The sequence below is a fragment of the Dipteris shenzhenensis genome, chromosome 23, assembly GCF_047967505.1.
Source record: "Dipteris shenzhenensis isolate YYH24624 ecotype China chromosome 23, Dip_SZ_1.0, whole genome shotgun sequence".
Taxonomy (NCBI): Eukaryota; Viridiplantae; Streptophyta; class Polypodiopsida; order Gleicheniales; family Dipteridaceae; genus Dipteris; species Dipteris shenzhenensis.
In genome coordinates, this window is record NC_141618.1 from 37543309 (window position 1) to 37615397 (window position 72089).

At 41.3% G+C, this 72089-nt stretch overlaps 1 pseudogene; it reads left to right on the plus strand.

Moving 5' to 3' along the window:
• Positions 1-24834: 24834 nt before the first annotated feature.
• LOC147887336 (germin-like protein 8-2 pseudogene) lies at positions 24835-25624 on the plus strand (annotated as a pseudogene).
• Positions 25625-72089: the final 46465 nt, after the last annotated feature.

Sequence of the window (72089 nt, forward strand, 5' to 3'; positions counted from 1 at the left end):
CTATGTCACATGCATAGTCATTTCCAAGATGTACACAACCTGTCTTTCCACTATCATAAGTGGAGAACCATTCCCTATGGGGAGTAACATGGAATGAAGCACCAGAATCCAAAATCCAATCCTCGAAATATGCATCATCTGAAGTGGTAAGCAACTCTGCAGATAAACTAGACATGAAGAGAACATCATTGTCACTATCATGTGTGACTGCATTGATCTCCTCGATCTTCACTTTTCCTTTGTCCTCCCTTGGACTCTCTTCCTTTTGATTTGCACCCCAATTCACATTCTTTTTCTTATCCCTTTGCTCTCTTTTTAGCTTGTAGCAATCCTTTTTCATATGGCCCTTCTTGCCACAATGGTAACACTCAGTGTTCCGTGCCTTGGATTTGCTACGAGACTTCTCTCTTTCTTGGGACTTCCCCCTGAACTGTGATCTACCCCTTTGCACATTTAAGGCTGCATCCTGCTTGTTGCCATCCATAGACTTCCGTCTAATCTCCTCGGCCAACAAGCTACCCACAACATCATCAAATTTTAGTACTCCACCAGGTACAGAGTTACTAACAGCTGTACGGAAGGTATCCCATGAGGATGGCAATGAACATAAGAGAAATATTGCCTTAGTCTCCGCATCAAAATTCATTTTCTGAGCCTGAAGTTGGCTGAAAATAATATTGAATTCATTCAAATGAGAAGCAATGGAGACCCCTTCCTTCATCTGCAGCTCAAACAACCTCTTCATGAGGTAAACTTTATTAGAGGCAGTTTCCTTCTCATAAGTGGCACACAGTTTCTTCCACAAATCTTCAGTAGTCTGCTCATTTACTACTGTGAAATAAACTGACTCTGCAAGATGAAGTCTAATAGTAGACTTTGCTAATGCATCCAACTCATTCCAATCATCCTCAGACATATTTGCAGGCTTAGCTTCAATCCCTGCCAAGGGTTTAATCTGCTTCTTTTGAATAAGCACATCCCTTATTTGTTCTTTCCACAAAGAAAAGTTTGTCCCATCAAACTTTTTAATGCTGAAAAACTCCTTTTCAGACGTGGAAGAGGATGCCATGATGCAAATAAAGCAAAATCCCAAATGCTAGTGCCTCAAGAGAATCACACCAAATACCAGGTGCACCCAAATGTGTATGCCACAATAGTGTGAAATATCACCAAAACTCAAAGCTCAAAGCATCAAAAGATGCATCTGACTCATGTGCATATACTATGCATCCATATGAGCAAATCTGGCCCAACAGAAAATGCCAATAAGTGCCAAATGACTCAAGCATAAACATTGTCCACTGGCATATGCATCAATAATGTCTCATCCAAGAGAGCATAGCACTATCAGTGCATCACCTGCAATGTGTCAAAGCTGTCCCTCAGCATAAAATAGCATCCATGTGCAAAGCGTCCATAAAAAATAGCATCCCACAAGGCAATTTGGGCCTATCAGCGCATCCAACAAGGACCGCAATGCATCCAAATGGCCTATAAATCATCCATTGCAACCCAATGCATACCACGAATGAGCGCACACTGCTCAAAACTGCTCAAACTGCAACCAGAGTGATCTGCATAAGGTATGCTCAAGAAATCATAGTCCCACGGTAATGAGCGCTACTGAAAATAGAACCTGAGATGCCTTAAAACATGGGCGCCATTGCATAATCGGACTCAGTAAGAAAATCTGCAAATATCTCTCTTCTGCCAGAACTCCAAAATCCCAACCGATGAGTGAGAAATGGGAGTCAACACTTATCCATTGCCATGTGGCATAAATCTAAGGTTTCAAAACCTTAGAATGAAAAATGCATAACAGAGAGACGAAATCGAATACACAGAGATCTATAACTCTGAAAATCCTCCACCGAATTGCGCAAGAACTGACAGGTAGGGGTTTTTGGGCGTCCGGAACGCAATGGGACATACGGTTTTGGAAACCGTGGTCTCAATCACTGTGTCCAACACACGGACTGAAAAACGTTTTTGGAAACAGAGCTGTTTGTAAACTCCACCGGAGTGCGAATGATGAGCAACATAGAAGTTTTAGGACCTCCTGAGTCCACCGGAACTGACAGATCTGCAAATGGTTGCTCCAAACTTGAGTTCCAACACCCGGGCAAAAAACGTAGGAACTGACACAGTGAGTCAGAAATCCACTGAAATGATCCCAGATTCAAGAATGAAGGTGTTTCCAAGCTCCTGAAGTAATGTGGACACCAAAAGCAAGCAATAGTTGCCTTTACAAGTCAATACGGAGTCTCTGTCATCGAACGGAATAGGAAAAAGCTCAAAAAATGACTTTTTCTTTGAAAGCTCTTAACAGGCTCTCAAAACCACTTCGCAAAGCCAAAGTGACTTTTCCAAAGGTTCCTCCAAGGTCTCTGCACACTCGGATGCAAGTAAAGTCACCCACAAAGCTTCCCACAGAGCTTCTCCTTCCTCCCACAGAGCTGCTGAGCTTCCAGCATTCACGCACACTCAGCTAGATCACTCGGGCTCTGATACCAGTTGAGAGTGCTCTCAACGGAAGCAATAACGGAAGAAGGAGAGAGAGAGACAGAGAGCCACACAAGTTTTGGTGGGTGCAGAACCACCCTAATCGTCTTTTTCATTCATTTATATATGTGTTTGAGTATTTTACATAACTGGGGTCAAGGCACAATGACCTTTAACCCCCACAGTGGTGTCACTCATAGCAATGCATTGCATGAGATGTTCGACTCATTTTTTAGATGTTTACTAGGAAGGACTTTGAAGTCTGAAAAGGCAAAGGCATCAGAACTTGCAAAAGCAGTTCAAATTGTATCAAAGAATAGAAGAAATAGTGCTTGGAAAGCATCCATAGGGAGTGAAGGAGTTGCACATTGGTTGCAAGCTAGAGTGAGAGAAGGGAGCAGATGGGTCCAACCACCAAAAAAAGCTATGGTGTAATTGTATACAAATATGAAATAAATATATTACTTATTTTAACTACAATTTGTGTACTCAGCCTTTAATATCTTGCTTATTTTGACCACAATTTTTGTACTCACATGACGTTGGGAAAAGTGGGGACATGGTAAAGGAGGGGGGAGAGAAGGGAGGGGCGTGGGGTGGGGCAAGGGGAGGGGTGGAGTGGTAGCAAGGGTGGGCAGATGGGGGGATGGGGGTATGGGGGAGGGTGATGCAGGTGTGGGCGGGGCAAGTAGGGGGAGGGCATGGGGGGGGGAGGGCAACGAGGGTGGGGGGGTTTGGAGGGGTAGGTTGCATGATGAAACCCTAAATGTTATTAAAAGGGATGTCAAAACATGATGGGCCCTTATAAAAAGTTAAAAAAAATCCTAACTCTCATTATTCAATGGCAAGAGTGAAGAACACTGCGAGACCCACTGGACGCCGCCTCCACCCTTCCTCCCCTAGCTCCACCCCCTCCATGGAATTCATGCACACGAACCTATTTGGGTCTGGTGGTGCCTCCCTCAACTCTCGTGAGCCCTCCCCCAACTCCCCTGTCCCGTGAGCCCACTCCCTAGTCTCTTGAGCCTTCTTCTCCTCCGAAGTCCCGTGAGCCCACTCCCCAGCCCCAAGAGCATGAGCCTTCCCCTCAGCCTTCTCCCTAGCCTTCCCCTCAGCCTTCCCCTTAGCCTCAGCCTTAGCCTCAACATGACCCTCAACCTTGCCCTTAGCCTTCCCCTCAGCCTCAGCCTCATCCTTCCCCTCAGCCTTCCCCTCAACCTTCCCCTCGGCCTTCCCCTCCCCATGAGATCCCTCTCCCGATCAAACAAAATGTGTTCGATAACCTCCCGGTTATAGAGAGGCTTCCTGAGGGTCAATAGACTTCCAAGAACCACTGCACTCTCCCGAAGATACAACCCATGGTAGAGATGACCCCTATGCCCATGAGGAGGGTAAAGCAGACTTCGAGGAATCCCCATCCCAAAGAAGGCCAAATCTCCATACATTAGGGAGAGGAGGACCAATGCACACAGGAGCAACGAAAGAAGTTCAAGGCAGACATGAGGCTGTGGGAAGGTGTTCGGGTACCTATAAGGCCCCCACCAGGAGTCAGGAAGCTGTACCAAGCAAAACTAGGAGCTCGGGCCCTAAGGGAGATCAGGCAAATGCAGAAGACCATCGACAACTTGATCCCACATGCTCCCTTCCAATGTGTGGTATGGGAGATCACACAGGGATAGAAGGATGATGTGCGCTTCGGCATAAGAGCGATGGGGGCACTCTAGGAGGCTGCAAAGCAAGTGACCACTGCTCTGTTCGAGGACACCAACTTGTGTGCCATCCATGCAAAGCGCATCACGGTCATGGACAAGGACATGGCTCTAGCGAAGCGGCTACGGAGTGACCCAAGTTTGAAGCCCTAGATTCTCTTGTAGCCCACTCTTAGGACTTAGACCATCCCCTGCCCTTGAAGACACTATCTTGTATCTAAGGCACAAGGGTCGATTTTTTTAAATAATATATATCGACATTCTCTACACTCGCGCATTGTTGTATATTTTCCATTTCAATGCTTGCAGTAAATGATCATTTTAAGTTAAGTTGTGAATTCCGTCAAATCCTAAAGGAATTTCATCATCACGTAGAAGGGAAAAGTGTCTGGCACATTGCCAGGACCCCAGAAAGCCCAAAACCCATGATGGTGCAAATTTGGGCATTCTGGCGACGTGCCTGACACTTTTCCCTTCTGCGCGACGGAGAAATTCCTTCAGGATTTGACAGAAATGAACTCTTGATACCCAGAATTGGTGAAAATGATACTAAATTGGCTAGAAATTTATTAAATTAACACAATTAAAATGATGTCCGAGTCTAGTCTAGTCTAGGGATGACCAGATCAGTAGTTCTAATAGAGGGGGTGCTAGACGATGAGGCTTCTTTCTCTAAATTTCCTTCTTGGAGAAGGAAGATGAATGTCATCTCCCATGAAAGGAATTTGCTACCTGTATTTCTTGTGATCGTTGCATCTAGGACGTCTTGAACTTCGACTGTCCTAAACCCTTCATATGTAAGGTTGTCACAAAAGCGGGCCAAGCGCTTTACAAACTTGGGTTCCTCTACGAACAGATACTTTATGTAATCTATGGGAACCCATCTCTTTGAAGTGTGGTCAAGTGTATAGGAAAAATTTGAGAAATTATCTTGCTTGTAAAGGATGAGATCTCAGAAGTCATCCTTGGCTCGCATATATGTGCCTAGGACATCTAAAGTCCTATCAAACACTAAAAATAGCTCTTCCTCACGATCTGTAAATGCAGTTCATGAGATGAAGTCATGGAACATAGTTCTAGCTGAATCCATGGCAAATAGCAGTTGATGCAGGGAGTAGCTCTCTGAGGATGGGAGTTTCTATGGCTCTCTAAATGTGAAAGTAAGATGGTGATGTAAAAAGGACTCTTATCCCTTAATATATATCAAAATCCTAAAAATTAAAATTAATCATAAAATCCCCAAATTTTTTGAAAAACATTTACCACCATGAACTGAAAGGAGAAAACATTAAAAGAAATAACATTTTAATTTAATTGTCCATCATCTTTTGAAGCAATAACTAGGATTTGACAGACAAAAAATTAAATGCTGCACTAGTCAAACACATTGTTAGCAATCTTCAAAGTTGCAGGAGGAATGAAATGGGCACTATGCATACACTTCTCCACACGGCGGCTGATCTTACCACCATTTAAGGTAAAGTATAAGGACTCTGACATGCCATCCTCCATGACCAATAGGTGTTCTAGCACGTCCTTTAGAGTCCATTAGCTTCAAAAGTAAAATTTGATGTTTTTTATTGAAACATTAGCTCCATTGAGGACCCAAGTTTCAATTATGTTGGGGAAGACTAGACCATGCGCAATACTTTCCCGATTCCTAGAACCCAAGCAACAAGCTTCCATATGTTGCTATGGCAAAAGTCCTTAATAGATGTAAACATGGCCCCATGGCCAAAACATTTGTTGATTTGCTAGTGAAAGAAGATGTTTGTTGTTTCATATACATCAAACCCACAAACAAAATCCAATTTATAGATGTTGCATTAAGAAGATTCATTGGAGTAAATTAAATTGCAATATTGATATATGCAATAGGATTGTTATAGAGCTTTGACATCCATCATATAAATGTGGTGTTCAAAAACAAAATTAAACTTGCAACAACTGTCAATTTTTATTTGGTATATTAGATGTATCAAATTAATGCCAAATGCATATGTTTCTATGTTAATAAATTGCAGTATTGACATATGCATATGCAATAGGATTATGGTAGGGCTTTGACATCCATCATATAAATGTGGTGTTCAAAAACACCATTCCATCACAATAGAGCTAGTGAAACTCTCCATCACAATAGAGCTCATGAAACTCAGAGACATGGTCTTGATAAAAACCTTTTTTTAAATTGCTTTCTTGTGCTAAATATAATCAAAACCATTGACACATAGCCAATTTTGCAACTAAATTTTGCACCACATCGTTTAACACAATCATTAACAATTCCATACTAGTATTCATACTCACAAAGTAGCTCATCTCTGAAGGAGATATCCTTTATGGTTTGCATAGTAATGTAGCCATGGGCACTCAAATCTCCTTGTGATGACTTTTGAGTCCAAGGTGGTAGCTTAGGAATGTATACAAATATAACATTTGTTCTTTCTTTATAATACATTGAGCTATTTATATATCTAGCAATGTTTCCATACAATACATCTCCCACAATATACATTTCACATCTGTTAATGGCTCAATGAATGGATCTTCAAACATTCCATAAGTCTTCATCCTTGGGAAAAACTTGAGGAGAGATAGCCATCAATTGATTCAACACTTATCCAGCCTCTTGAGTGCATGTTAATATCTACATCAGGCTTCATACGAGATGCTTCATTATCGCTGGGATCCAAGAGAAATTTCTTATTTTGATTTATAATGATTAACAATCCAATATCTCCCTCTTTTCCAACCACATCTTCTGTGATTTGATGGACCGATCCAACACAAGTGTATGCACTTTTATTAGGTAACAAAACAAATAAGTGAACTCGTGTCAACTGTGCTCCCTCAATACTATATATGTCAAAGTACCAAGGTATGCTGTTTTCTCCAAATTCACTTATAACTTTCTCAACCTTCTTCACATTTGTGTCTTTCTTGTAAAAACTCCAAGCAATATACAAACTATCATCTTTATAATATTTAATGTTAGACAAAACACATTATGGATAAACATATCTGAAATAGAATCGAGAATTAACAATAGACATAGTGGTAGATTTGAGATAGCACCATGATCTAGGGAGATTTGGCCGTGCGGCCAAATCTTATGGGCTTCTTTTAAAGCACCGGAAGGGGAGGTTTGGATGTGCCAAATCTTATGGGCTTCTTTCAAAGCACCAAAGTTCTAGGATATTTGGCCTTGTGGCTAGATCTTATGGCCTTCTTTCAAAGCACTAGGGAGTGGAGAGATTTGGCCGTGCAGCCAAATCTTCCTAGCTTCTTTCAAATCGGTCAAATCTTTCTAGCTTCTTTTAAATCACCTGGGTTTAAGGAGATTCGGCCGTGGAGCCAAATCTCCCTAGCTTCTTTTAAATCACCTGGGTCTATGGAGATTTGGCCGTGCAGCCAAATTTTTTCAAAGCACCAGGGTTTGGGGAGATTTGGCCTTGCAGCTAGATTTTGTGGGCTTCTTTCAAAGCACTAGGGTCTGGAGAGATTTGGCCGTGCAGCCAAATCTTGCTAGCTTCTTTCAAATCAGTCAAATCTTTGTAGCTTCTTTTAAATCACCTAGGTCTATGGAGATTTCACCGTGTGGCCAAATCTTTTCAAAGCACCAGGGTTTGGGGAGATTTGGCCTTGTGGGCTTCTTTCAAAGCACTAGGGTCTGGAGAGATTTGGCCGTGCAGCCAAATCTTGCTAGCTTCTTTCAAATCGGTCAAATCTTTGTAGCTTCTTTTAATTCACCTAGGTCTATGGAGATTTGGCCGTGTGGCCAAATCTTTTCAAAGCACCAGGGTTTGGGGAGATTTGGCCTTGTGGCCAGATTTTGTGGGCTTTTTTCAAAGCACTAGGGTCTGGAGAGATTTGGACATGTAGCCAAATCTTGCTAGCTTCTTTCAAATCTTTCTAGCTTTTTTTAAATCACCTCATTCTAAAGAGATTTGGCCGTGCGGCCAAATATTACTAGCTTCTTTCTAATCACGAGGGTCTATGAAGATTTGGCCGTGCGGCCAAATCTTTTCAAAGCACCAGGGTTTGGGGAGATTTGGCCTTATGGCCACATCTTATGGGCTTCTTTCAAAGCACTAGGGTCTAGAGAGATTTGGCCGTGCAGCCAAATCTTGCTAGCTTCTTTCAAATCGGTCAAATCTTTGTAGCTTCTTTTAAATCACCTGGGTCTAAGGAGATTTGGCCGTGCGGCCAAATCTTGCTAGCTTCTTTCTAATCACGAGGGCCTATGAAGATTTGGTTGTGCGGCCAAATCTTTTCAAAGGACCAGCTTTTGGGGAGATTTGGCACTGTGGTCACATCTTGTGGGCTTCTTTCAAAGCACTAGGGTCTGGACAGATTTGGCCGTGCAGCCAAATCTTGCTAGCTTCTTTCAAATTGGTCAAATCTTTGTAGCTTCTTTTAAATCACTTAGGTCTAAGGAGATCTGGCCATGCGGCCAAATCTTGCTAGCTTCTTTCGAATCACGAGGGTCTATGAAAATTTGGCCGTGCGGCCAAATCTTTTCAAAGCACCAGGGTTTGGGGAGATTTGGCCTGGTGGCCAGATCTTGTGGGCTTCTTTCAAAGCACTAGGGTCTAGAGAGATTTGGCCGTGTAGCCAAATCTTGCTAATTTCTTTCAAATCGGTCAAATCTTTCTAGCTTCTTTTAAATCACCTGGGTCTATGGAGATTTGGCCGTGCGGCCAAATCTTTTCAAAGCACCAGGGTTTGGGGAGATTTGGCCTTGTGGCCAAATTTTGTGGGCTTCTTTCAAAGCACTAGGGTCTGGAGAGATTTGGATGTGCAGCCAAATCTTGCTAGCCTCTTTCAAATCAGTCAAATCTTTCTAGCTTCTTTTAAATCACCTTGGTCTAAAGAGATTTGGCCGTGTGGCCAAATCTTGCTAGCTTCTTTCTAATCACGAGGGTCTATGAAGATTTGGCCATGCGACCAAATCTTTTCAAAGCACCAGGGTTTGGGGAGATTTAGCCTTGTGGCCAGATCTTGTGGGCTTCTTTCAAAGCACTAGGGTCTGGAGAGATTTGGCCATGCAGCCAAATCTTGCTAGCTTCTTTCCAATCGGTCAAATCTTTGTAGCTTCTTTTAAATCACCTGGGTCTAAGGAGATTTGGCCGTGCGGCCAAATCTTGCTAGCTTCTTTCTAATGACGAGGGTCTATGAAGAGTTAGGAGAGCGAGGAGAGGGATGGTGCAACAAAGGAGGTTCTGAGAGCAAGGAGAGGGAGGTTGCGATGAGGGCATAGGAGGTTCGGAGAGGGAGGGGAGGGATGCTGCTTGCAAACGGGGGGCCAAGCAATAGAAGACAATGAAGGAGGCTCTAAGGGGGAGGTGTGCAACGTTAGCAAAGGAGGCTCTGGGGGGGGCACCCCCAAAAAAGCATGTAGAGAAAAAAAAAAAAAAAGGACCTCTTTCTAATCCAACTATTTAATATGGAACCTATGGAGTGTTGAATTGGTAATGGAAGTTTAAAATCTACATAGTTAAGTGCACATTGTTAGGACAAATTTGGGATGGGGAGCCTCTCGGGACCTCTTATTTTGACATAGTTTTGAACTTTTTTGCTTGCAATTAGCTAACCAAGAGTGGAGGAGTGTTTTCCAAGAACTACCCCATCTAAGACATTGTCCTAAGGCTCTCAAACCACCCTAGTTACACATTTGAGATCTAGGAAGGGAGAGAACAAGGTGAGCCTAGCACTTGATCTCCCATGAAGATGAATTCAATTCCTTCTCATAGTTTTAGTTTTTATGCTTGGTTTCAAAGGTCTGTTTAGCTTTGCCTTTTAAAGTTTTGGTTTTTTAATGGTTTTAGATTTTCAGGTTTGCTTTTAAAGTAATAGTATGATTTTAAAGTGTAATAGCATGAATCATGAAACACATGTATGATTTTTTTGAAACTAGGATCTCTAGATTTGAATTTCCAAATTTGAAACTTGAAATTTGAATTTTGAAATTTCAAACTTGAATTTTGAACTTTAAAATTTAAACCTTAAAATCTAGACTTTCAATTTTTAAATTTAACGTTTGAACGTTTGAAGATTTCGCCATGTGTGGCCAAATCTTCCTACTCATTTGAAAGAAGCTAGCAACATTTGGCAGCACGACAAAATTTTCCCAAACCCTGGTGCTTTGAAAGATTTGGCCACATGGCCAAATCTTCCAAAACCTGGTGATTTGAATGAAGCACGCAAGATTTGGTTGCATGGCTAAAACTCCCCATACCCTAGTGCTTTGAAAGAAGCCTATAATATTTGGCCACACGACCAAATCTCCCCAATTTTGAAAGAACGCCACAACCAAATCTTTTCAGTGCTTTGAAAGAAGTCACCAAGGTCTTGAAGGATTTGGCCATGCATCCAAACCTTGCTGGCTTCTTTGAAAGCACCAAGGTCTGAGTAGATTTGGCCTTGTGGCCAAATCTTATTACTTCTTTCAAAGCACTAGTGTCTTAGGAGATTTGGCCATGTGGCTAAATCTTTTTGGCTCCTTTCAAAGCACCAGGGTCTGGGGAGATTTGACCATGTGGCCAAATCTTGTGGGCTTCTTTGAAAGCACTAGGGTATGTGGAGATTTGGCTTCTTTCAAACCACTAAGGTCTAAGTAGATTTGGTTGTGTGGATAAATCTTGATGGCTTGTTGAAAGCACCAGTGTCTCGGGAGATTTGGTTGTGTGAAAAAATCTTGCTATCTTCCTTTCAAAGCACCATGGTTTGTGAAGATTTGGCCATGTAGCCAGATTTTGCTGGCTAAAATTCAAAGCACCAAGGTTTAGGAAGATTTGGTCATGCAATGAAATCTTGTAAAGCATTTTCATCCTAAGTCACACCATTAGATATCAATATTGAACTATAACAAATGCTATGTATGCAGGTGCCACATTGAAAGTGGGGGTTAAAGTCAACTTGCTTGTCAGTGGAAATATTGTTGCGATTGGGACAATATTCTCTACATCGCATGATGACACGTGCCAAGGTGTGCCCTTGGGAGAAAACAATGTGTCAGTGGTGATCGATATTTGTATGGATGAAAGTGCACTTCTTAGTCTATGAGGCTTTGGGTAGTGTTGTTCGTTGGAAAGCACGATCAATGAGTTGTGTGGACAATGTCAATGGAGCTATTGTACCAATGAATGATATAACATCAGATACTATTGATGTTGAACCTCTATGTGAATATGATGAGTTTTCCATTCGAGAATCATTGAAGGACAAGAAAGTTTTAATATGGGATGAGCAAAAAACCAAGAGCATTGCTGAGGGTGTTGTTTTGTATGTCTACCCATTTGAACCTATAAATTTTGAGATGCTTGGTGAAGGTAGATAGTATTATAGTGATGTATCAGGCATCGATACCATCCACTTAATAAAATGGCCTATTGCACAAATAACCTTTTTAGATGGAACTTCATTAAGAATCGATGACGCCATGAATTTTCCAAGTGGTCCTGGGCAAAAGCACATGGAAGATGAGGACCCAAATGGAAAATCCACAAAAAAGAGGTATTATTGCATGATAAAGAGGAAAGCTAAAAAACATGGCATGGCATTAGCATCATCTAGACTCACAAGGGATGCAGTCACAAAAGTATCTATGATTGATTGTTGTAAATTATTGTTGTCAATTTGCCAATCGTCCAATGATATCCAAATTACGCATAGAGTATTGGGGCCAAAGTTTGTAGGCTTGCACCAATTATGTATATGACACTCTTGGGGTTGCTTGTCGAAAAGATGACAATGGGCAGTTCAAATATGTCTTTTCATTGAATGGTATTCAAGTTTGTTGTAGAGCATGGTATGAAATGCATGGTATTCCAAAAACAACATTTTATCGATACAGGGAGCAATTTGAAATTGGTATACGAAGGTGCATGCATGGTAATAAAGGAATCGTGCGGAGAGGTTGGGCCCCACACAGAAATGGGTAGAGCCATAATCCAAGATTTTATGGATAACAATTTTGAGCGTATGCCACACAAAAGTAGAACACTTCAGTATGGATCAAGGGAAACACAATTGGTGTTACCGGATGTATACAAGCAGGTTGATATTCTCTATGAGGTTAACATGCAGTTAAAGCATAGTTTGGGTTGTAAGGAGATGTTAACTTCCACATTCAACAAAAAAGTTATAGAAATGTGTACTACACTTGGCACAGATTTTTTGAAATGTATCCTCAGACATACTTGTGCATTATCTATGATAAGATGGACCAAAAGAAGACAGCCATCCGTAGATTACGCAATCGTTCAAAGGACACAAACAAATCCTTTCAACTCCTAGTGGCTTTGACTGGCATGATAACACATGGACATGGTCAAGGACGTTGTGTTCACTTTTCTTTATCCTTGTGGCCATCGGATCCTAACTTCACAATTGGTTCATTGGCTTTGTGTTTGAGAAATCTTGAAAGATTTGATAACCATGCACTTGGAGATTTGGTACATGATGGGATGACAAGGTCTCACAACGCTCTGCTAAATGCACTAACCTCAAGAGAAGCATTGGATTCTCACTATGTTTCTAATGACAAGCAACAACTTCATCTTAAGGCAGTGGGTCGAAAATTCAAAGACCTTGGACTTGGAAGTTTCCATCAAGAAAATCCTTCTAAGAAGCTACCCGAACACCTATTGTTGCAGTTGGATAATTGTGGTTCTGAAAACAAGAATAGGTACTTGTTTGCATACCTATCATTACTTGTTGCTCAAGGGATTTTCAAGTCAATTCAATTGGGATTCTTGATGGTTGGGCATACACATGAGGATACTGATGCAATGTTCACTAGGTTTTCAGAGAGGTTAAGAACTAGCCAAACATTGACATTTGCACATCTCATGGATACTTTTAGACAATGTGAGGAGTCTTCTCCAATGCCATTTTTAGTAACGGAAGTCCCTGATTTTAAGAGCTATATTGATGGATGCCTATGCGATGGGCAAGATGCTTTAGTGGGACACTCAAAGCCTCTCCAAATTCGGTTCTTTATACGAAATAAAGTTCCTATCATGCAATATAAAGTGCATCCACGATCATTAGAGGTGTGCATTTTTCCTGTATAGAAATGTAGCACACTCATCCAATTTTCTAGATGACAACTTCTTTTCCTAGATAGGGGTATGCATTTTATCTAGGGAGATATACATACCAAAATGCCTAGTTATATCTAGGAAATTTCCTCCTTTTTCCTAGTTTGTGAGGTTTTCCCTATATAGTGAACGGTTGGAAGCTCCTTGTGATAGTACAATGAATTGTTTCATCGAATTATTAGATCAGCTACACCCTTAATGAAATAGTATGCCCATACTTGCTCAAGTCGAAGTAGTGATATCAACAACAACCACTACAAGGCATAGGCCATTTTCCGACGGAAATACCGACGCTTTTTACATTAAAATTTTTTTTTTTCACGGGCGCAAAGGTCGCTATAAAAGTCGTTAAAATCGTCGAAAAAGGAGCGTCGCTATAAACCGTCGCTATATAGCGACGCTGTTAATCGTCGCTATATAGCGACGATGTAAACGTCGCTATATAGCGACGATAAAAACGTCGCTATATAGCGACTCTGTTAATCGTCGCTATATAGCGACACTGGTAAACGTCGCTATATAGCGACGATTAACAGAAGGTAAAAAAAATGGTTAGTGGGGCTAAACAGGGCTTCCTTTTGGCCCTGTTTAGCCCCACTAACCCTTTTTTTTTTTTTGTAATTACAAAAGAAAGTTTTTTATAACAAAATTTCCCTTGCTTGCAGGGTGATACAAAATTGTTCTTGTGAACGATGAGGAAGAAATGCATATACATATACAACTGTGTTTGAAAGAAAATTACCCTGTGAAAGGGCGATACAAAATGGCTCTAACGAGCGGATATGAAAAATGCTACTACCACTACTAATCCGAATCCGAATCCGAATCGTCTTGTTGGGCTGTTCCCTGGTCCACGGCACCTGCATCTTCTCCCTCGTCCCCGACACCTGCGTCTTCTCCTTCGTCATCGGCACCTGCGTCCGATCCTTGCCCCTGTTGATCGCTCGTCTCTGATGATGGGACGCTTGAGCTTTGACCCTGAGAGTGAACCATATAAATCGAAAATTAGATTGGAACTTAAATTAAAAAGTGAGATTACAAGCAGGAGTAAACTTATACCGTGCGAGCAGCCACCTCAGCCCAATCGACTGTCGCTCCCATTGCCTCTTGCTCAATGAACCACGGCTTGGTTCCTATCCGAAATGCGCGCCGTGTCTCTGCATCCGTAGGAAGACGACCCATCGCAGCTTGCTGTGGATCCAATTTACGAGAGTTAGAGTTAGCTAAAGTGCATGTAATATGTAAGTAAAACAAATAGAACAATACATTAAATGGAAAGAAGTAAACTTACCACGGTTGCCTCGAACGCATACCGTCCGCCTGCACCAAAGTGCGAAGTACCTACGACATCCAGCCGTCTCTTCGCAGCCCTCCTCTGACCCTCGAACATTTCAGGATGGTCCCTATGTTGCTTCTTGAAGTACTTCCAATCAGCTTTGTCTGCCCAGCTGGGTTTAGACAACCCCTTTGTAATGGAAGTACGCATGGTTGATCTGCGATGCTTTAGGACCAAACCCATGCGCTCGAGCATATAACTGTTATTAAACTCCACATTTGGCGGATTAGGAAATCTTTGTTGTAACTCATCGATCACCGCCTGCTTCTTTTAGCCATCTTGATACCACCAATCGATATTTATGCCACTCTTGAAGTGATGACTCATCAACCGCCTCATGGCGGCCATCACTGCTTTGCCCTTTTTGTCTTCTATTATCTCTCCGGCAGATGTGATTTGATAGGAGAGATCCCCTGATGAGTAAGGGGGACTGACGGTAGCAGAGTCTGAAGGAGTGGAAGCTGCGCGACCGCTTCCGGATCGAGGAGTAGCTGTGGGAGTAGGAGAGGGAAAGGGACCTGACTGATACTGTGTCTCCGGACCAAGTGGAGACCTAAAGGAGCGTGAGTGTCCTGACTCGTCTACATCTCCTGAGTCAGCACAACATGAGCCGCCCATCCTACTCTTCCTTCCCTTGCGGGAGGCATGCACAGGTGATGATCCCGCGGTCGAAGGGGCGCGAGGGGATGGCTGGGTTGTACATCCACCCGTCGGTGTAGGGGAAGGAATTGCAGAGGTCCTCTGAGAGAGCAGAGAGAAGAATCTCGCTGCCTCCTCATCGCTCATCTGCGCTACAAACTCGTCGGGAGTCCCAACAAAGCCATGCGTGGCTAGCAAAGGAGTCCCCTGAGGGGTAGTCGCAGTGCTACGTGGAAGAGGGGTCGGACCAGGGGTAGTCACAGTGCTAGGACCGAGAGGAGTCGGACCAGGGGTAGTCCTCGGGGTAGTCGCCTGAGAGGAATCAAAGTCCTCTGGAGCATATAGATCGTGAGCTCTCCTCCTGCGAGGCTGTCCGTACTCGTCCGATGAGCGACGTGATCCCATGTCTAACATAGACACAAACACGAAAACAGAAAACAAATAAACAAACATGAGCATTCTCATAGGCATAGGCATAGGCAAGAAGAAAGAAGAGGGAAAGGAAAGAAGAGGGAAAGGAAAGAGGGAAAGAAGAGGGAAAGATAAGAGGGAAAGAAGATGTAAAGGAAAGAAAAGAATGAGAATGAGGAAATAGAGAATGAGAGAAAGGGAAAGAGATGAGGGAAAATAGAGAATGAGAGAAGGGGGAAATGAGAGAAGGGGGAAATAGAGTGGGAAATAGAGAATGAGCTTATGCAGAAATAGAGAATGAGCTTATGCTTCTCTCATTCTCTATTTCCGCATAAGCTCACGCATAAGCATGAGCTTATGCGGAAACTTAAGCATGAGCTCATGCACATGCATGAGCATAAGCATGAGAAGGATGAGTTTCCGCATGCTTATGCTCATGCGGAAAAAGAGAAGGAGCTTATGCAGAAAAAGAGAAGGAGAGAAGCATCTCTCATTCTCTATTTCCGCATAAGCTCCTTCTCTTTTTCCGCATGAGCTTATGCTTATGCTCATGGGTGAGCATGAGCTTATGCTCATGTTTCCGCATATGCGAAAATAGAGGAGGAGAGAAGCATAAGCTTCTCTCATTCTCTATTTCCGCATATGCTCACGCAAAAGAGAAAGAGAAAGAGCTTATGCGGAAAAAGAGAAAGAGCTTATGCGGAAATAGAGAATGAGATCCGCATATGCTTCTCTCATTCTCTATTTCTGCATAAGCTCTTGCGGAAACTTCCGCATAAGCTCATGCTCATGAATAAGCATAAGCTCATGCTTATGCTCATGCGGAAATAGAGAAGGAGCTTATGCGGGAAAAGAGAAGGAGCTTATGCGGAATAAGAGAAGGAGCTCATGCGGAAACTTGCGGAAACTTGCATGAGCATAAGCATTAGCTTATGCTTATGCTTATGCTTATGCTTGCGGAAACTTGCGGAAACTTGCGCATAAGCTCTTGCGGAAACTTGCGCATAAGCTCTTGCGAAAACTTGCGCATAAGCTCATGACAAGCTCCTTCTCTCATTCCGCATAAGCTCCTTCTCTATTTCCGCATGAGCATAAGCATAAGCTCATGCTTATGCTCATGCGGAAATAGAGAAGGAGCTTATGCGGAATGAGAGAAGGAGCTTATGCGGAAAAAGAGAATGAGAGAAGCATATGCTTCTCTCATTCTCTATTTCCGCATAAGCTCTTGCGGAAACTTACGCATAAGCTCATGCTCATGAATGAGCATAAGCATGAGCTTATGCTTATGCTCATGCATAAGCATAAGCATAAGCTCATGCTTATGCTCATGCGGAAAAAGAGAAGGAGCTTATGCGGAAAAAGAGAAGGAGCACTTGCGGAAACTTGCGGATAAGCTCTTGCGGAAACTTGCGCATAAGCTCATGCTCATGCATGAGCATAAGCATGAGCTTATGCTTATGTTTATGCTTATGCTTGCGGAAACTTGCGGAAACTTGCAGAAACTCATGCTTATGCTCATGCGGAAATAGAGAAGGAGCTTATGCGGAAAAAGAGAAGGAGCTTATGTGGAATAAGAGAAGGAGCTCATGCGGAAACTTGCGGAAACTTGCGCATAAGCTCTTGCGGAAACTTGCGCATAAGCTCATGACAAGCTCCTTCTCTCATTCCGCATAAGCTCCTAGGAGCTTATGCGGAATGAGAGAAGGAGCTTATGCGGAAAAAGAGAATGAGAGAAGCTTCTCTCATTCTCTATTTCCGCATAAGCTCTTGCGGAAACTTACGCATAAGCTCATGCTCATGAATGAGCATAAGCATGAGCTTATGCTTATGCTTATGCATAAGCATAAGCATAAGCTCATGCTTATGCTCATGCGGAAATAGAGGAGGAGCTTATGCGGAATGAGAGAAGGAGCTTATGCGGAAACTTACGCATAAGCTCATGCTCATGAATGAGCATAAGCATGAGCTTATGCTTATGCTTATGCTTAAGCATAAGCATAAGCATAAGCTCATGCTTATGCTCATGCGAAAATAGAGAAGGAGCTTATGCGGAATGAGAGAAGGAGCTTATGCGGAAACATACGCATAAGCTCATGCTCATGAATGAGCATAAGCATGAGCTTATGCTTATGCTTATGCTTATGCTTATGCATAAGCATAAGCATAAGCTCATGCTTATGGTCATGCGGAAAAAGAGAATGAGAGAAGCTTATGCGAATGAGAGAAGGGGGAAATAGAGAAGGGGGAATGAGAGAAGCATAAGCATAAGAGAATAAGAGGGATGCGGAAATAGAGAATAAGGGGGAAAGGAAAGAGAGAAGGGAAAAGAGAGAGGGGGAAAGAGAGAATAAGAGAAGAGGGAAAAAAGAGAAGGGGGAAAATGAGAAAAAGAGAAGGGGGAAGAGAGGGTTCCTACGCCCATCACTGCAGCTAGCGCTTAAGGCGCTAGCTGCAGGCCAATGCAAATAACAAAAAGCTTAAATGGAAAGAAGAGGAAGCACTTACCTGTAAAAGTATGTCCCACTCGGTGTAGTGGACTGGGCCCACAAAAGAGAGACTATGTCCCGCTCGGTGTAGTGGACTGGCCCTACAAAAGAGAGAAAACAACCCATTTTTTCAAATAAGATGTTAGTGGAAAGAGGAGATCACAAAAGCAACTTCTTGAAAGGAGACAAGGAAAGAGAAGATTGAGGAGACAAGGAAAGGAGGAGATTGAGGAGAAGAGAAGGAAGAGAAGGAAGAGAAATACAGAAAGAAGAGGTGAGTTTCTTTCTTTCTTTCTTGAAATTTCGTTTTTTGTTTGAATCCTTTCTAATCAAGCATGAAAACTAGTTTAAAACTTTAGCAATACAAGTAGAAACACTCACAAAACCAAAGCTAACAAACAAACAACCTACATTGTTGAAAGAAACTCACCTTTTGAAGAACTTTCTTTTTGAAACCAAAGAGGGAAAAAGGAGAGAGAGGGTGCACAAGAGGTAGGAGGAGGGTGAGGAGTGGGAAATAGGGTAGGAGGTTGCTTGGAATAGATGGGAGGTCAGTGAAAATAGGTGGGAGGAGATTTTGGAGAGCTTACTTGAGAGATTAGGAAAGCTTTGAGCAAAACGCCGCGGGTTTCGGTGTTTCGGGTTTTAACCCACAGCGTCGCTATATAGCGACGCTTATTCGTCGCTATATAGCGACGTTTTTAATTGAAAACGTCGCTATATAGCGACGCTTTCAATTAAAATCGTCGCTATATAGCGACGGAACAGAGCGTCGCTATATAGCGACGCTTACTGTTTATTTTTTAATGAGGCCTCTTGTGACTCAAACATGCTATGCCTATAATTGTCAATATCTCCTCTTATTACATAGCCTTACTATATAGGATTTTTTGTTTCAATCCTTACTATATAGCGATGTCATTCTTTTTATATAGCCTCAAGAGAAGCTTAAATTAAACATGCTATGCTCATAATTGTGTACATCTCCTCTTCATGCTTATGTTTTGGTTTTATAAGTGTAGATGGAAGGGACGAGTGGAAGCTCATCCGATGATGCACCAATGCCCGGGAGCACGAAGTGGCTTACGGAGAGGTTATATTGTCATTGCACTCATTGCAAGCGAGAAGTACGACATCAACGTCGTATTATCATGTGCCACTTGCGGATGTATGGGGAGGAGCCGGAACCAGTACCCCCCGTTGGTGTTGCACATGTTGATGGATCATCGGTAAGTCAAAGCTATTTAAGTTCGCAATCTTATTGTATACCCAGAATTAGAAGATCTTCTATTTACACGAATGAGCTTATGACAGGATGACGAGGGTGACGAGGGTACACATATACCTTCTCACTTTCAACAAGACTATAGTCTCCCAGATGACGACGAGGGTATGGTCGACATGATGGATTCCATTTTTAGGGGCACTACATCCCACGTACACGTGATGTCAGAGTCTGAGGTGAAAATGCGAGAGTTGCAATCAACACAATTGTACGAGGGTGCCAGGATGTCTAAACTACATGCTTGTCTCTCAATCTTGAATCTACAAGTACAGTATGGGTGGTCGGATACAAGTGTCTCGGCCTTAATGAGGTTAGCCCTTGCATTAATTTGATTGACTCATTATTTGGATATTGTTTGTTTTGAGAATCATCATTTGGATAGTGTCTTTGTCATAGGTTGCTCCAAAAGATGTTGCCTGCACCAAATACCATGCCCGCATCAAGAGATGAAGCGAAAAAGATGCTAACAATGGTGGGTATGGATTATGATACCATCCATGCTTGCCGTAATGATTGTATTCTCTTTCGTCGTGAGCATGGAGATTTGGCTAGTTGTCCAAAGTGTGGGGAACAACGATATAGAGATGACTTGCAGGGTGAGAGGATACCGGTAAAGGTCTTAAGACACTTTCACATCATTGCAAGAATACAACACATGTTTCGATGCAAATCCATAGCGGAGTTGATGACATGGCATGCATCTCATCGGTCCACTGATCACACATTGAGGATTCCCGCAGATTGTGCAGCTTGGAAGCACATAGATAATCAGTGGCCGGACTTTGCGAGAGAGCCACGCAACTTACATCTTGGGCTAGCCATGGACGGCGTGAATCCTTTCGGGTTACGCTCGACATCTTGGTCGACATGGCCCATAGTCGTGGTGAATTACAATATCCCACCATGGCTAACAATAAAAAAGGGACACCTCATGCTTGCACTACTTGTGCCAGGAAAGTACAAGGCAAGAAACATGGACGTGTACATGGCACCTTTGATAGAGGAGTTACAGATATTATGGAGAGGAGTGCAGGTCTTTGATATTTCCAGAGCTCCTAGGCATACCAATGATATTTCCGTCAGGGGTATCTTGATGTGGACCATGCATGACTACCCAGGATATGGAGAGTGCGCAGGTACGTGGTTATGTCTTTACATGTACAATGAGGGATTATGCTTTTTTTACTCTCTTTTGCACGCATGTCTTGTACTAACATATTCATGCACGCGTGCAGGGCTTGTTACAAGTGGGTACCATGCTTGTCCTGTTTGTGGACCCGCTCTGAAATCGCTTGCACGCTACTCCAAACACATGAGGAAAAATGTTTATGAAGGTCATGCTCGATACCTTCCGCTCGACCATCTCGCACGTGGAGGTCAGCTTGATCCACCACCATCATATTTGAAAGCAAGTGATTGGATTCAAGCTTGGAGGGAGAATGGAGAGGAACCTCCTCCTGGTATGAAGAGGCTATCGATCTTTCACGAGCTTCCTTATTGGGGTCAGTTACAAATCAATCATCTCTTGGATCCCATGCATATCTTTAAGAATGTGGGGGCTACCATTTGGGCACACTTGGTTGGTTCCAAGGACTCGAGAGGAGTGCGAGAAGACTTGCGTGCTATGAATAGGATGTCTCGTTTGTGGCCCCAAGTGCATGCTTCAGGAAAAGTTGTCCTCCCGAAAGCAACGTGGATCCTCTCTACGAGAAAGGAGGCAGCAATCAAGGCAGACATTGCCTCTTTTCAAACACCGACAGGGTACATGCGTTGCTTGAAAGGAGCATTTTCAAAGGACAATAAGCTTAGTGGCCTCAAGTCCCATGATTGGCACAAGGTCTTACAGGTATTCTAAGTAGAATTAGTGTACCGATAATAGTGATGCATTAGCGTAATTATTATTATGTTATATTGTTGACATGATTTCATTGTTGCTTTGATAGTTCATCCTTCCAATTACAATAAAAGGGTGCTTACAAGAAGATGTTAGAAATGCTATATTCAAGATCTGTGGTATTGTGAGGTATGCTTACTATCAATTCGCATTATGTATTTTCTTCATGGACATGTGAAATAGGTGGATATCTCAAATATCTTACATATGCATGGACATGTGAAATAGGTGGATATCTCAAAAAGAGATCTCTATATCGAGCATCGAGAAGGCTAGGGTGGAATCCATCGAAGCCGTATGCTTGCTTGAGAAGCACTTTCCCTCAAGCATTATGACAACTCAAGTCCACTTGCTTGTGCACATAGTTGATGAGGTGGCTATAGCAGGTACCGTTCATAATCGATGGATGTTTTTTCTCGAGCGGTTTATGAAAACTTTAAAGGGGTTTGTAAGACAAAGAGCAAGACCAGAAGCAAGCATGGCAGAGGGATGGCTTGTGCAAGAGTCATTAGTATATATCACAGAGTTTCTTGCATCCACGGATCCTGATATGCCGCAAGCTTGGCACAACAAGGATGATGATCGCATCATTGGCGAGGTCCCCCAAGGAAAAGGGATTGAAAGAAAGATGAGCGAAGAGCAAATGGAGAAATTCAATAAGTTTTGTATCCTCAATAGCCCTGAGATGCAGAAGTGGATTGAGAGATATGAAGTGGCCAAAGCAGAAAGAATAAATGCAAGGACGAGATTCAGAGTAATGTACAGGCGATCACAACCATATCCACGAGATCTGGCTCTTCTCCCTACTCACATGTCACTTGATTGGCTACAACTAGCTATACGTAAAGCCGAACGTGATGGAGAGACAATAAACGAGCGCGAGCGGGAGTTATCATCTGGATGTATGGTGCATGTAAGTTTCTTATCTCTTGATGTAATTAAGTAATTATTTGTGGCAATATATGCTATAAAATAGGTGCATCTTCATTGTTTTAATGATGCTCTTTTACAGTACAAAAAGTATAGTGCATTATGGTCATATGGACGACATTTTCGCATAGAACGCATCGATTCAAAGAGAGTCACGTATGATTGTGGAGTCATGGCTAACTTCACACAAGATAGCTGAGCAAGTGCTTCGGATACCAATCTTCTCTCCTCACAGTTGGATTATTGTGGAACCATACGCGACATCTATGAAATTGATTTCAGACGATTTACTATTTTCATTCTTGATGTAAAATGGTTTAGAACTACTTACAACGGTCCCCATGCAACTGTGAGAAAAGATGGTAGCGGTCTCTTTGCAATAGACTCCACCAAACATTGGACCGATGAAAGTGATACTTTTGTTCTTCCCGAGCACTGTGAGCAGGTGCATACTAATGATTTAATTAGTCGAAGCTTTCGTTTTTTAAGTCCATTGATATATATATAATTGACGACATTTGGCACGTGATTTTTCATCTTCAATATAGGTGGTTTTTCATCCGGATCGTTCTGATCCAAGATGGTGGTACGTGATCCAAGTTGCACCACGAAGTAAGCAGATTTTTGAAGATCGAGATGTGGATATGGAGATGCCACTACCAAATCCGGATCCAATTGATGAATCTAGCGAAGAAGATGTAGATCACCATATGAGGCAAGAGGAAGATGCGCATAATGACATCGCACGGGAGGAGGATGGAGATCACGATATTGACGAGGAAGACAACAATCGTCAAGATCAATCACCACACTTAAGCTTAATTGAAGAAGATGATCAAATACTTTTAGGTGAACGTACGATGCTAGAGTACGATGATGATGATATAGGAGATCAACTCAGTATAGAGTTGGAGATAGACTTGCTTGGCGCCTTAGACTTGGCTCAAGATGAAACAGTTGATGTAAATGCTCTTATTTAATTTGATTTTTCTCATCTCAAACTTGGACATGAATATATGAGCTTCAAAGGCTTGATGTACATGCTCTCATTTTTTAATTCTCTATGAGCTCAAACATGTATGAAAATTTAAAAAATTTTGTCATTGGAAGAAAATAAATTTTAAGGCTAAAAAAAAAAAAAAACCTCTCTGTAAAACGTCGCTATAATTTAGTGTCTCAGTGTCGCTATATAGCGACCTTTAAAAGTCGCTATATAGCGACTTTTACTAACGTCGCTATATAGCGACTTTTAAAAGTCGCTATATAGCGACTTTTACTAACGTCGCTATATAGCGACGCTTATTAAAAGTCGCTATATAGCGACGATTTACGACACCCGATTTTTATACCGACGATTAACGCTAAGCGGGCGCTAATCGTCGGTACATAAACGTCGCAATAGGATGCGTGTGTAGTAGTGAACATCCCAAGGGTCTCTACTGCTATCAACTTTATGGGTATCTAGAGTCTTAGAAATGAGATGATCTTCACTCGTTCCATGGCAGAGAGTGTGGTTGCTGGAAAGCTGGTGGGAATGTGCTTGTCATGAGGAAGCTGGCGGGAATGTGCTTGTGAGATCTTCATAGTGCAATGTAGATGGTTATTAGGTGTGATGTTTAAGTTTAATCGTTGTATGCCGTGGGCAGTTTTTATAGTATAGTAGGCCACAATTTTGTAATTATTTTTTTCCCTTACAGTTTAATAAAAGCCGACATGTTCCCTTTTATAATTTAAAAACACTAACTTAGGATACATACACATACAAACACACTGATTTAGGCTCGTTCTCCCCTTTGGCTACCACATAGCAACCCCTCCCTATAAGTATGTCTATATGTGTGTGTGTGGCCTAGAGTCTGCAACACACACATATATTTCATTTTAAGCTTTTATTTTTAAACATGCATTAAACCCTTTTTTCTAACTAAAAGCAATGCTCACTAAGCCTCACTCATCTGTGTGTGTGCGCGTGTGTACTAATCGTCACTCATCTGCCTAGCCCTCACTCACTAAGCTCTCCTTTAAAGAGGATTCCCAACCTTTCCTTAAAGAAGTAGTAATATGTCTCCCTACTAGCAAAGCATTAGAGTTGTTTCCTAGGCACATGGCGACTTGTAGCTAGAGTCGCTAGACTTATAGTCTTAGTCGCAAGAAGTTGTTACAAGCATGTGACCTGTGGCCGTAAGTCACACTATCAGCGTTGATGGTTTCCAGTATAATTTATTGGGTGGAATGTTTCAAAGTTATTGTCGTTGATTTAGCACCATATGTCCAGTTTAATGTATTCCTTCGCGTACTGGGTGCAATGTTTCATCGTTGTTTTCGTTGATTTAGCAACAGTTGTAGAAGACGGAAACAGTAGCCCATGATCTGAATTTCAATAGATTGCGTCACCTATCAGGATCACGAACTCGACTTGGTCCAAAGCAGACCGAAAGGATCACGAACTCGACTTGGTCCGAAGCAGATCGAAAGGCAGACTTTATAAGGAGCACACTTGCGCTGCACTATCACCACGATCTCCCTTCCATTGCGTTCTCAGAAGCTACCTGCATTTCTAACATCCCTCTCCAGCAGCAGCTACACTCCCCACATTTTCGTCTGCATCGCCTGCTGTACCACAGCTATGGCCGCTGAATTCACGTCCACAATCACCACTCTCGCTAGGGCCGCACTGCCCCTCCTCTTCTTGCTCGCTCTTGCTTCTCCCTCTCTCCATGTTGCAGCCACGGACGCCGATCCTTTGCAAGATTTCTGCGTCACTCTACCCAACCAAGACATCACCATAAACAGCCTTCTTTGCAAGAACGCCAATCAGGTCTCTGCATACGACTTCACTTCTCCCTTGCTGCGTCAGGCAGGTGATGTCAACAACCCGTTGGGCTCCAATGTCACGCTCGCCGACGCCCAAACGTTTCCTGGCCTCAACACTCAGGGTTTGTCCGTCGCTCGCCTCGACTTCGCACCAGGCGGCCTGGTTCCACTTCATGTCCATCCTCGTGCCACCGAAGTTCTCTTCCTGGCTCGGGGAAAATTGGTAGTGGGCTTTGTGGATACCAATAACACTCTCTTCCAGCAGACGCTTTACGCTGGGGACCTCTTTGTCTTCCCCCGGGGGCTGGTTCACTTCCAGCTCAACGCGGATGCGCATAAATCTGCCCTTGCCATATCCGGCTTGAACAGTCAAAATCCGGGGGTATCGCTGTTGGCCACTGCCCTCTTCGTCGCCAAACCTCCTCTTCCTGAGCAAGTGCTGGAGACTACCTTCGGCATCGATAAGCAGGAGGTCTACAGTCTCACAGATAGCGTTGGAAAAACTGCCTGATCGAATTCGTCAATACACTCCTGCTTAAATTGAATATCAAATCATCCATCGTCTCCATGTCCTTGTGTTTTAGCTCTCTTGAGACTATGCTAAAAACCTGACCGATATCCTCATGTGTGTGTCCAACCAACAAATTCCCAACTTCAATCTCATTGAAGATTTGATGAGTGATTAGCATTGAGAAAAATGCAAAAAAGAGTACATTCGTATTCTCTCATGTGCAATTGTCTCCTTGTATTCTCAAATTTGCTAGTAGGAGACCTTTTCTGCATGTACACTGTGAATTTCCTTCATAACTGACATTACAACTTGATTGCTATCATGTAGATGCAAGGAATCAATCCATATGTCTGCAAAAAACTTAAATCCATACACTAATACTCCACATAGATGTGTCTTCAAAAAGTATTTTCCTTGTAGCTTAGGTGGAGTATTTATGAATCGAGGTAATGTTATGTTCTGATTCATACCATCTACAATAACGCACATGTACTCATTTGGATAAGAAATAGCCTGCTCCTTCCAAAATGCATATTTTAGTCTAGAATGCCAAACTAGTCCATGATGAAATTCTATTATTTTTTGTATGATTCTCTTTGTTCTCGAGACGTTGCACTCTCAAGTGCTCGCTTTAGATCATCACAATCACTGTACTTTGACATTTTTTGCCTTTTTGGGATTTTAACATGTACAAAGCTCTTCTTCAAAGAGTATACAAATTGTGAAAACATGTCAGAGCATGCCCTCTTTACCTCTGTGTTTCTCCAATAGACTTAAACACTTATTTTTTTGTCAAACCTATTGGAAGATGCATTTCAGATAGATGGGGTTGAGGTAAGGCATTTTCATGAATGTAGTCTTTTAAAATTGTTGTTACCAACATTGTTGAGGCTCTTGTTTTGGGCCTTCTTGTGTTTCTACGAATGTTAAACTATACTCCATACTTTGCTTTGTTTTCCAAATCCTAGTATGTGCCATGTGATAATCTTGTAGTAATGTGATATGCATTATTGCAAATACTTTTTCCATTTATACGAGGCTTTATCTATTGTTCAAAATTTGGTTTTTTCGTATCATTTACTAGAAAACAAGAGAGCCTTATGAGTAAGTATTAATTTCTTTTGCTCCCTCTTCTTTGCCACACCTGTTCTCTACATACCTTGATGTCAAGTAAGCTAATGGAATGCACACAACTTTGCTTGCAACATGTAGATCGCGTTGCTTTTAGCATAACATCTTCATTCAATACTCTTATTCTCTTTGGTTGCTTTTCTACATCTGCGTGGACTCGCTTCTTTTCATGCATATGTATGTCCATTTCTTTTGTAAGTTAGTATACTTCTCGTTATCAAGTTTATTTGTCACTTTATTTTCATGGGATCTTGCATCCTTCATCTTATTACAATCAAAATCAAATACCCAATAGTCTTTTGTTGGTTTCTTTTAAATGCTCTTTGCCCTTTTCTTCAAAGCCTTTTGGCTGCACCATGTAAATTTAATCATGCAAATCCCCATGCAAGAAAGCTGTCTTGACATCCATTTGCATAAGCTCCACATCGTCTGATGCCACTAGTCCAAGCATGCATCTAAGTTGGTCATCTTCACAACCGGAGGGAATATCTCATCAAAGTCCACACCCTTCTCTTGCTTGAACCCTTTAGCGACCAAACGGACCTTGTACCTAGGCACATCATCACTTGTGACCTTCATTTTGAAGACCCATTTACATGGCAATGCTTTCTTTCCATGTGCCAAAGAAACCAAGTCCCCGATTTGGAGCTTGTGTTTGGCTGCAAGATAGAATGCCATTCTCCCATTGTAAGCTAGCCTTTTGCTTATGTTGCGAACACATGCAATAAAGGCATGCGTTCATTGCATTTGCCTCTGTATCACAACCATGCAAGCACTTGAGGGTTTTCAAATCACCAGCAAGATGCCATTCAACTTGAAAAGTTCCACAGCCATTGACTGTCAATGTTTGCCCTTCCTCTTGTCTTCGGATGGTCAATGGGATTCCTGTTCTATCTAGAACCCACTTCAATGTCTCATGGTACTCTTTCAAAGTCTCAAATGCTGCAAGCCACCATATATCTTTCTCTAAGTGCACTGAGAAGTCTTGCGCTACTTCTTCATCCCCTTGAACAAAGGCTAAGACTCTCTCTAACTTGTGTTATTTCACCAATTGAGCATCCATTTTGATGACAAATATGAGCTTTCCATTGCAATCTGTACAACAAGAGAGAAAAATCGTTAAGATAAACATGATATAGGAAATGATGTTGAGAGTTCACGCTCAACATCATGTGATCATGTGTGCATAGCACCATCACGTGATCATATGTGCATAGCACTAACCTTATAGAGTGCTATAAAGGAAAGGGTTAGAACCCCTAACCCTAACCCTAAAAGGGTTTGTATATATTCTATTTTTTCAACTAATTCTAGTGTACAGTTAGTCATTTGTGGTGTGCTCTCTAGCTGTGCCCTCTCTCCTCATCTCCACTCTTCTCCTCTCCCCTCTTCATATTTTGTCATGGTATCAGAGCTCCCTTGTCTTCCGTTGAGACATTGTGATTCTTGAGAGTGTGAGATTGAGAGATTGAGAGGTAGTCTTTTATTCCATTCACTTCCATTGAGTGAAGGATTTCCGTTCATTGAAAGAGAGAAATTTCCTTCTCATTGAGAAGAATTTCCTTCATAGAGTGAGAGAGAGAGATCTAGTTTGTGAGAGGATTCATTGAGAGAGCTCTTGAAAAGTTTCATGAGAGATCTATGCTGAGAGATTTCTGCTATGAGAGAGACTTTACTTTGCGAGAGTCTGTGAGAGAGAGACAGAGTCACTTTGCAGGTCCTATCCTGAACTGTATTGGTGGCGAACTACTTTAAGGGGAGCCTTGCCTTGGTGGGCTGCAGCAGCGACACCTACAAGCGAGATGGCGACGTCCTTCTCCAACAAGGCCAAGGTGACCTCCAACGCAGCCTGCTTCTCGGCTCCGCCTTCGACTGCTCCAAGTCACTAAAGGAGGCTTGTGGTCACGTATGCAGCTTGGCGTGCAGTCCCAAGTGCTGTAATCCCAACGACTCCTTCAACAACGCTCCTCCAACTCAAAACAGTGCCAACGCCATAACAAGGCTCTCAGCCTTCTTCAACAGTAACTGTGACCTCTCCATCAACACCCACGCGACTCCAACGACTGCTATTCCAGCCAGCTCCAAACGGCCGGCTCCTTGACAGACTCCCCACCGACGCCAGCACCAATACAACGAAGCTCCACATTGGCTTGGTGAAACCGCACCGTGAGCGCCAGCGGCGTGCGTGCCACCCACAAGTCCTTACCGAGCTGCTTCTGCAGCTCCAAAAGAAGCTCTTCAGCGTACTTGGCCAAGGCCTCCAGTCGCAGCGCCTTCTCCACTAGGTCGGAGTAGGAATGGCGAGCATGGTAGTCCCACAGCAGCATAGCGGATAGATCGTTGTGGGAGCCCGCGAAGGTGGTGTCCGGCGTGCCGACACGACGACCCACAGCGACGGATCTCCAAGCTTTTGCAACTAAACGGGAGAGGCGACGAAGGACGGAATCTTGAGATTCCGTCGGCATCTTGAAAAGATTCTGTCGATCCTAGAAACCAAACACGTGGCAACCTTATCTCCAATTGCCACATCATCAGGCACCCGGATGTGCCACGTGTACCTGTCTTATCATCACTGCCACATCAGCTGCCATGTCATCTCTGCCACGTCAGCACTGCCATGTCATCTGCCACGTCATCTCTGCCACGTCAGCACTGCCACATCATCTCTACCACGTCAGCTGCCACGTCATCACTGCCACGTTAGCTGCCACGTCATCTCTACCACGTCAGCACTACCACGTCATCTCTGCCACGTCAGCACTGCCACGTCATCTCTGCCATGTCAGCACTACCACGTCATCTGCCACATCATCAAGACACGTCATCTCTGCCACGTCAGCACTGCCATGTCATCTCTACCACTCAGCACTCTCTGCCACGTCAGCACTGCCACGTCATCTGCCACGTCATCAGGCCACGTCATCTGCCACATCATCTGGCCACGTCACCTGTGCCACGTCATTTATGCCATGTCATCAGTGCCACATCATCAGTGCCACGTCATCAGTGACACCTCAGCACTGCCACCTTAGCAGTCCAGTCAGCACTGACCCCTGCAGACACAGTCCCTTGCCAGGCACACTGTGCACACACTGCATGTGCACACTCCTGCCACCTCAGCACAGAGCTTCACTGGCACACCTCTTGCTAAGCACAGTGCCACATCATCACTGCATGTGACTCACAGTGACACATCATCATTGAGCACCATTTGCACTCCTTTCGCCCCTCCACCTAGATCAAGTCATATCTCTTGATCCAGGAAGAATTTGAGGGTGCTCCAAAAAGGAAAGTGGCTCGATTTTTCGTGCTCTACGCATCGTTACATCATGCGCACATTTCGGCGCAAGTTACACTCACATTTGAGCCTCGCCGACAAAACCACTTCCTTCACGCACATTTGCCTCTACATCGACGCATCTGACCCAGCACTTAAAAAGAACAAAAGAAAATGAATTATTTGCTGCTCTTTCATCGATCGACGGTTGGTTTAGATCTAGATCAGAGTAGACTAGATCGCCATAGAGGGGACGCTTTGAATTCCCCAAGTTGCCAATCTAAGCCATGCCCGAAATTCCCGACTAGTACCTACTCGGAGTCAGTCCATACGCTCACATCCGATTTCACATCATTACATTACCTGAAACCTTACGTTCATCAGTTCAGTGAGCAGACTTCAGAGTTCAGAGGCATTGCAGATTGATTCAGTGGGCAGATAGCACTTGATTTCACACACACATGCCACCATTGTAAAGCCTATTTGGCTATCTCACGGCATCGTGCACATCATTTTTCAGCCTTGTAAAGCCTCTTGGCTATTCCTGGCATCATTGCCACAAGCCTTGTAACACAGGTCAGATCTTATTTACTGCAGTTCTATCTTCACCGACGATACAGAGATTTCACTTGGCATCTTCAGTGTATTTGCAGTTGATTCATACAGAGTTTTTTCAGGACACTTTTGAGTACATTGTTTGCACCATGTCGACTAGCAACCTCAATCTGGAGGCATCTGCTAAGTTAGACAACTCCAATTACGGTACATGGAAATACCGAATGGAGACCATTCTTGTGCTTCAGGACAAATGGGAGTATGTTGATGGATCCATACCTAGACCATTGGCCGATCCAGCCACCAGTAGCTCTACTCTATCTGTTGTCACAGCACCAGCAACGGGATCTACATCGGGATCTACATCTACACAAACAGTTTCCGCACCAGTAGCAGATCCTGCCATTGCCCGAGCTCAAGCAGAATGGGATAAGAAAGATAAGTATGCCTATCACCTGATCAAGCAAAATGTGCAAGATGTCATGCTAGGACAGCTCAACACAGTCAAGACATCAAAAGAAGCATGGGATATGTTCGCAGCTCTCTACGAGTCCAAGAACACATCCAGGATTCTCACCTTGAGAAACCAGATCAACCAGAGTTTCCGCAATAGCAATGAAACCGGTCATGCTTATGTACTCCGCATCAAAGACTACAACAATCAACTTGCAGCGAGACTATGAATCCCGCAGAAATGGTTCAAGTAATCCTGAATGGACTAGGAGAAGGATATGAGAATCTGGTCCAGAGTATTGCCATCCAACGGCAAATTCCAACACTTGAAGAACTTCAGTCAGTTCTACTTGGTGAAGAACTCAGGACTCAGGCCATTCAAGCACGTAAAGGTCATTCTAATGATCAGGCATTCACCGCTTCAGACAGAAGCAGAGGCAAAGGCAGAAACAGAGGTAGATCATATCAGAAAAGTGGTCATCATCATCAACAAAATCAAAGTCAGAATCAGCATCAGCATCAGCAGCATCCTCAGCAACATCAAAATCAGCAAAGAGGAAATCATTCCAACCGAGGAAGATTCCAAGGACGAGGGAATGCATCCACCAATGTGTCAAACATTCAATGCAACTATTGTCACAAGTTTGGACACTATGAAAGAGATTGCCGCAAGAAGCAGTATGACCAAGGCGGTCAATCCAGCAGTAATCGAGGGAATTCCCGAGGAAGAGGAAATCATCGTGGTGGACATTCTAGTCACAGTCATTTTGCAAATGAACATGGCAATATGTTTCTTGCAAGTGAGGAATTGCATCAGACTGATACAATGCACCAAGACACTGATTTCAATCCCAAAGAGGATTTCAGCTATCAAGTCGACCAAGTGGAACAGGATCCTTGGTACATCGACAGCGGTGCATCATCTCATATGACAAATCATCAGGAATGGTTCACAGAAATGAAACCATTAGAAGGTCAAAAGAATGTCATCTATACAGCAGACAATACACCGAATCCGGTTCAAGGGACAGGTGTTATCCCTATGAACAATTTCACTGGTACAAAAGGATTAGTCAAAGATGTGCTCTATGTTCCGAAGCTCAGCAAGAACCTTTTATCAGTAGGTCAAATGACGGAACACAACTACAAAGTCATCTTCGACGGTGATGAATGCACTATCAGAGACAAATCCAAAAGAGGTCAGCTAGTAGCAAAAGGTGTCAAGGAAGGACGCTTATACAGGATGCTAGCTACAGTACCAGATAAGCATGCCATGTCAGCTCAAATGCAACAGATGCCACTATCTGCAAAATGGCACAAGAGATATGGTCATGTCAACTTCAAGTACTTGTTAGATCTCAGGAATCAAAATATGGCAATTGGGATTCCGAAGCTACAGTTTCTTGGAAAGGTTTGTGAAGCATGCTGCTTCGGCAAACAAAAGCGAACCAACTTTGTCAGAAGTACCTCTCGTGCATGAGGTATTCTTGATTTAATTCATACAGATGTATGGGGTTATGCCCAGACCCGCAGCATCAATGGTTCACTTTATTACTTGACCTTCATCGACGACTATAGCAGATATTGTTGGGTCTACTTTCTGAAAGAGAAATCTGAAGTGTTTGCCAGATTTCAAGAATTCAAAGCCATGGTAGAAAACCAAACAGGCAGAAAGATCAAGGTCATGAGATCAGACAGAGGAGGTGAATACATGTCTTCAACCTTCATGAACTTTTGCAAAACTCACGGCATTCGAAGACAATTCACATGTGCAGATACTCCTCAGCAAAATGCAATAGCTGAAAGGAAGAATGGGACTTTAGCAGACAGTGCTAGAGCAATGCTTAGTGAAAAGCATCTTCCGAATCAGTATTGGGCAGAAGCAATAGCTACAGCTAACTACTTGCTTAATCGGCTTCCTACCGAACCGATACAAGGTATGACTCCTTATGAAGCATTCACTGGACACAAGCCACGCATTGGGCATCTCCGCATATTTGGTTGCATAGCATATGCCCACATACATGATGATCATCGCAGAAAATTGGATGCAAAGTCACGCAAATGCATCATGGTCGGCTACAGTGAAGAAAGTAAAGCATACAAATTGTATGATCCCATCAACCGCAAAGTCATTATCTCCAGAGATGTAATCTTCGATGAGGAATCAGAATGGAAAACCTCACCTACACAGGAGATAGAAGCATCGACTTCACAGTCATCTACAGAACAGGTTGATGAAGAAGAGCAAGAATTGCCAGCAACACCCCAATCAGCGTCACAGCAGCTCAGACGGTCTACTAGGGAAAGCAGACCACCAGCCAGATTGACATATGCTCAGAAAGGCAAAGCAATTCAGGTGGAAACCACCAACTATGCTCTTATGACTACCATCATGGCTATAGAAGAGCCAGTGTACTTCGAAGACGCAGTAGATAAGCCAGAATGGCAAACTGCAATGAATGAAGAAATGGATGCTTTGTATAAAAATAACACTTGGGAATTATGCGACCTTCCACCAGGAAAGAAGGCCATAGCCAACAAATGGGTATACAAAGTGAAGTACAATCCAGATGGCAGTATTCAGAGATACAAAGCCAGATTAGTTGCAAAAGGATTTGCACAACAATATGGTCAAGATTATGATGAGACTTATGCTCCCATAGCAAAGATGGATTCCATACGGTTCTTGATATCACTAGCGACACTCAGTAAATGGAATGTGTATTAGGTCGATGTCAAGATTGCATTTCTCAATGGTTATCTAGACGAGGAAGTCTACATGCAACAACCAGCAGGTTATGTTGAACCAGGACAGGAGAACAAGGTTTGCCATCTCAAGAAAAGTCTCTATGGCTTAAAGCAAGCACCCAGAAGTTGGTACAGCAGAATTGACAAGTATTTTGCTGATCTGGGATACATGAAGTCCAATGCAGATCATACTCTCTACTACAAAGTTCAAGGGGAAGATATTACTATTGCACTTTTGTACGTAGATGATCTGATAGTGACAGGAAGCAAGGATAGCTTCATCAGAAAGCTAAAACAAGACTTATCTGCAGAGTTCGACATGAAAGATCTTGGACTTCCGCACTATTGTCTTGGAATTGAGTTCTGGAGAGATTCAGATAACATTCATGAGTCAGCTCAAATATGTTGACAGTCTCCTGAAGAAGTTTCATATGGCAGATTGCAAGATTGCAGCCACTCCCATGGAACAGAGTTTGAAACTTACTAAAGATTCAGAAAAGCCTACAGTCAATGACAGATACTACAGGCAACTCATTGGATCTCTTATATATCTGACAATCACACGGCCAGATATTTGTTATGCAGTAAGCTCACTAGCACAGTTTATGGCAAATCCAAAACAGTCTCACTGGAATGCAGCCAAAAGAGTCTTGAGATACATCAGAGGTACAAGACAATTTGGGATAGAATACAGAGGAAGTCATCCACGGTTGCATGGATACTGTGACAGTGACTATGCTGGAGATCATGAGACCAGGAGATCGACATAGGGATATGCATTTTTCCTTGGTCAAGGTGCTATATCATGGTTGTCAAACAAACAGCCAAATGTTTCTTTGTCTTCGACTGAAGCAGAATATAGAGCACTCACTACAGGTGCATGTGAGGCTATATGGCTCAGAAGACTATTGTCAGAAACAGATTACTTTGATGAATCAAAGCCAACAACAATATACTGTGATAATCAATCGACTCAAGCATTGGCTAAAAATCCAGTATATCACTCCAGAACAAAGCACATTGATGTCAGAGAGCACTTCATCAGAGAAAGAGTGTTACTTGCTGACATCACACTGATAGCAAAGAAAATGTTGCAGACATCTTTACCAAACCACTCGGTAAAGAGCTATTCGAGAAACACCGACTAGCTCTTGGTTTGATGCAGAGGAAGGACATTCCCATTAAAGGGGTGTGATGGAATGTAATGCTCAGTCCTTCTTCGATTCCCCAGAATCATCATCTTGAGGGAAGGCCTACTTCATGATGTTGATCTTGAGGGAAGGTGTTGAGAGTTCACGCTCAACATCATGTGATCATGTGTGCATAGCACCATCACGTGATCATATGTGCATAGCACTAACCTTATAGAGTGCTATAAAGGAAAGGGTTAGATCCCCTAACCCTAACCCTAAAAGGGTTTGTATATATTCTATTTTTTCAACTAATTCTAGTGTACAGTTAGTCATTTGTGGTGTGCTCTCTAGCTGTGCCCTCTCTCCTCATCTCCACTCTTCTCCTCTCCCCTCTTCATATTTTGTCAGGTTAGTGCTATGCACATATGATCACGTGATGGTGCTATGCACACATGATCACATGATGTTGAGCGTGAACTCTCAACACCTTCCCTCAAGATCAACATCATGAAGTAGGCCTTCCCTCAAGATGATGATTCTGGGGAATCGAAGAAGGACTGAGCATTACATTCCATCAAATGAATCAAGTAAAGTGCAATGCTATAATGGATTTCCTCTTACCATCTTCTCTCATGCCATAGAATTTGACCATTGCTTGTTGCAGTTTCTCAACATCTAAGTAGACATTGTTGAAAGCATTCATCTCAAAGGTTTGCAAGCCAGATTTCTTTTTACTCTTCCAATTCATTGTGCCCCTTACGGAATGGTACCCTCCAAGCATTTCTCTTGCACATTGGTTTGTTTCTCGCCGTGCACATCTCAGAGACCAAGGTGTGGGTAGGGGCACTGTAGACTTCTTATACTTTCCCAAAATAGCAGACTTGAAAATTTTGAAAACAGATGTGTAAGCTTCCGTACTAATGTACCATACAACTCGCCATACTACTGCAGGATTTTGGCCGTACGTCGTCATCCTATACAACTCTCAAGGCCATACACCTGCAATGTCGCCAATTGTATTGTGCTACAAGGTCCCGTGGCCATTCCATACCAGATCTATACAACAGATAAGCTAATGTCTGCTCCCGTCTATATGCTTCAGTCCATACCAGCACCGTACAGTTGTACAATTGTTTCTGCCTAGTGCCATATGTCTGTACAGCTCCTGGCCGTATTGTGTATGAATTTCTATACAGCAACACCACAGCTCTTTCATACATTGCACAGATTTTGTACAAGCTTTTTGTGTAGGTTATTTTCTCTACAGGCATTCTTGCATATAGCCATTGTTTGGATTGCAATCTGGGAGCACATTTGGGGCAAATTGTCTTATTGCAGGCATCACAGTCAGATTGCAAAAACTGCTCCAAAATCTTGGGGCTTTTTTGTCACAAACAGCGTAGCACAAAAGAGGGTAATCTCATTGGAACATTTGATAACCAACCTTGTAGCCCAGACTCTCCTCTTTCTAGCACCACTAGTGGGTGCCAATGCATCCATGTCATGTATGTACCTTCTTTTCCTCTCCTTCAGTCCCAAAGGTGTTTCTTTCATCTTTTGCACTTGTTCTTCTACCTTCTCTCGTTCCTTCTCTACGGCTCGTCGTACTTGATTGTATATAGATCTTTCCAAGCCTTTTTTGGACTCAGCTAGCTTATAGAATGACTCTTCTAATTTATATCGCTCCAAGTCCAATGCATTTCACTCCAAGTCCAATGCTTTGGCTTTATCATAAAGATCTTGGTTCTCCCTTTGAAGATCTTGCATAGAGTTATGCATTGCAACAATGGTGCTATTTCCTAAATGTGCTAGCATCTCTGCTTGGGCTCTGTGCATCTCGCTTGCTTGCATAGCCATTAATTGAGCATTGTTTAACCGATTGCAATAACCAAGCAACCCCGCATGTCCATTTCCAACAAAGTGAACTAGCTCATGCATTGTATGGAAAGGAGGGCTCTCTTGGTTGGTAGGATCTAAAGGATACAATGATCCTTCTACCCAAAGGTCGAGATGCTTCTTTCCTTGTAAACGAAGACTGTGGATTTTGCAAGCTCCCCTCATCCATGAATTGAAAAGACAATATCCTAACCCCCCAAATTAGGAGTTCAATTCGGATTACATGAAAGAGCGCATGGGGGTCTTCTTGAAGCATCGTAGGTCAACCTTGCATATTTCCATCGCAAAGGGGAAGGCTAAACCCAACTGGGCAGACAAAGCTGACTGGAAGTTTTTCAAGAAGCAGTATAGGGAACATCTCAAACTGTTGGAGGGTCAGAGGAGGGTTGCGAGGAGACAACTAGACTCCATAGGTACTTTGCACTTTGGTGTAGGCGGACGGTTGGTGTTCGAGGCAATCATGGTAAATCTACTTCTTCTCATTTAAGGTATTGTTCTATTTGTTTTACTACATATTGCATGCACTTTATCTAACTCTCGTAAATTGGGCCCACAACAAGCTGCGATGGGTCGCCTTCCCACAGACACAGAGATGAGACGTAGATTCCACATAGGAACAAAGCCGTGGTTATTAAGCAGGAGGTGTTGGGAGCAACGGTCGATTGGGTTGAGGTGGCTGCTCACATGGTATAAATCTACTCCTACTTGTAATCTGTCACGCACCGTTCTTTCACAATCACGATCAAAATTGTAGCAATATAATAATCACGAATGAACAAGAAGAGAGATTCCAGTATGAATCAAACTAATGAGTCTTTACAATAATTTTGGAGAAGAATCACTCTGTGAAGGAGCTCGATACCACCCATCCACCCCCGAGCTATCTCACTCTCACTCTCACTCACATGAAGATGTTCAAATCAGATGATCAAATGATCAAATCTCAATCACACTCTCACTCTCACTCTCAAAATATCTTGATCTTATCTTCTTCTTTGCATTGCCTCGATTCGTGTGCGCTATTGTCACTTTTGCAGCGCCTCAAGATGCGTGGCTTCTCTTCTCTTTCGTACAGCCTCGATATGCGTGCGTTGGATTGTGTGTTCTCCTTCTCACGGTCTCCTTTTCTTTTATAGCCTTTCACGACTCTAAAAAAAGACGGCCAAAAGCCCCCAAAATCGGCCAAAAATAGCTTTTCTCGAAAAGTGTGCATGTGCTTTTCACCTTCTTTTAGCGTGCGCTTCTGATAACAAACGCATATGGAATCTCGACGTCTCTTTTTTTTTTTTAGCGTGTGCTTTTGATAACAAATGCGTACAACATGAAAATGGCCCTGTTCGGAGCATCACCATGCCTACCTCGTAGATCCAATGGACAAGCTCAATATCTCTTCTCGAAGATTGGACCCTCTTCTTTCCCTTTGCATCCGACCTTTCATGGCTAATTCTTCCATCTCGACCTCCGTCTAATGCTTGCAACTCGACACGGAAATCTAGATGCACTTTTAGCTCAAAACGACTTTGTTAGCAACTTCTGACCTCCATACAAGCATGCAAACGAGTGAACCACAAATTTTGGACAAAGTTTTTCTAGTCAACAAGATCTAAAACTCTCTCATACAGAGCTTCTTCAAATTATTTCTCTAACTGACTCAAAATCAAGCCGCAGAATCCAGCCGACACCATAATGGACAAAAACCAAAATTTTTCGACCAACACCAAACTTTCCCAAAACCTTCAAAACATCAAAACCATCCTTTTTGAACACTATCTGTGATATACATTTCAAAATATTTCATATACAAAATTGGAGCGTCACATAATCTCACTTTTGAAACTATTTTATTCTTTAAGTTCCAATCTAATTTCCAATTAATATGGTTTCACTCTTAAAATCAAAGCTTGAACGTCCCATCAGTGGAGGTGAGCGGTGATGAGGGATTAGGCTTACACGACTTTGACAAGGGCTAGGGATCAGGTGCAGCTCATGAGGGCCAGGGATCAGGCCAGTGCGACAAGGACGAGCACGAGGACGATGATTCGGATGAGCAGTAGTAGTAGTATTAGTAGTATTTTTCATATACTTTGCCATGTATATGTTTATGTATGTTGGCTCGTTTGAGCGATTTTGTATCACCCTTTTCGAAAGGGTAATTTTGTAACAAACAATGTTGTATATCTTCGACATGTATATGCTTCTATCGCTTGGCTTGTTTGAGCGATTTATTTTATCACCCTTTTCGCAAGGGAAATTTTGTAATAAAAAACATTCTTTTGTAATTATTAATAAAAAAACATTAGTGCGGCAAAGCAGGGCTTGCTGTGGCCCAGTTTAGCCCCACTAATGTTTTTTTTAGCTTCTGTTAATCGTCACTATATACCAACGTTAACCACTGTCACTATATAGCGACATTTACCCGTCTCGCTATATAGCAACATTTATATAGCGACCATTCTTTTTCAATGCTAATAGTGATGTGAATACCGACCTTTGCACCCATTTAAAAAAACTTTTTAGCCTAAAAAAGGTCGGTATTTCCATCGAAAAAGGGCCTGTGCCTTGTAGTGGGAGTTGATAAATTCACACACGTTGAGAAAGATAAAGATATCATCGGTGAGTTCTATGGTACTATGAAGTCAAAAGACTACAGAAGCAATATCTTATCTGCAGTTAATGAATTCACGCACGTCAAGAAAGATAAAGATATCATTTGTGTTGTCTCCTCAAACTTGGATGATTTCAATGCACTTAACTATAGAAGTGATATCTTGTCAAGACTGGATGAGTTCATTGCTACCAATAAATCAAAAGGTTTCAAAAGTGATGTCTCATCTGGAGTGGATGAATTCATACACATTGTCAAGGAGCGCAAAGAGTTTGAAAGTGTTGGCTTATCAAACATGGACAACATGGATATTGACTCAAATGGTCCAAAGATTATTTCAAGGACAAGAATGAAATCAACAAAGGACTATTTGGTATTTGACTTTGACAGTGATAAGATAAACGATGCAACATCCCATGAAAACACGGTGACAAATAAATTCAACAGGGAGGTGTAGAATTTCCAAAAACTGAGATGTACAAAAGAAACGAACAAAAGACTATTCGGTATTTGACTTTGATTGTAATAAGATGAAGGATGCAAGATCCTATAAAAATCAAATGACAATTAAATTTGATAATGAGAAGTGTACAAACTTATAGAAGAAACGAACATACATATGCATGAAAAGAAGTGAGTCTAGGCAGATGTAGAAAAGCAACCAAAGAGAATAAGAGTATTGAATGAAGATGTTATGCTAAAAGCAACGTGATCTACATGTTGCAAGCAAAGTTGTGTGCATTCCATAACTTATTTGACATCAAGGGATGTACAAAACAGGTGTGGCAAAGAAGAGGGAGCAAAGAAATGAATACCTACTCACACGGCTCTCTTGTTTTCTCATAAATGATACGAAAAAACCAAATTTTGAACAACAGATAAAGCCTTGTATAAATGCAAAAAGTATTTGCAATAATGCATATCTTATTACTACAGGATTATCACATGGCACATATTGGGATTGGGAAAACAAAGCAAAGTATGGAGTAAAGTTTAACATTCATAGAAACAGAGGAAGGCCCAAAACAAGAGCCTCAACAGTGTTGGCAACAACAAGTTTAAAAGACTACATTCATGTGAATGCCTTACCTCAACCCCATCTATCTGAAATGCATCTTCCCATAGGTTTGACAAAAAAAGAAGTGTTTAAGTCTATTGGAGAAACAAAGAGGTAAAGAGGGCATGCTCTGACATGTTTTCACAATTTGTATACTCCTTGAAGAAGAGCATTGTACATGTTAAAATCCCAAAAAGGAAAAAAATGTCAAAGTGCAGTGATTGTGATGATCTAAAGCAAGCACTTGAGAGTGCAACATCTCCAGAACAAAGAGAATCATACAAAAATAAAGAGAATTTCATCATGGACTAGTTTGGCATTCTAGACTAAAATATGCATTTGGGAAGGAGCTGGCTATTTCTCATCCAAATGAGTACATGTGTGTTATTATAGATGGTATGGATCAGAACATAACATTACCTCGATTCATAAATACTCCACCTAAGCTACAAGGAAAATACTTTCTAAAGACACATCTATGTGGAGTATGAGTGTATGGATTTAAGTTTTTCATAGACATATGGATTGATTCTTTGCATCTACATGATAGCAATCAAGTTGTAATGTCAGTTATGAAGGAAATTCACAATGTACATGCAAAAAAGGTCTCCTACCAGCAAATTTGAGAATACAAGCAGACAATTGCGGATGAGAGAATAAGAATGTACTCTTTTTTGCATTTTGCTCAATGCTAATCACTCATCAAATCTTCAATGAGACTGAAGTTGGGTTTTTGTTGGTTGGACACATACATGAGGATATTGATCAGGTTTTTAGCACAATCTCAAGAGAGCTAAAACGCAAGGACATGGAGAGGATGGATGATTTGATAAGAAAATGTGGAAGGCAAGTTGGTGGCCACAAGGAAGGTACAGAATGCTCCATGGTTGAAAGGATGTATGACTGGAAGAGCTTTATTATACCTTTCATAGAAAAAGGTGGTGATGCCCTGATTGGATGTCATAGTGCTCTACACTACTTTCTCTTTTTCTTAAAGGATGAAAAACGAGTGATGCAGTGGCAACACTATTCTCATGATACAATATGGGAACCGGAAGAACCTACTGTCTCTTAACTTTAGTCCCGAGCAAAGAAATGCATCCAAAATGGGCTCCTATAATAGAATTCAGCAAGAAATCTAAAGGTGAAATAGAAGGCTGAAAATCTTTTATTGTATACAAAGAGGAAATCCTTCAAAGATTTTCTAATTGGAATCCCTCTTGGAAGGAACACACTGCTGTTGTAATTAAGAAGACCTTTCAATTGATAAAAGACCTTGAGAAAATGCGAGCATAATAGGGGAGAATTGAGGTCTCAAAAGGGCCTCATAAGGAATGGATTAAGAAATGGATTAAGCTAAGACCAAGTGAACCTACTATGGTGACCCATGGGCTAAGGGTCCCCTAGCATTTACTGAATTGGTATGGGTACCTTTATTTTGAAATTGATCAACCTTGGGCCTTGGATGGAAGTGGATGGTGGATGAATCAAAGGCCTAGGATGCTCAAATTAGTAGGAGGGACCTTTGGTGGGCTCCAAACTGGCAACAAGTGACAATGAATCGGACTTTCAAACAAACTAGTTACCTATTTGTACTTAACACATTTGTAAAGGCAGAATTTAGTTATTGAAAAGGCTGCGTGTCAGACTCCTTTGTACAAAGACTCATGGAGAGTGATATTTCTTGTAAACATATGACATTGTAAAATTGCAAGTATAGCTATTACTATTTTTGGAGCAAATTTAAAGAGTCTTCTATGCCTCTTGTCTATTTTAACCTTTAAATTTTTTGGGACTTCAAGAGTGTTATAGTTTTCTACATCAAATTTTAAGTGCATTCTTTTGGATTAAATTATATTAATAAGTATTTATTTTGAAAGTGATTTTTCATGGATTTAAATTTATAACTCGTGATTTTTTTTAAACTTGAATAGGATTCTTCAAAAGAAGAAGTGCAAAAGTAGGATTTAATCAAAGTTTTTCCATTAGTAGTGCACCATTATAGAGACAGATTGCAAAATTTATTATGTGGAAATGATAGTTGCAAAGAGTGAACTTTTGATTCTCGAATGATATTTTCATAAAGTAAACTTTTCAATTGGGAAGGATTTTTGGGATTAGTCCAAGAGTAGATATATGAGTCGAAAATTAATGAAATAAGTGTTGTTATTAGATCAGATACACCCTTAATGAAATAATTTGCCCATACTTGCTCAAGTTGAAGTATAGGTATCAACAACCACATCCCAAGGGTCTCTTTTGCTATCATCTTTATGGGTATCTGCAGCCTCAGAAATGAGATCAGTCATGCCATGGCAGAGACTGTGCTACGAGGGATAACTAAGGTTGGGCCTAACTGACATGAGGAAGCTAGTGGGAATGTGTATGTTAGATCTCCATAGTGCTATGTATATTGTCATTAGGTGCAATGTTTGGACATAGTTTCCATAGATCGTGGATAGTTTGCCCAGTGTAGTTGGTTGCAATTCGTAATACTTTACTTTCCTCATAGTTTAATAAAAGCCGACGTCCTCCCTTAAAGAAATAAAACACTCAAACTTAGGATACATACATATGAGACCCAACATTTTGGCCTGAAAGGGGACATCTTGGCCTGAATGTGGCTTACAGGAAGGCGTAAGTCTCAGAGAACAGTTTTCTTGCATCTCCAAAATCTCAGTTCATCTGCTCAAAGTAAGGTTCTGCTTGTAACTTGGAACCTGCAAGTAGATTTGAAAATCACTTTCTTGACCTAAAGAAAATTTTGACATACTTGTAAAAGAGCCCAAAGTCCAAAACATTCATCGATGCTATGCTAGATAACACACAAAAAAGTTACAAAATTGAAAAAGAAAATGAACCCTAAGCACGGCATCAAGAACACTTACAGATGCTCTCTGAATGACCCAAATCTTCTTATAGGATCAACCAAGAATATCTACATGAATTTCAAATTGGCATGTGCAAGTGTGAACTCCTATTAAGGTTTCCAATGTTCGAACAGTCATGAAGCTTGGGAAGCATGTGCTTGCACCTTTGTAAGAATCAAGATGAGAAAATAGGCTTGTTCAAAATGAAAGAAACAGGAAATCATGAGTAGACAAATGGATTGCAATACTTCATATTGCAAGGCAGCCCATCTTACAAAGACAAAGGCAAGGGAATCAACAAAGCATTGAATCATAGAAACAATCGACTTAGATTCTTTCCATAGCCTCAGAGCTACACCTTCATTTGCTGGGGGAGTAGCAAAATCAAAAGATGATTTAGGAGATGAAATGACATAGGTCTTAGTGGGATCATTTGTGTTGAGTGATGCATTCATAAAAAAGGTAGATTCTATCATTGTATCACCTACAACCTCGATTGAACATTGATTACCTAATTTGCAAAATTGTAGAGCTTAAGGCACTGATGCTCTATAGCTGCAATGGAGGGTAATGGTATAGCATAAGGCATCGAAGCTCTATAGCTGCAATGGAGTTTAATGGTGGAGCCCTATGGATGGGACACTAGGAATACCATGCTTCAATATGATGCTCACATAATAGCATGCAACCATCATCAAACAAAGGAAATGTACGTGAGGGAAGGCAATGGAGGAGAGCTCCATGTGAAAATGACGGAGAGGTAGGCAATGATCAGGGCTCCACACACAAATGAAAAACATAGGAGGGCCGCTTTATACCAACCCCTCCATCCATTAGGATGTCAAACATTGAAAGAGATCGCTTTCAAACTCTCAAAGGGCAATTGAGTCAAGTCTTAGAAGATAAGCTATGATGCCATGACCATCACTTTGCAATACTACTTCTGTCAAAGTATAATCTATAGGTTAAAAGAGAAGTGGTGGCCTTATAGGCAATTGCAAAACACTACATTCATGAAAATGCCTTACCTCAACTCCATCTATCTGAAATGCATCTTCCCATAGGTTTGACAAAAAGAGAAGTGTTTAAGTCTATTGGAGAAACATAGAGGTAAAGAGGGCATGCTCTGACATGTTTTCACAATTTGTATACTCTTTGAAGAAGAGCTTTGTACATGTTAAAATCCCAAAAAGGCAAAAAATGTCAAAGTGCAATGATTGTGATTATCTAAAGCAAGCAGTTGAGAGTGCAACGTTTCCCGAACAAAGAGAATCATACAAAAATAAAGAGAATTTTATCATGGACTAGTTTGGCATTCTAGACTAAAGAGAATAAGAGTATTGAATGAAAATGTTATGCTAAAAGCAACGTAATCTACATGTTGCAAGCAAAGTTGTGTGCATTCCATTGACTTACTTGACATTAAGGGATGTATTGAACAGGTGTGGCAAAGAAGATGGAGCAAATGAAATGAATACCCACTCACAAGGCTCTCTTGTTTTCTAGTAAATGATACAAAAAAACCAAAATTTGAACAACAGATAAAGCCTCGTATAAATGGAAAAAGTATTTGCAATAATGCATATCGCATTACTATAGGATTATCACGTGGCACATACTAGGATTGGGAAAACAAAGCAAAGTATGGAGTAAAGTTTAACATTCATAGAAACATAGGAAGGCCCAAAACAAGAGCCTCAACAGTGTCGGCAACAACAATTTTAAAATACTACATTCATGAAAATGCCTTACCTCAACCCAATCTATCTAAAATGCATCTTCCCATAGGTTTGACAAAAAAAGAAGTGTTTAAGTCTATTGGAGAAACAAAGAGGTAAAGAGGGCATGCTCTGACATGTTCTCACAATTTGTATACTCTTTGAAGAAGAGCTTTGTACATGTTAAAGTCCCAAAAAGGCAAAAAATGTCAAAGTGCAGTGATTGTGATGATCTAAAGTGAGCACTTGAGAGTGCAATGTCTCTAGAACAAAGAGAATCATACAAAAATAAAGAGAATTTCATCATGGACTGGTTTGGCATTCTAGACTAAAATATGCATTTTGGAAGGAGCAAGCTATTTCTCATCCAAATGAGTACATGTGCGTTATTATAGATGGTATGGATCAGAACATAACATTACCTCGATTCATAAATACTCCACTTAAGCTAGAAGGAAAATACTTTTGGAAGACACATCTATGTGGAGTGTTATGGCTATTGACGGCAATGGCTATATCTTTGGCAGTAGGAGAGGAGGATGTTTAGTGCTGTTGCATCTAGATTTATATCTAGGAATCCACTAGGGGATTCAGAGCCTCTATTCTCGATGTACTCAAACTAGCCAAGAAGAAAGATAGCCTGTGAGGCCTTTTGTATATAAACATATATTTAAATGGATACATGACTACATGTCTTTATTATTTGTTATCATTGCTCATCATGAATTCCATTGTATTTTGTTTAAGTCGTCGATGATATATTTTCTCCATCATTTTAATTGTGTTAATTTAATAAATTTCTAGACAATTTAGTATCATTTTCACCAATTTTGGGTATCAAGAGTTCATTTCTATCAAATCTTGAAGGAATTTCACCATTGCGCAGAAGGGAAAAGTGTCCGGCACATGTCGCCAGGACCCGAGAAAGCCCAAAACTTGCCACGGTGCAAATTTGGGCATTTTGTGAGAGTGCTCTCAATGGAAGCAAGAATGGAAGAAGGAGAGAGAGAGAGAGAGAGAGAGAGAGAGAGACAAAGAGCCACAAGTTTTGGTGGGTGCAGAACCACCCTAATCTTCTTTTTCATTCATTTATATATGTGTTTGAGTATTGTACATAACCGAGGTAAAGGCACAGTGACGTTTAACCCCCACAACCTCCACTTAAAGGACAATGTGTCTTTAAGGGAGAACAACCAATGGGCATACTATCCAATTCCCATCAATACACGACAATACTCAAACCGCTGACTAGGTAGAGTCTTCGTCAGCATATCTGCAGGGTTATCATCTGTATGAACCTTGACAAGCTCTATGCGCTTGTCCTCAAGTACCTCCCTGATGAAATGGTACCTGACCTCGATGTGTTTGGTCTTTGCATGAAAGACCAGATTCTGTGCTAGCTGAATAGCACTCATGGAATCACTATGCAATGTCGGTACACCTGTATGAATCCCCAAATCTCCCACTAGCCAATCAAGCCATATAGCCTCCTTGCAACCCTCTGTGGCTGCAACATACTTAGCCTCTGAGGTATAAGACAAAGCAACGCACTTTTGTGCGCGAGACATCCACGACACTGCACCACTTGCAAAGATGAACACATAACCAGAAGTGGATCTCCTACTATCCACATGCCTGCATAGTCTGAATTTGTGTACCCAAGTACACGCATGTCTCCTCTACCAAAGCAGATGCATATCTCCTTGGTACCCTTCATGTACCTCATGATGCACTTAACTGCCTCTCGATTAGCCATATACCAGCTAACAACTCCCACTACAAATGCAATGTCTGGTCTAGTAGCTATCATAGCATACATAAGACTCCCAACTGCTGATGCATAAGGAACCTTGGCCATCATGGCCCTCTCCTCATCTAATTTGGGACTATCTGTATGACTCAGTTTCACATATGGAGGAAATGGAGTACTCACTGCCTTTCCCCCCTCCATATTGAAATGCTGCAATACTTTTGTAACATACTCTTTTTGTGAAAGCCAAAGGAGTTTCCTACTTCGATCACGCATGATGCGCATACCAAGAATATGACTTGCGAATCCCAAATCCTTCATATCAAAGGCCACATGCAACTTGGCCTTTAATGCATCTAGCTCATAAGTATTCTTGCTAGCCAATAGCATATCATCCACATATAGTGCCAAGATTATCAGGCTATTATCCTTAGCCCTTTTAGTGTAGAGACAGTGATCAATTTCACTCCTTCTAAAACCATGGGACCGAATGAAAGCATCAAACTTCTGATACCATTCTCTAGGCGCTTGCTTAAGACCAAAGAGACTCTTCTTCAGCTTGCAAACTGAATGCTCTTTGCCCTTTTCTTCAAAGCCTTTCGGCTGCACCATGTAAATTTCCTCATGCAAATCCCCATGCAAGAAATCTATCTTGACATCCATCTGCATAAGCTCCATATCCTCTACTGCCACTAGTCCAAGCATGCATGTAAGTGTGGTCATCTTCACAACCGGAGATAATATCTCATCAAAGTCCACACCCTTCTCTTGCTTGAACCCTTTAGCAACCAAACAGGCCTTGTACCTAGGTACATCATCACCTGTGACCTTCATTTTGTAGACCCATTTACATGGCAATGCTTTCTTTCCATGTGGTAAAGAAACCAAGTCCCAAGTCTTATTCTTCATAAGTGAACTCCTCTCTGATTGCATAGCATACTCCCACTTGCATTGATCCTCGCGCATCATAGCCTCTTTGTAGCAAGAAGTCTCCCCGCAATCAGTAAGCATCACATAGTCTACCCTTGGAACAAACTTATCAGGCAGTCTAGACACTCTAGAAGATCTTCTCAAGGGCATTTCAGCTTGCTGTCCCACCTGCATAAAAGCCACATTTGGCTCATCATTTCCACCAATAGATGATCCATCATCTACCCTTGATTGTATACCTATGGGAGTACTTGGTGGCACCATTTCTTGCACATTTGGTGCATGGACAGCTTGCTATCTATCAACATATGCAGGTGGATTCACATCCTGGAAAGTGATTCTCCTCATTTCCACATCCCTCATGGGTGCCTTATGCATCTTCTTCTCATTGAAGACCACATCATGGCTGCGTATGATCTTCTTTGCTTCTGAATCCCAGAGACGATATCCCATCTCTCCACTTTCACCATAACCCAAAAAGATGCATTTCCTAGACTTAGGATCTAGCTTCTTTCGAAGCTCTTTTGGCACATGTGCATATGCCTCACACCCAAATATACTCAAACGAGAGTAAGAGGGCTTCTTGCCACTCCATGCCTCTTCAGGAATACCACCATCCAAACTCTTACTAGGTGATCTATTGATCACATGCACTACAGTTTTCATTGCCTCAACCCAAAAACCACCAGAAAGACTTGCATTGGAAAGCATGCATTGCAACCTTTCTTGAATCATACGGTTCATCTTTTCTGCAACTGGATTTTGCTCTGGAGTACGAGGGGATGTGAGCTCCCTCTTAATCCCACGTGTATCACAGAAATGCTGAAAGTCATGAGAGAGATACTCTCCACCATTGTCAGTCCGTAGGCATTTAAGCGTTCTACCTGACTGATTCTCAACCAAGGCTAGCCATTTCTGAAATACCTGGAACACATCACTCTTTCGAGCTATAGCATAAGCCCACACTTTCCTAGTTGCATCATCAATGAATGTCACATAGTATTCAGCCCCGCCTAATGACCGTGTAGGCATGAGAACACATACGTCTGAATGCACCAAATCAAGCATTTCGGGATCTCATGGGGAGGGGAAGGCTGAGGGGAAGGTTGAGGGGAAGGCTGAGGGGAAGGCTAAGGGTCAGGCTGAGGCTGAGGCTGAGGGGAAGGCCAAGGGTCATGCTGAGGCTGAGGCTCAGAGGAAGGCAGAGGGGAAGGCTCGAAAGAAGACTGAGGGGAGGGCTCATGCTCTTGGAGCTGGGGAGTGGGCTCACGGGACTTCGGAGGAGATGAAGGCTCAGGAGACTGGGGAGTGGGCTCAAAGGACTTGGGGGAGTTGGGGGAGGGCTCACGAGAGTCGGGGAAGGCACCACTAGACTCGGATAGGTTCATGTGCACGGATGCCATGGAGGTGGTGGAGTTAGGGAAGGAAGGGTGGAGGCAACGTCCAGTGGGTCTAGCAGCGTTCTTCACTCTTGAGAGTTAGGGTTTTTTTGAACTTTTTATAAGGGCCCATCATGTTTTGACATCCCTTTTAATTACATTTAGGGTTTCATCTTGCCCCTTATCCCTACCCTAACCCCTCCAACCCTCCCCACCCTCGTTGCCCTCCCCCCCCCTTGCCCTCCCCCTACTTGCCCCGCCCACACCCATCCCCCTCCCCATACCCCCATCCCCCCACCCTTCCTACCACTCCACCCCTCCCCTTGCCCCACCCGCTCCTCCCTCCTTCACCATGTCCCCACTTTCCCCAACGTTGTATGAATATAGAAGTTGTGGTCAAAATAAGCAAGATATTAAAGAGTGAGTACATAAATTGTGGTCAAAATAAGCAATATATTTATTTCATATTTGTATACAATTACACCATAGCTTCTATTGGTGGTTGGACACATCTGCTCCCTTCTCTCACTCTAGCTTGCAACCAACGTGCGACTCCTTGACTCCCTATGGATGCTTTCCAAGCACTATGCCTTCTATTCTTTGATACTATTTGAACTGCTTTTGAAAGTTCTGATGCCTTTGCTTTTTCAGACTTCAAATTCCTTCCTAGTAAACATCTAAAAAACCAGTCCAACATCTCATGCAATGCATTGCTGCGAGTGATACCACCACCATGGCTTGAGTTCTTGAAGTAGGCTGCCTTGGCTCTATATTGCGACTTCTCCATGCCTTGTGTATTCCAAATTGATAAAGGAACCCAATTTTGTACAAACCATGGTCCATGTGCATCGAGAATATGCTACAAACAGGATGAGAATCAAATCAGCAACAAAAACTGTTTATAAAGCAAGTGCTAAATATTACGAAGGTGCCAAGATTACCATGTAATGTGTAATGTGCGACTCCCCCCATGCTTTCACCATTAATTGCATAACCTCTTTCACAACCATCCTGAACCTTTCATAATACATCTCATCGATTTGAACCTGGCGAAGCAATTTTATCAATGCATCTACCTTTGTCCATACTTTAGCTCTCAAAGTTGCTACTTGAGGATGAGAAGCCTTATTGGTCATGCATTCACACAATGCTTTCTAGTATTCCCAACCCAAACTACTTTGAGACAATGTATGTTTGTCTTTGTCGAGATTATGGTTTGATAGGAATCTCCTTGCCTTCCCTTCACCCATGGACACTTTTGCAAGAAGATTATGTGTTGCCCCATACCTTTTCTTATCCTCCTTAAGTTTGTTGACATGTCCTCCATGGAATCCCATCTCTCACAAAAACTTCTTAGCTTTTGCAATGCACCGTGCAGATACTTCTTGTGGAATTAAATTCCAAGCATAAACAAGATGCAAATAAAACAACTTATCAAGTACGCGCAGTTCTGCATGTAAAGTACATATGAACACTCTCTCAAGTGGGATGGGCAAGATGGGATTCCACTTTGGATCCTTCTTGTGGCAATTTGGAGTTTGTGTTTGGCTGTAAGATAAAATGCCATTCTCCCATTGTAAGCCAGCCTTTTGCTTATGTTGCAAACACATGCAATAAAGGCATGTGTTCATTGCATTTTGCCCCTGTATCACAACCATCCAAGCACTTGAGGGTTTTCAAATCACCAGCAAGATGCCATTCAACTTGAAAGGTTCCATGGCCATCGACTGTCAATGTTTGCCCTTCCTCTTGTTCGGATGGTCTCGATGGAATTCCTGTTCTATCTAGAACCCACTTCAATGTCTCATGGCACTCTTTTGAAGTCTCAAATACTGCAAGCCACCATATATCTTTCGCTGATTGCACTGAGAAATCGTGCTCTACTTTTTCATCCCCTTGAACAAAGGCTAAGGCTTTATTCATAATGCAGATGCTAGCTCTCTCTAACTTGTGGTCTTTCAACAATTTAGCTTCATCCATTTTGATGACAAATATGAGCTTTCCATTGCAATCTGTACAACAAAAGAGAAAAATCGTTAGGATAAACATGATATAGGAAATGAACTAAGTGCAATGCTATAATGGATTTCCTCTTACCCTCATGCCATAGAATTTGACCATTGCTTGTTGCAGTTTCTCAACATCTAAGTAGACATTGTTGAAAGCATTCATCTCAAAGGTTTGCAAGCCAAATTTCTTTTTACTCTTCCAATTCATTGTGCCCCTTATGCAATGGTACCCTCCAAGCATTTCTTTTGCACATTTGTTTGTTTCTCACCGTGCACATCTCACAGACCAAGGTGTGGGTAGGGGCACTGTAGACTTCTTATACTTTCCCAAAATAGGAGACTTGAAAATTTTTGAAAACAGATGTGTAAGCTTCACGACTTACACCGGCAGTATCACGAGCTGCAACCATCTCCTTTGCATCCACAATATCCTTGAAGTCCTTCATCACCTCCTCAGCAACTTGCACACATAGGCGCTTGTGTCTTGGGACCCTTAGTCCAATGACATCGCTTAACTTCAATAAACTAGGTAGAGTATGTGAACAGTCAATATCATCCCCGTCTATTCTTCCCATCACATCTTCCATGGAGTTCTCAAAGAAGAACACAATAAAAACTTAGTCACAAACAGTGTAGCACAAAAGAGTGTAATCTCATTGGAACATTTGATAACCAACCTTGTAGCCCGGACTCTCCTCTTTCTAGCACCACCAGTGGGTGCCAATGCATCCATGTTATGTAAGTACCTTCTTTTCCTCTCCTTCAATCCCAAAGGTGTTTCTTTCATCTTTTGCACTCGTTCTTCTGCCTTCTCTCGTTTCTTCTCTACGGCTCGTCGTACTTGATTGTATATAGATCTTTTCAAGCCTTTTTTGGACTCAACTAGCTTATAAAGTGACTCTTCTAATTTATGTCACTCCAAGTCCAATGCATTTCGCTCCAAGTCTAATGCTTTGGCTTTATCATAAAGATCCTGGTTCTCCCTTTGAAGATCCTGCATAGAGTTATGCATTGCAACAATGGTGCTATTTCCTAAATGTGCTAGCATCTCTGCTTGGGCTCTGTGCATCTCGCTTGCTTGCATACCCATTGACTGAGCATTACTTAACCGATTGCAATAACCAAGCAACCCTGCATGTCCATTTCCAACAAACCAAACTAGCTCATGCATTGTATGGAAAGGAGGGCTCCTTTTGTTGGCAAGATCTAGAGGATACAAGGATCCTTCTACCCAAAGGTCGAGATGCTTCTTTCCTTGCGAACGAAGACTGTGGATTTTGCAAGCTCCCCTCATCGATGAATTGAAAAGCCAATATCCTAAACCCCCAAATTGGGAGTTCAATTCGAATTACATGAAAGAGCACATGGGGGTCTTCTCCAAGCATCGTAGGTCAACCTTGCGTATTTCCATCGCAAAGGGGAAGGCTAAACCCAGCTGGGCAGACAAAGCTAACTGGAAGTTTTTCAAGAAGCAGTACAGGGAACGTCCCGAACTATTGGAGGGTCAAAGGAGGGCTACAAGGAGATGGCTAGACTCCATAGGTACTTTGCACTTTGGTGTAGGCAGATGGTTGGTGTTCAAGGTAATCGTGGTAAGTCTACTTCTTCTCATTTAATGTATTGTTCTATTTTTTTTACTATATATTCATGCACTTTATCTAACTCTTGTAAATTGGGCCCACAACAAGCTGTGATAGGTCACTTTCGCACAAACATAGAGATGAGATGCAGATTCCACATAGGAACAAAGCCATGGTTTATTGAGCAGGAGGTGCTGGGAGCAAGGGTCGATTGGGCTAAGGTGGGTGCTCGCTTGGTATAAATCTACTCCTACTTGTAATCTCACTTTTTAAACTATTTTACTCTTTAAGTTCCAATCTAATTTCCAATTAATATGGTTTCACTCTTAGAATCAAAGCTCGAACGTCCCATCAGCATAGGTGAGCAGTGATGAGGGATTAGGTTTACACGACTTCGACGAGGGTTAGGGATCAGGCACAACTCATGAGGGCTAGGGATCAGGCCAGCGCGACGAGGACGAGGACAAAGATGACGATTCATATGAGTAGTAGTAGTAGTATTATTAGTAGTAGTTTTCATAACTTCGCCATGTATATGCTTCTATATGTCGGCTCGTTTGAGCGATTTTGTATCACCCTTTTCGAAAGGGTAATTTTGTAACAAACAATGTTGTATATCTTCGACATGTATATGCTTCTGTCGCTTGGCTCGTTTGAGCGATTTTGTATCACCCTTTTCACAACGGAAATTTTGTAACAAAAAACATTCTTTTGTAATTACTAAAAAAAAAACATTAGTGGGGCAAAGCAGGGCTTGCTGTGGCCCAGTTTAGCCCTACTAATGTTTTTTTTAGCTTCTGTTAATCGTCGCTATATAGCAATGTTTACGAGTGTCACTATATAGCAACATTTACCTGTGTTGCTATATAGCAATATTTATATAGTGACTGTTCTTTTGCAATGCTAATAGCAACGTAAATACTGACCTTTCCACCCGTTCAAAAAACTTTTTAGCGTAAAACAGGTTGGTATTTCCGTCGAAAAAGGGCCAGTGCCTTGTAGTGGGAGTTGATTAATTCACATACCTTGAGAAAGATAAAGATATCATCAGTGAGTTCTATGGTACTGTGAAGGAAAAAGACTACAGAAGCGATGTCTTATCTGGAGTCGATGAATTCATGCACATCAAGAAAGATAAAGATATCATTTGTGTTGTCTCCTCAAAATGATTTCAATGCACTTAACTATAGAAGTGATATCTTGTCAAGAGTGGATGAGTTCATTGATACCAATAAAGCAAAAGGTTTCAGAAGTGATGTCTCATCTGGAGTGGATGAATTCATACACATTGTCAAGGAGCGCAAAGATTTTGAAAGTGTTGGCTTCTCAAACATGGATGACATGGATATTGACTCAAATGGTCCGAAGATTATTTCAAGGACAAGAATGAAATCAAGAAAGGACTATTCAGTATTTGAGTTTGACAGTGATAAGATAAACGATGCAACATCCCATGAAAACATGGTGACAAATAAATTCAACAGGGAGAAGTGTAGAATTTCCAAAAACTTGGATGTACAAAACAAACCAACAAAAGACTATTCGATATTTAACTTTGATTGTAATAAGATGAAGGATGCAAGATCCCATGAAAATAAAGTGACAAATAAATTTGATAACGAGAAGTGTACAAAATTACAGAACAAACAGACATACATATTCACTATGATTCATGAGGATTTAGGTAAGCAAATGCATGCTGGGGAAAAGTTGGCCTCCTTGCGAATGAAGAATGTGTATTGGTATAATGTAACATACATCACTCCAACAACATCATCAAGCTATGGCCGTCTACAAACCATTGCACCACCACAACTTCAAGACATGGATTGCAGCAATGTGGACTCGAGGACATTGCAATCGTACAAGGACAAGATTGCAAAGGATATGGGCATGGTCATGAAGTTTACATTTGGATCCAAATGGGCAAGGTTATCTTGGTTTATGTCTCTGCACATTTTTGCTTCTCTATTCAGAATATACATATGCATAGAACAAGAACTATGTGGTCCTGCAAGCATGTAGATGAAAATGCTCTTGAAGATTTACTTGGGATGAATTGGGGAACCAGGTCAGGTGACCAAGAGGGTAATGTGTTTCAATGTCATGCATGTAAAGACAATGTGGTTATTAGATACCATTTGTCACGCCAAATGTTGTATTTAGCTTTTCTGTATAGGCGCTAGAAGAAAACAAATGGCCGGTGGCTTCCCCTAGACTCTAATGATGAAGACAATATGGGGGTAGGTTTGTCTATTGATGTTGAAGAGGGAGATGTCAAGAATGTGAATGTCACATCACAATGGACTCTAAGGAATGTGTAAGAACACCTAGTGGTCATGGAGGATGGCATGTCAGAGTCCTTCTACTTTACCTTAAATGGTGGTAAGATCAGCCGCCGTGTGGAGAAGTGCATGCATAGTGCCAATTTCATTCCTCCTGCAACTTTGAAGATTGGTAACAATGTGTTTGACTAGTGTAGCATTTAATTTTTTGTGTGTCAAATCCTAGTTATTGCTTTAAAAGATGATGGACAATTAAATTAAAATGTTATTTCTTTTAATTTTTTCTCCTTTTAGTTCATGGTGGTAAATGTTTTTCAAAAAATTTGGGGATTTTATGATTAATTTTAATTTTTAGGGTTTTGATATATATTAAGGGGTAAGAGCCCTTTTTACATCACATTCTCACTTTCACATTTAGACAGTCATAGAAACTCCCGTCCTCAGAAGCTACTCCCTGCATCAGCTGCTATTTGCCATGGATTCAGCTAGACTGCGTTTCATGACTTCATCTCATGAACTGCATTTACAGATTGTGAGGAAGAGCTATTTTCAGTGTTTGATAGGACTTTTGATGTCCTAGGCACATATATGCGAGCCAAGGATGACTTCTCAGATCTCATCCTTTACATGCAAGATAATTTCTCAAATTTTGCCTATACACTTGACCAAACTTCAAAGAGATGGGTTCTCATAGATTACATAAAGTATGTGTTCGTAAAGGAACCCAAGTTTGTAAAGCGCTTGGCCCACTTTTGTGACAACCTTATAGATGAAGGGTTTAGGATAGTCGAAGTTCAAGACATCCTAGACGCAGGGATTAGAGGAAATACAGGCACCAAATTCCTTTCATGGGAGATGACATTCATCTTCCTTCTCCAAGAAGGAAATTTAGAGGAAGAAGCCTCATCGTCTAGCACTGCCTCTATTAGAACTGCTGATCTGGTCGTCCCTAGACTAGAATCGAACATCTACATGGAAGAGAGTCTTGATGATCCAATAGAGCAAATGGAAGCAGCTCAAGCATTGAGCCTACTTCAAGAGCCCGCAGTAGAGCAAGAATCTGCATCACAGACCGTGACCCAAACTCATAAATTATGGTCCTTGTCCCCCTTCATCATCGATGGAGAAGAGTACATATTCCTCCATGACATAGAGATTCTTTTTGGACTACGAGTGGATGAGGCACTCGGAGTCCTATTGGGGTTTGATGTTGACACAAGTGTAAAAGATCCGGGGGTTTTAGGTACTGAAGACCAAACAATGGAAGACTTTCTCTTGACGACGCTGGTTTCAATGAGGGATGCAGACATGTCCTTATACGATGCACAACCCTCTCATGCAGAAAGTGTCCACCTCCCAAATGGAACATCACATGGTTCCATCAACATTGCAAATGAGGAAATGATACAAGCCGATGACGCTCTAGTGGTAAGTTCGAACAATAATTTTTATTTTGATGTTCTTTCAGTATAATTTGTTTTGTCAGTCTTCTAATGTTTGTTGAATTGTTGCAGGATGCATTTGAGCTTGATGAATTCTCATCTCGATGGGGTAATGTTCGCAGCACATTTGGGTGAGATCATTCTTTGGCCCATTACCTTGGCAAAGTCATTGAGCATATCATGGTCTTTCACGGCAAATTTTCTCCTCGAGGTCCTTCGGAGCTGCTAAAGTGCAAGGCATTGTCGCACGCTATCGGATACTCCAACATTACTCGGAATGCTGACAAAGTCATTTTGGTACACCGCCTAGCTGCTATCAATGCCTTTGGATTGAACATTTATGGCAGGGGATTGACGGCAACGGCTATGTCTTTGGTAGTAGGAGAGGAGGATGTTAGTGTTGTTGTGGCTAGATTTATATCTACGAATCCACTAGGGGATTCAAAGACCCCTATTCTCGATGTACTCGAAGTAGCCAAGAAGAAAGATAGCTTGTGAGGCCTTTTGTATATAAACATATATTTAAATGGATACATGACTACATGTCTTTATTATTTGTTTTAAGTTATCATTGCTCGTCATGAATTCCATTGTATTTTGTTTAAGTCATTGATGATATATTTTCTCCATCATTTATTTAATAAATTTCTAGCCAATTTAGAGGGTCATGCTGAGGCTGAGGCTCAGGGGAAGGCTCGGGAGAAGGTTGAGCGAAAGGCTCATGCTCTTGGGGCTGGGGAGTGGGTTCACTAGACTTCGGAGGAGAAGAAGGCTCAGGAGACTGGGGAGTGGGCTCACGAGACTTGGGGGAGTTGGGGGAGGGCTCACGAGAGTCTGGGGAGGTGCCACCAGACCCAGATAGGTCCGTGTGCACTAGAGGAGGAAGGGTGGTGGAGCTAAGGGAGGAAGGGTGGAGGCGATGTCCAGTGGGTCTAGCAGTGTTCTTCACTCTTGCCATTGAATAATGAGAGTTAGGGTTATTTTTAACTCTTTATAAGGGCCCATCATGATTTGACATCCCTTTTAATTACATTTAGGGTTTCATCGTGCCCCTTGTCCCTGCCCTAACCCCTCCAACCCACCCCTCACCCTCGTCGCCCTCTCCCCTCCTTGCCCTCCCCCTACTTGCCCCGCCCACACCCGTGCCCTCCCCCATACCCCCATCCCCCCCTCCCGCCACCCTTGCTACCACTCCACCCCTCCCCTTGCCCCACCCCACGCCCCTCCCTTCTCTCCCCCCTCCTTCACCATGTCCCCACTTTCCCCAACGTCATGTAAGTACGAAAATTCTGGTCAAAATAAGCAAGATATTAAAGAGAGTACACAAATTGTGGTCAAAATAAGCAATATATTTATTTCATATTTGTACACAATCACACCATAGCTTTTGTTGGTGGTTGGACCCATTTGCTCCCTTCTCTCACTCTAGCTTGCAACCAACGTGTGACTCCTTGACTCCCTATGGATGCTTTCCAAGCACTATGCCTTCTATTCTTTGATACAATTTGAACTACTTTTGCAAGTTTTGATGCCTTTGCCTTTTCAGACTTCAAAGTCCTTCCTAGTAAACATCTAAAAAACTAGTCGAACATCTCATGCAATTCATTGCTATGAGTGACACCACCACCATGCCTTGAGTTCTTGAAGTAGGCTGCTTTGGCTCTATAGTGCCACTTCTCCATGCCTTGTGTATTCCAAATTGACAAAGAACCCCAATTTTGTACAAACCATGGTCCCTGTGCATAGAGAATATGCTGCAAACAGGATGAGTATAAAATTAGCAACAAAAACTATTTATAAAGCAAGTGTCAAATATTACGATGGTGCCAAGAGTACCATGTGATGCATAATGTGCGACTCCCCCCATGCTTTCACAATTAATTGCATAAACTCTTTCACAGCGGTCCTGAAGCTTTCATAATACATCTCATCGATTTGAACCTGGCAAAGCAACTTTATCAATGCATCTACCTTTGTCCATACTTTGGTCATGCATTCACACAATGCTTTCCAGTATTCCCAACCCAAACTACTTTGAGACAATGTATGTTTGTCTTTGTCGAGATTGGGGTTGATAGGAATCTCCTTGCCTTCCCTCCACCCATGGATACTTTTGCAGGAAGATTCTGTGTTCCCCCAGACATTTTCTTATCCTCCTTAAGTTTGACATGTCCTCCATGGAATCCCATCTCTCACAACAACTTCTCAGCTTTTGCAATGCACCGTGCGGATACTTCTTGTGGAATTAAATTCCAAGCATAAACAAGATGCAAATACAACAACTTATCATGTACACGCAGTTTTGCATGTAAAGTACATATGTGTACTCTCTCAAGTGGGATGGGCAAGATGGGATCCCACTTTCAATCCTTCTTGTCGCGATTTGGAGCTTGCGTTTGGCTGCAAGATAGAATGCCATTCTGCCATTGTAAGCCAGCCTTTTGCTTATGTTGCAAACACATGCAATAAAGGCATGTGTTCATTACATTTGCCCCTGTATCACAACCATGCAAGCACTTGAGGGTTTTCAAATCACCAGCAAGATGCCATTCAACTTGAAAGGTTCCATGGCCATCGACTGTCAATGTTTGCCCTTCCTCTTATCTTCGGATGGTCGATGGGATTTCTCTTCTATCTAGAACCCACTTCAATGTCTCATGGCACTCTTTCGGAGTCTCAAATGCTGCAAGCCACCATATATCTTTTGCTGATTGCACTGAGAAATCTTGCTCTACTTCTTCATCCCCTTGAACAAAGGCGAAGCTTTATTCATAATGCAGATGCTAGCTCTCTCTAACTTGTGTTCTTTTACCATTTGAGCTTCATCCATTTTGATGACAAATATGAGCTTTCCATTGCAATCGGTACAACAAAAGAGAAAAATCGTTACGATAAACATGATATAGGAAATGAACTAAGTAAAGTGCAATGCTATAATGGATTTCCTCTTACCATCTTCTCTCATGCCATAGAATTTGACCATTGCTTGTTGCAGTTTCTCAACATCTAAGTAGACATTGTTGAAAGCATTAATCTCAAAGGTTTGCAAGCCAGATTTCTTTTTATTCTTCTAATTCATTGCGCCCCATATGCAATGGTACCCTCCAAGCATTTCTCTTCCACATTGCTTTGTTTCTCACCGTGCACATCTCACAGACCAAGGTGTGGGTAGGGGCACTGTAGACTTCTTATACTTTCCCAAAATAGCAGACGTAAAATTTTTGAAAACAGATCTGTAAGCTTCACGACTTACACTTGCAGTATCACAAGCTACAAGCATCTCCTTTGCATCCACAATATCCTTGAAGTCCTTCATCACCTCCTCAGCAACTTGCACATGTAGGCGCTTGTGTCTTGGGTCCCTTAGTATCCCAATGACATCACTTGACTTCTTTAAACTAGCTAGAGCATATGAACAGTCAATATCATCCCCGTTTGTTCTTCCCATCACATCTTCCATTAAGTTCCTAAAGAAGAACACAATAAAAACTTAGTCACAAACAGTGTAGCACAAAAGAGTGTAATCTCATTGGAACATTTGATAACCAACATTGTAGCCCGGACTCTCCTCTTTCTAGCACCACCAATGGGTGCCAATGCATCCATGTTATGTAAATACCTTCTCTTCCTCTCCCTCAATCCCAAAGGTGTTTCTTTCATCTTTTGCACTCGTTCTTTTGCCTTCTCCCGTTCCTTCTCTACATCTCATCGTATATAGATCTTTCCAGGGCTTTTTTGGACTCAGCTAGCTTACAGAGTGACTCTTCTAATTTATGTCGCTCCAAGTCCATTGCATTTCGCTCCAAGTCCAATGCTTTGGCTTTATCATAAAGATCCTGGTTCTCTCTTTGAAGATCCGGCATAGAGTTATGCATTGCAACAATGGTGCTATTTCCTAAATGTGCTAGCATCTCTACTTGGGCTCTACGCATCTCGCTTGCTTGCATAGCCATTGACTGAGCATTGTTTAACCGATTGCAATAACCAAGCAACCTCGCATGTCCATTTTCAACAAACCGAACTAGCTCATGCATTGTATGGAAAGGAGGGCTCTTTTGGCTGGCAGGATCTAAAGAATACAAGGTTCTACCCAAAGGTCGAGATGCTTCTTTCCTTGCGAACGAAGACTATGGATTTTGGAAGCTCCCGTCATCGATGAATTGAAAAGATAATATCCTAACCCCCCAAATTGGGAGTTCAATTCGGATTACATAAAAGAGTGCATGGGGGTCTTCTTGAAGCATCGTAGGTCAACCTTGTGTATTTCCATCGCAAAGGGGAAGGCTAAACCTAGTTGGGTAGACAAAGCTGACTGGAAGTTTTTCAAGAAGCAGTACAGGGACCCATCCCGAACTATTCAAGGGTCAGAGGAGGGCTGCGAGGAGACGGTTGGACTCCGTAGGTACTTTGCGCTTTGGTGTAGGTGGATGGTTGGCATTCGAGGCAATCGTGGTAAGTCTACTTCTTCTCATTAATGTATTATTCTATTTTTTTTACTACATGTTGCATGCACATGTTGCATGCACTTTATCTAACTCTCGTAAATTGGGCCCATAGCAAACTGTGATGGGTCGCCTTCCCATAGACATAGAGACCAGATGTAGATTCCACATAAGAACAAAGCCGTGGTTTATTGAGCAGGAGGTGCTGGGAGCAGCGATCGATTGGGCTGAGGTGGTTGCTCGCATGGTGTAAATCTACTCCTACTTGTAATCTCACTTTTTAAACTATTTTATTCTTTAAGTTCCAATATAATTTCCAATTAATATGGTTTCACTCTTAGAATCAAAGCTCGAACATCCCATCAGCGGAGGTGAGCGGTGATGAGGGATTAGGCTTACATGACTTTGATGAGGGCTAGGGATTAGGGGAAGCTCACGAGGCCCAGGGATCAGGCCAGCGCGATGAGGAGGAGGACGAGGAGGACGAATCGGATGAGCAGTAGTAGTAGTAGTATTGGTAGTAGTTTTCATATACTTCGCCATGTATATGCTTCTGTATGTCGGCTCGTTTGAGCGATTTTGTATCACCCTTTTTGAAAGGGTAATTTTGTAACAAACAATGTTATATATCTTCGACATATATATGCTTTTGTCACTTGGCTCGTTTGAGTGATTTTTTATCACCCTTTTCACAAGGGAAATTTTGTAACAAAAAACATTCTTATGTAATTACTAAAAAAAAATTTTAGTGGGGCAGAGCAGGGCTTGCTGTGGCCCTGTTTAGGCCCACTAATGTTTTTTTAAGCTTTTGGTAATCGTCGCTATATAGCAATGTTTACCAGTGTCACTATATAGTGACATTTACCTGTGTCGCTATATAGAGACACTTATATAGCGACTGTTCTTTTCCGATGCTAATAGCGACGTAAATACCGACCTTTGCGCCCATTAAAAAAATATATAGCATAAAAAAGGTCAGTATTTTCGTCGAAAAAGGCCTATACCTTGTAGTGGGAGTTGATAAACTCACACATGTCGAGAAAGATAAAGATATCATTGGTGAGTTCTATGGTATTGTGAAGGCAAAAGACTACAGGATGTCTTATCTGGAGTCGATGAATTCACGAACGTCAAGAAAGATAAAGATATCATTTGTGTTATCTCCTCAAACTTGGATGATTTCAATGCACTTAACTATAGAAGTGATATCTTGTCAAGAGTGGATGAGTTCATTGCTACCAATAAAGCGAAAGGTTTCAGAAGTGACGTCTCATCTGGAGTGGATGAATTCATACACATTGTAAAGGAGTGCAAAGAGTTTGAAAGTGTTGGCTTATCAAACATGGACGACATGGATATTGACTCAAATGGTCCGAAGATTACTACAAGGACAAGAATGAAGTCAACAAAGGATTATTGGATATTTGACTTTGACAGCAAAAGGCAAAAAAGGCAAAAAATGTCAAAGTGCAGTGCTTGTGATGATCTAAAGTGAGCACTTGAGAGTGCAACGTCTCCAGAACAAAGAGAATCATACAAAAATAAAGAGAATTTCATCATGTACTGGTTTGACATTCTAGACTAAAATATGCATTTTGGAAGGAGTAGACTATTTCTCATCCAAATGAGTACATGTGCGTTATAGTAGATGGTATGGATCAAAACATAACATTACATCGATTCATAAATACTCCACCTAAGCTACAAGGAAAACACTTTTTAAAGACACATCTATGTGGAGTGTTAGTGTATGGATTTAAGTTTTTTGCAGACATATGGAATGATTCCTTGCATCTACATGATAGCAATCAAGTTGTAATGTCAGGTATGAAGGAAATTCCCATTGTACATGCAAAAAAGGACTCCTACCAGCAATTTTGAAAATACTAGACAATTGCAGATAAGAGAATAAGAATGTACTATTTTTTGCATTTTGCTCAATGCTAATCACTCATCGAATCTTCAATGAGATTGAAGTTAATTGGACACACACAAGAGGATATCGATCAGGTTTTTAGCACAATCTCAAGAGAGCTAAAACACAAGGACATGGAGACGATGGATGATTTGATAAGAAAATGTGGAAGGCAAGTTGATGGCCAGAAGGAAGGTACAGAATGCTCCATGGTTGAAAGGATGTATGATTAGAAGAGCTTTATTATACCTTGCATACAAAAAGGTGGTGATGCCCTGATTGGACGTCATAGCACTCCACTTTACTTTCTCTCTTTCTTAAAGGATGAAAAACCTGTGATGCAACGGCAACACTATTCTCATGATAGAATATGGGAACCGAAAGAACCTTACTGTCTCTTAACTTCAGTCCTGAGCAAAGAAATGCATCCAGTATGGGCTCCTATAAAAGAATTCAGCAAGGAATCTCAAGGTGAAATAGAAGGCTTAAAATCTTTTATTGCATACAAAGAGGAAATGCTGCAAAGATTCCTTGATTGGAAGCCCTCTTGCAAGGAACACACTGCTATTGTAATTAAGAAGACCTATCAATTGATAAAAGACCTTGAGAAAATGCGAGCACAATAGGGGAGAATTGAGGTCTTAAAAGGGCCTCATAAGGAATGGAGAAGAAATGGATTAAGCTAAGACCAAGTGAACCCACTATGGTCACCCATGGGCTAAGGGTCCCCTAGCATTTACTGAATTGGCATGGGTACCTTATTTTAAAATTGATCAACCTTGGCCCTTGGATGGAGGTGGATGGTGGATGAATCAAAGGCCTAGGATGCTCAAATTGGTGGGAGGTACCTTTGGTGGGCTCCAAATTGGCAAAGGTTGACAAAATAGAGGTGTAATAAAGGAGGAGAGGTCGCCATTTGTTTTGGTCCATTAGATCTAGGATAGATCTACTAGTGGAGATCAAAAAATCCAACCAAGGGCCTAGATCTAGGTGCATTTTGAAGGGTGTAGATGAAGTACTTTAAATCAATCATTGAGATTTAGGCGCATAATCGATGGCCTGGATTTGAGCGGCTTTTTCTTGCATCTCCACCCTTGGATATCCTTGACATCAATGGCTTGGATTCCAATGCTTTTTCCTTGCATCTCCACCCTTAGATCTATTTCTGGATGGATGGCTTAAAATGAACCCCCTTCTCTTTTGATCTCATCCATTAGATCCTTGCCATTTTCAAGGGTTTAGATTCAATCCTTCTATCCTTTGATGGTATCCATTGGATCTACACCTTGATCTAATGGCTTGGAGGGTTGTACCACAAGTTTGAATGTATCCCTTGAATTGTATATTAGATCAATGGCTGGGAGTGAAGATCAAGGGTCTAAACCATGGGTAAGAGGTCTCCCCACCCATAAATACTCAGCATGTCCTTTTGTACACCTCAATGTACCATTGCCCCACACAAAGGAGCACTCTAATTGGTACGCCTCAAATCCCTCTCTAATCCCTTGAAATTAGGAAACACTAATTGGAGGCCCATTTGAGACCCCAAATCTCCTCTAATGGATGATGCCAAGGAAAAACGGTCTTTATTTTCGCCGAATGTTGGTAACGACTTGCACCCATAATTTGATGTCTCTGAGAATGAGTTTGATTTGCTACTCCCACGTCCATATTGTGGTCCAAGGAAGAGAGAGTTTATGCCAGAAGTAGACATAGACATCCACTACTTTGTTGCAGTCCGACCATCGCGGACGATGAGCATGAGAATGTTAAGTTCTAGGTTGCAAAAGTGGTGGACGTGAGCATGGATGACAAGGGAAAAGATGCAACATTTATAGCACTATGGTATGAGCCAAGGGGTAGGAAGGAGAGCCACGATTATAATACACTATATATTGGGTGTTTGAAAAAGGAATGGGTTCCAAACCATGAAGCAGTTTTAGAGCTTTCCACAAAGACAGTCATAGTATCTTGGAAATCAAGGACAAAGAAAACAAGGAAGCACATGGGATATGATGTAGAAGAAAAATTTTGAATACCGCTAGCCATTATTGTGCACATTACAGAGTTTTTGAAGATGCTCACTAAGCAGCTAAGCAGGAAGTAGAAGGAGATAGCACAAATGAAGAATGCCCATGACAATACCATTCAAGCATCCAAGCAACAAGTGACAATGAATCGGACTTTCAAACAAACTAGTTAACTATTTGTACTTAACACATTTGTAAACGCAGAATTGAGTTATTGAAAAGGCTGCGTGTCAGACTCCTTTGTACAAAGACTCATGGAGAGCGATATTTCTTGTAAACATATGACATTGTAAAATTGCAAGTATAGCTATTACTATTTTTGGAGCACATTTAAAGAGTCTTCTATGCCTCTTGTCTATTTTAACCTTTAAATTTTTTGGGACTTCAAGAGTGTTATAGTTTTCTACATCAAATTTTAAGTGCATTATTTTGGATTAAATTATATTAATAAATCTTTATTTCGAAAGTGATTTTTCATGGATTTAAATTTATAACTCATGATTTTTTTTTAACATGAATAGGATTGTTAGAAAGAAGAAGTGCAAAAGTAGGATTTAATCAAAGTTTTTCCATTAGTAATGCACCATGCTCGAGATAGATTGCAAAATTTATTATGTGGAAATGATAGTGCCAAAGAGTGAACTTTTGATTCTCGAATGATATTTTCATAAAGTAAACTTTTCAATTGGGAAGGATTTTTGGGATTATTCTAAGAGTACACATATGAGTCAAAAATTAATGAAATAAGCATTGTTATTAGATCATATACACCCTTAATGAAATAATTTGCCCATACTTGCTCAAGTTGAAGTATAGGTATCACCAACAACATCCCAAGGGTCTCTGTTGCTATCATCTTTATGGGTATGTGGAGCCTCAGAAATGAGATCAGTCATGCCATGGCGGAGAGTGTGCTACCAGGGATAACTAAGGTTGGGCCTAACTGACATGAGAAAGCTAGTGGGAATGTGTATATTAGATCTTCATAGTGCTATGTATATTGTCATTAGGTGCGATGTTTGGACATAGTTGGCATAGACCGTGGACAGTTTGCCTAGTGTAGTTGGTCGCAATTCGTAATACTTTTCTTTCCTTATAGTTTAATAAAAGCCGACGTCCTCCCTTAAAGATATAAAACACTCAAACTTAGGATACATACACATGAGACCCAACATTTTGGCCTGAAACTCGGGGGGGTCACTCATCATATGTAACCCTATCATGTGAGTTCAAAAGAAGGATATTTTTTATTCCTAAAATTTACATAAATAAATATACATAAGGGACTATTTAAAATAGTTTTGGAAAAAATTTGCAGATTTGTATAGAAAAGGGGAACATTTTATTAATGAAAAAATTTACAGATAAGGGATTTAAAATATAGGCCTTGAATGCACGTGATATAGAGGCTTATACATAGTGACCCCCCCGAGGCCTGAAAGGGGACATCTTGACCTGAATGTAGCTTGCAGGAAGGCGTAAGTCTCAGAGAACAGTTTTCTTGCATCTTTAAAATCTCAGTTCATCTGCTCAAAGTAAGGTTCTGCTTGTAACTTGGAACCTGCAAGTAGATTTGAAAGTCACTTTCTTGACATAAAGAGAATTTTGACGTACTTGTAAAAGAGCCCAAAGTCCAAAACATTCACCGATGCTACGCTAGATAACACACAAAAAAGTTACGAAATTGAAAAAGAAAATGAACTCTAAGCATGGCATCAAAAACACTTACAGATGCTCTCTGAATGACCCAAATCTGCTTATAGGATCAACCAAGAGTATCTACATGAATTTCCCTCCATCCATTAGGATGCCAAACATTGAAACAAATCGCTTTCAAACTCTCAAAGGGCAATTGCATCAAGTCTTAGAAATTAAGCTATGACGCCATGACCATCACTTTGCAATACTACTTCTGGGAGGTAGCAAGCTAAGGGTGTCCACTTCCGGACCACTTTCGGGTGAGTGTGACACCCGCTCGAGTGAAAATACAAAGGTTTTGCTTCGGTCTCCTATACCTCGATCGAGGTAGAAGCTCCAATGAAAATCACACACGAGCACAACCGAGCCTAGCCCATACCTCGATCGAGGTACGTATCATTTTGCCGAACCGAGCCTGTACCCCTCGATCGAGGTTTGCTGGCAAGCCAGCTACACATGCCACATCTACCTCGTCGAGGTATTGTGATCCTCCAGCTCAACCTCGATCGAGGTCACGTGGCATGTCCAGCAAACCTCGATCGAGGTATTGGCCATCCGAAAGGGCAGCCAACAGGGCAGATGACATACCTCGATCGAGGTATTGTGGACACATGACTTGGCATCCCGTTTCTGCCAACACACCACGATCGAGGTATCGTGGCATGTCAAAACCGTCATCGACGTGGATGTACCGAGATGTATGGGCATGTCACAATACCTCGATCGAGGTATCGTGGCATGGCCATACCTCGCTCGAGGTATATGTGCCGGGGTGTATGCGCATGGAAACAATACCTCGATCGAGGTATTGTGGCATGCCAACGACATGCATGGTTATGTCAAGAGTACCTCGATCGAGGTATATGAGCCGGGATGTATGGGCATGGAAAGAATACCTCGATCGAGGTAGGCAAACCCTAATTTTTATTATAAAAGGAGAGCGACCCCCCTCATTCCGCATACCTCGATCGAGTTCTGTCTCATTCAACGATTTCGGATTTGCCGGACTTCGACGGAAGAGCGCGAGCGACGGAGAGCGACGAACGGACTTCGACGGACATGGACGGAGCAGGAGCGGGAGAGTCCAGGTTGGCATTTTCTTTTGTGTAGCATTTTCTTTTATGTAGCATTTTCTTTTATGTAGAATTTGATTTAATTTTAGTTTAAAATAAAAATTATAAAATGCATTTTAATGTTTTTCTGAAATTTATGAATTACGGGATTTTTTATTTAAAATGTGAAAATTAAAATTTTTTTTAAATAGAGCTTTTTTTAGTAATTAAAAAAACGTTGATATTATTAATTATAAAATATTTTTAAATGTGAAATGTAGTTGAAATTTTTTTTTTTAATTTTTAAATTACGACATTTATAATTTAAAATGTGAAAATTTTAATTTTAAAAAACGTAATTTAAAATTTTAGTTTATAAGAAAAATTAAAAAATGCATTATAAATTTAGTTTTTCTTAAATTTATAAATTACGAGATTTTTTATTTAAAATGTGAAAATTAATTATTTTTTCTTTAAATTGAGCTTTTTTTAGTAAATAAAAAAACGTTGATATTATTAATTATAAAATATTTATAAATTTGAAATGTAGTTGTAAAATTTTTTTTTTAATTTTTAAATTACGACATTTATAATTTAAAATGTGAAAATTTTAATTTTAAAAAACGTAATTTAAAATTTTAGTTTATAAGAAAAATAATAAATGCATTATAAATTTAGTTTTTCTTAAATTTATAAATTACGAGATTTGTTATTTAAAATGTGAAAATTAATTATTTTTTTTAAATAGAGCCTTTTTTAGTAAATAAAAAAAGTTCATATTAATAATTATAAAATATTTATAAATTTCAAATGCATTTGTAAATTTTATTTTTTAATTTTTAAATTATGACATTTATAATTTAAAATGTGAAATTTTTAAATTTAAAAATCGTTTAATGAGGCTTTTTTTATTAAAAATGTGAAAATGTTAAATATTTCTGTTTTTTTTATGAGGTAGAATTTAAAAGAGAAATAATAAAAAATTTTAGGTTAAAAGAGAAATAATAAAAATTTTCTAAATTTGAAATGCAATATAATGTTTTTTTGAAATTTATGAATTACGACATTTTTTATTTAAAATGTGAAAATGAAATTGTATTTTCAAAATAGAGCTTTTTTATATGAAATTGTATTTTAAAAAAACGTTCATATTAATAATTATAAAATATTATAATTTTGAAATGCATTTGTAAATTTTTTTAAAATTTTTGAATTAGGAGTTCTATATTTCTGTTTTTTTAATGTAGCATTTTCTTTTTGGTAGAATTTAATTAAATTTTAGTTTATAAGGAAAATTATAAAAAATTTCAAAATTTATAATGCATTTTAATGTTTTTTTGAAATTTGTAAATTACGACATTTTTTATTTAAAATGTGAAATGAGATTTTTTTTTTGTAAATAGAGCTCTTTCTATTAAATAAAAAACGTTCATAGGACTAATTTTTAAGTATTTATAAATTTGAAATGCATTTGTAAATTTTTTTTTTATTTTGAATTACGACATTTAAAATTTAAAATGTGAAAATTTTAAATTTAAAAAACGTTTAATGAGGCACAAGACTCGCTCGACTTATCAAATTAATAAGACATTTTGTATAAGACTCGCTCGACTTATCGAGTTAATACACAAACATAAACCTACTAGTCAACTATTGGAGTTGGACATTAAAGATTGACTAGTGACATGGTTGGTGACCAAAGCTTGAAGTTGACTAGACACTTTGGGACAAGCAAGTTCTTTAGAAGGAAACTAGGTTTAAGCTTGGGTAATCATCCCTAATATATTGGGAAATTACTAATGATAAATCATCCTTTAACTATTTGGCAATTAGTAAGGATCGATTCTACTAGGAAATAAGTTGAAGGCATATGTCCCCTATTAGTCAATAGATTGATTAGACTAAGCATGCATGATAAGGCTATAGCTTGGAAATGCCTAGATAGTGGCTTAGTCCAAATCTTCAATATCCCTTAAGAAGACATGAAATAGTGGCTTAGACCTTAAGAAGACATGGAGTTGCAAATGTCTAATTCTTCTAAGTTATGCATAGACTCTAGCATAACTGAAAAAAGAATATTACAAGATTGAGAATATTTGGATGGGTCTTCAAGAACTCGAATATTACGGTCTGTGCCTATAAACTGTTTGAGATTCTTATGCTATCACTATGGCATGCTTTAGATCTAGCACTTTGATCATGTTTGTTGTCTAGTTCCATAATTCATCTACTTCTCTTATATGTATAAGAAGAAAGAAATACGCCATAGAGAAACTGAAAGTTTAACTAGAATACCTAACACTCATTGCACATGGGACTCTAGTGGATCTATATTCATTCCACATTCATGCTAATATATGCAAGTGTTTTGATCAACTATAGACCTAAGTTCAAATAGAGCCTGTTAATGACTGAATCTCTCCTAATCATCCCTTAATGATCATAGATAAGAGACTTAAGAGAGAGAGAACTCCATAACCTTCAAGAGTCGACATTTGAAGCATCCCATTCCATGTTGTTTGTCTTATACAAAATGTCTTGAACCAAGTGATGATCTATAGGAATGGCCAGTAGTTGAGGTGGATTGCCCAACCAAAATAGATAATATTGAGAAGGCTTAATTATTTTCTCAAAGTTCTCGCTTTAAAAGGTTTGTAGTGTGAACCCGCTCTCATTTTTAATGTGTAGTCTAAGAAATACTAGATGCGCCTTGCTTGTGTATCGTTCAAAGTAATGTATTAGGTATCCTTCTATCTCCTCCATATCTATTGCAAACCCAAGGCAGTAAAGCATTCAAAGAAGGTCTTATTAACCAAACCTCTCCACTATCTGTCCTTAGTATAGGGGCCATTAGTGGACAATGTGGTCCTTACACCACATGTGGAAAAGTTTCATATTGGATAAAAAGTGAAAAAAGGGAAACATATAAGGAGAAAATATTTGAGACATCTAAGTTTTAAAATGCAACGACTAGAGTGAAAAAATTCTAATCAAAATTAAGAATTATTAATAATATTGATTAATATTGAGCCACACATTTGGCCCATCTACCGGTCGGTAGGTGCATAGGATCTACCTCATCAAGGAGTACGTACAAATAGTTTTCATTGCGTAAATAGATTATAAGTCATATTGAATAGAATATTATTTTCATTACCCAAATAGAATATTAATTTCCATGTGTTTTTTTTGTGCATGCGCCAGCCAGTGCACAGGTTCTAGCACCACTATTCGTATGCAGATAGAGATGCTGAGAGCTGAGATGAGGGCACTGCAGGATGCTAGGGCACCCCCTCACTTGGTTGCGAGCCTGGATTCAGTTATTGAGGCTCTGAGTCGATTGGAGACAGTTGAGGATGTTGTGGATAGCTTTCAGGCACAGGCCGAGGCGGAGATCACTGGTGGTGGCTTGGATTGGAGAGCGATTCGACAGTTGTTTGAGCGGGAGTCACATCACAGGGAGGCCTTGGACGACATGTTTTGGGATGGTCACACCGAGGGCCAGCGACCACGATCAGGGCTCCCCTTGCATATTTTACGGTGTAGGCACCCCATCATAGCAGCACACATTTATCCGAGATATCTTGCTGCGAATGGTGGTCGGTTGCCTCACAACCGCCAGATAGCGAGGTCGTTTGCCATGCAGCTTTATGCTGAGTTTGTCCTTGGTCATCGGGTGGACTACCTCAGTACCCGTCCAGGATCAGGAGCTGGACGTGGTAGGATGGGGCGCCAGGAGCGGCAGATTGTAGGGACCAGAGTTGCACACCATCCCTGCACCGGCATTGCGAGCGGTGGGAGGACAGATTAGGGGGGATGTTCATTCAGTGGCATCATCCTTGCAGCACATGGTCTCGGCCCTATCGAGATCTATTGCGATTCCACCTCCCCCACCTCGATCATCGATGGAGCGTCCCACATCTACACCACCTCCCACATCTACGGCGCCTCAGCACGAGTTGGAGGCTCGAGACAGACGGATTGCAGAGTTGGAGGCTGTGTTGGCCGAGTCTAGGGACGAGGTTAGTTATTTTGATTATGTTAGTTTATTTTTTTGTAGCGTGTTTTGAACTGAAGTTTTTTGGTTAATTCTCACCATGTACGCGACATGTTTGCATTGCAGGCACATCTATTGCGTCAGGAGATGGAGTCTCGCGTACGACTCTTGCGTCAGGAGATGGAGTCTCGCGTACGACTCTTGCAGACAGATTTGGAGGAGCAGAGGATTCGGACACGCATAGCATACCATCGCGCAGAGCACTATATCTTGCAGTTGAGGCATATCAGTCGTGATCCGTCGCGCCATAGGATCGACCCCAGTGTGGCCCTATACCCTGCTCCTCCTGTAGATGTGCCGACTAGGACACCGATAGACGCAGCAGTCGTAGCGAGGCTTCCTACCTCCACTTGTGTCCTCTGCCACGAGGACTTTGACACCGTAGGGTGGTTTGGACTAGGGTGCGGCCACATCGCACATCTCCACTGCATGACCCGCCACATGGTGGCA